Source organism: Lytechinus pictus, chromosome 13 (assembly GCF_037042905.1).
Source record: "Lytechinus pictus isolate F3 Inbred chromosome 13, Lp3.0, whole genome shotgun sequence".
Taxonomy (NCBI): Eukaryota; Metazoa; Echinodermata; class Echinoidea; order Temnopleuroida; family Toxopneustidae; genus Lytechinus; species Lytechinus pictus.
Genome location: NC_087257.1, coordinates 3,902,938 through 3,966,479, shown reverse-complemented (window position 1 = coordinate 3,966,479; position 63,542 = coordinate 3,902,938). Strand labels below are relative to the sequence as shown.

General features: G+C 37.0%; 1 protein-coding gene and 1 long non-coding RNA gene across 2 annotated transcripts; one reads left to right on the top strand and one right to left on the bottom strand.

Moving 5' to 3' along the window:
- The first annotated feature begins 3,803 nt into the window (after positions 1–3,803).
- Positions 3,804–15,655, top strand: LOC129274857 (C-X-C chemokine receptor type 2-like). Its single transcript, XM_054911594.2, has 3 exons — positions 3,804–3,992; positions 13,889–14,281; positions 14,929–15,655. The coding sequence occupies exons 1-3, from the start codon at positions 3,804–3,806 to the stop codon at positions 15,292–15,294; spliced, it is 948 nt and encodes a 315-aa protein (XP_054767569.2). The 3' UTR covers positions 15,295–15,655.
- An 18,949-nt stretch (positions 15,656–34,604) lies between these two features.
- LOC129271581 (uncharacterized) lies at positions 34,605–40,446 on the bottom strand. The gene is made up of 5 exons (XR_010295546.1): positions 40,352–40,446; positions 38,997–39,093; positions 38,082–38,241; positions 36,726–37,009; positions 34,605–36,340 (listed from the first exon to the last, which is right to left on the bottom strand). It is a non-coding gene; the product is annotated as an uncharacterized LOC129271581 (long non-coding RNA).
- Between the last annotated feature and the right edge of the window lie 23,096 nt (positions 40,447–63,542).

The window sequence follows — 63,542 nt, the reverse complement described above, 5'->3', positions numbered from 1 at the left end:
CTAGAACTGTTCACCGGAATTTAAAATTCAATAACTTCGTTATTCGCCCGGGTCCGTTGGTCGTCGGTTTTACCTTTACACACCATTTGGTTTAGTACGGCCCCACCTTCTACACCTCGCGCAAATTGGACTCTAAACACGTAGTGTTGGGGCAAAAAGGACATCCTTTATAAAACATTTTAATTTTGTTTTATTATCCCCGCAAATTTGACCCTAAACACGTAGCTTTCTTAGCGAAATAGATACCCTTTTTTCATTATTTTTGTGTTTTTGACACCCTTATCAAGTTACGTACGTAACGTGCCCTATCTTGAAAAAGACATCCTTTTTATGTGTTTTTTTGGTCGCGCATGGTATCCACTCGTCAATGTAAGTTAATGTAACTTCAGGGGAGTGTTTCATCAACATTTTCATCTGACGAGTTGTCAGATCTGACATCTTTCTCTGATGTTGATTGGCTGAGAGGTACTGTTACTATGGTAACTGTCGGATAAAATGGGACTTGTCGGATAAAACGTCTGACAAGTCCTTTCATGAAACGCCCCCCCGGACGTTCCACAGTTATGTTTGTGCGCATCATGATCTGCGCATATTTTACACTCTGCGCGCTGACGTCACAATGGATGAACTGGTGATTTAACCAGCTAGCTGTAGGTAATGTGAGCTGAGTTTTCTCCTTATCTGCACTAACTTCAGATCTGATGTGTTATTTTATGAAGCTAATAAACTAGAATTATTCCATGGACCATTTATTTTTTATTCCTCTACAATTTCAAAATAGTTTCTCTGTAGTGCTGCAAAGTATGATGAATATGACCCCGAGTTTGAATAAATGGAAAAGTGGTTCGGAATTTTTCCTCACATAGATACAAAGCTTTTGGCGCGTTTTGGGGTGTTTTAAGAAGCAAAATCAGAGTGCTGATAGTTTGAAAACAAGCACATGAACCCATATTTTTTTTATGTTTGCACCTCTTTGGTAAACCTTCCTCTACAACTTTGCAAAGTTTGGTAAAAATGACATGGGTTTTTACTAAAGTGCAGCATTTCTTTTACTTCGCAAGTTTGTTATTGAAATTTGAAATGTTTGACGTTGAGTATCTTTCCCGCAATTTCTGAGAACTAAGAGTGTTGTTAGACTTTAATGAGCAAACAATTGACAGCAATATAAATAGATTATCCATCTTACGGATACAATTGTTAATCATATTACAAAATTTAATGAAATCTTCATGGATTTTGACTGATAATATAGCTTTAAACTCATTGTTGTGATCTCGTGAGGTCTAAATATGCCAAATACTTTTGGATGCACAATTCTTAAGAACATCCATTTGGGTTAACTTTGAAGCTATATAGCAAAAAATCAAGAACATGGACCCATGTTAATTTTTGTATATTTGAAATATTCAGGTACTAAAGTATCTTTGTGCAATGTATGATGAAAATGACATGGATTTTCAATGTTTGGGAGCAAGACTGCGGAACTACTCGCATTTTAGACGGTATATCAACAGACTTTTGCTTGTTTTCAACGCATTTTGGGCTGTTTCAAGCCAACTCGCAATATTTTGGACACTGATAATTTGAAAACGAGCACATGGACCCCATAATTTAAATGTCTTAACTTCTTCAGAATATATTCCTCTACAAATCTAGAGAGTATGATGAAAATGACATGGATTTTGAATGTTTGGGAGCAGAACTACGGAACCATTCGTATTTTAGACATTTTGGACGGTATCATCAGACTTTTACTTGTTTTCGGCGCATTTTGGGCTGTTTCAAGCCAACTCGCAACAGTTTGGACACTAATAGCTTAAAAACGAGCACATGGACCCCATGTTTTTAATATTTTAACGTCATCAGAATATATTCCTCTACAAATTTAGAGAGTATGATGAAAATGACATGGATTTTGAATGTTTGGGAGCGAAATACGGGACCATTCGCATTTTAGACGGTATTATTAGACTTTTGCACGTTTTCGGCGAATTTAGGCGATTTTCAAGCCAACTCGCAACAGTTTGGACACTGATAACTAAAAAAGGAGCACATGGACCCTATATTTTTAATATTTTAACGGCTTTAGAATATATTCCTCTACAAATTTAGAGAGTATGATGAAAATGACATGGATTTTGAATGTTTGGGAGCGAAATACGGGACCATTCGCATTTTAGACGGTATTATTAGACTTTTGCACGTTTTCGGCGAATTCGGCGCACTTTAGGCGATTTTCAAGCCAACTCGCAACAGTTTGGACCCTGATAATTAAAAAACGAGCACATGGACTCTATATTTTAAATATTTTAACGGCTTTAGAATATATTCTTCTACAAATTTAGAGATTATGATGAAAGTGACATGGATTTTGAATGTTTGGGAGCGAACTACGGAACCATTCGCATTTTATACGGTATTATTAGACTTCTGCACGTTTTCGGCGCATTTTAGGCGATTTTCAAGCCAACTCGCATCACTTTGGACACTCATAGTTAAAAAACGAGCACATGGACCCCATATTTTTAACTTCCCTACACCTTCGATATGCATTCCTCTACAATTTAGCAGAATTTGATGAAAATAACATGGATTTTGAAAAAAGTGCAGCTTACAAAATACTTTTTTAAATTTTTTAATAGATTCACGTCTTTAAAAATTTGTTTTTTCCGAGTTTTTGCACCATTTTTGCCAATTGAGGGCGCTGCTGACTCCAAATAGATATAGTTTTACCAATTAAAAGACTTTCTCTTACTTTGGTATCTACTAAGTTACATATTCTGAAAGTTTGATGCGTTATCCACTGAGTAAAGATGACTTAAACTCATTTGGTGAATTCGTGAGGTCTAAGAGAGGCATAATTCTCTTGATTGCGCAACATTTCATATCATTCAAATACGCCGTCTTTGAAGACCCGTAGAAAATAAATAAGCACATGAACCTATATTATTTTTTGCATTTTCATAATGTATAGATACCAAAGTAACTCTCTGCAAAATTTGGTGAAAATGACATGGACTTCATTTTAACTGTGGAACGTCCTTAATGTAACTTAAAGTATACGTTTTCAGATATCTACTATTATACTACAGAGAATAGACTGACCTATAATTGTATTTGTATGGAGAAACAAAAATGTTTTGGGAGGAAAACTAATTGTTTTGCTACTTGGTAACATAATTATTGCGGTATAAATGTATTAAGTATTTAATTAACATGTTTTCATTAGAGTGGGTCTATATTACTAGACGACACTAGCATTATGGAAAAAAAAAAGTAAAATAGAAAAAAGAGAAGGGAAAGAAGTTTCCATCTTCACAAAGAAGGCTCCAAATCGAAGCAGTGGCAAAAATAGTCATTTTCTGACTGGTTGCCAACTCAACACAAGACAGAAGAAGAAGAAGTCAAGAAACTGGCCAGGTATGAGTAGATGAGGACTCGAGATGGCGCTATTGGTTCGTATTTGCTTTAACTCCAAGTGAGCAGGATATCGAATTTCCTTCCTCTCCTTTCACATTGTAAATTCACAAAATCAATGCATTGCATGAATATTAAAATAGGAATTTAATACGTCATAACGTGTTGTAATAAAAAACAATAATAATAAGGCGCAGTGATTTGTCAGGAATTTTGTTTAAAATCATGACGATGGGCGAACGTTGCTCACAGAGAGCGAGTCAGTGGTTTAAGTGAGCAACCCACATTTCTATCTTCATCAATTTTCATATGTGGTTTGACAAACATCAAGTGCTTTGGATATTCATCTGTTTACGCTCAGAAAAGAATTTCTTAATTTTCCAAAAATGTCGGCATACTTGTGCTATGTTTATGTGCGACTCGTTGCCCTTATTGTTGGTGTTGTGGTCAACGCCTTTACCCTGTTCATCATCATCTACAACGCCAAGCTTCGACACCAGCGCAACATTTTCACATTCAATCTCGCTTTGGCTGACTTTGTTGCAGCCACTTGCGAGATATTGCGTGCAACTCTGGTAAGTATGAATTTCCAGTTTATACCTCCATGGTAAAAGGGCAATCAGCTGCATGTAGCCTTTCATTTTTTCTCATGTTACCCTCCCTTATTATATAATATTATAAACTCCAGACTTGCATATGCATGTGCAAATGATTTTTTTTTTTTTGTTTAAAGCAAAGATTTACATTTACAAAAATGGGAAACAGAAGATTTTTCAGGAAAAAAAAAACAGACTCGTTTTGTAATTTGCAATAACCCCTCCAAAAATCTGTCATTTAAGGGAACATGTCTGTCAAAAAAATGAAAAACAAGTTTTATTACATGTAATGTGTAAGGTTTCATACACCAAATTTTCTGTAAAATGCCTTCAAGATTCCACATTGCTGCTCGCATTTCGCGCTGGTATTTTTTTATCTGCTCGTGATAAAAAAATGAATGTTCCCTTTCAGGTCTAAATATGCAAAAAAAAGAAGGTATTTAAAAAAAATTAGCTCGATCTCTGTGCTCGCATTATCTAATTAGTTATGGGGAAAGGGAATAAAATAAGGGAAAGGGAAGATAACTGAAAAAGAATACAAAACCTGCGAGGTCAGTATGAAAGAAAAAGTTAAAGGTTTATCCTCTTAATGAATTTATAAAACGTTACCTGTAAGGTTAGTATGTCAATATCTGATTGCGCTTCACGCTCGGATTTGTTAATTATTCAGCGAGATGCCCATCCTGTCCATGATTACACAGGGCCCTGGGCCAATATTTTTTGGTTTGACTGGGGGTGCTGATGTAAATTTGAAAAGCAAAAAAATTGAGATTAAATTGGTCCCGAGAAATCTGGAAAAAAAAGCTATTGGTTTGAAATGAAGGTCATTTAAAAAAAAAGTTTTTCCATGTTTACGCATTTTTCAGAATACCTGTGAGTGCTGCTCATGGAGAATAATACAAACAGCACCCCAAGGAATATTTCGCTTCAGCACCTCCGCTTCCCGGGGCCATGTGAATACAAAAAATGTTTGAAATATATCTTTTTCAGGAAGTGCCTTGGCCGAGTGGTATAAGGCGCCTGACTATACATAGAAAGTCCGGGGTTCGATCCCCGGCCGCGGCACCTAAGCCCATGAGCAAGGCGTTTACTCTACAATGCTCTTTTATCCTGCTTTAAAATAAATGCAAATGCTATATGCATTATTGGTAACTAGGTGCGCACTTGTTAAAAAAATAATTTCTAGTAATACTTTCCACACACTTTTCAGGCGTGCATTAGTGATAAGCGAGATACATAATCATCCTCTTATTGACTTCTACATCATGTACAAACGGTTCTTAAAATACCACTTCTCAGGTCAGGATGTCAACAATTCATTTATGTCATATGAGATAAATGAAATGTAGAAGTAAAATAACTACCCTCATAAAAAAGACATTTTTATCACTTCGCTCTCACGCTTGCATTAAATTAACGAGATACGTATCCTCTTAATGATTTCCTACAAACAGTAGAACATACAAACAGTTAAAATTTCACTTTTTTTTTTCAGGTCACTTTATCAACATTTTCATTTATATCGTGTGATAAGCATAAAATTGTTGGTAAATGTAAAGATGAAATGAGTCCGGGAATACCCCCTGAATAGAGTGATCCATCCGTATCTTTTTAAGTGTTTATATATATATAATCTTAATACTTTGTACAATGTATTTTGTTGTGATTTGTATACGGTAAATAAAACCAAACCAAACCAAAACCCATGTAAAAAAATGTGTTTAGCACTTCGAGCAGCTGATCGGAGAATGTGAATGATACCCCCCCCCCCCCCCACACACACACACACACCCTTGGTCAATGCTAACTCCGCCCGTGGTTTAATTTCTTGTAGTTCTTTTTTTTCTTCGTTTCTGTTTTGTTTAAAGCTTGTCAAATGTCCAAACTTGATGATGTTGTATATACGCACTGTGATTATAATTTTGTGTAACGAGAGAAAATAATGAAATAGTGTTGTCATAAAAAAAAAATTATAATAATGAGCACAACAGTTTCTCGTTAATAAACTTATTTCACCTGAAAATAATATTACTTTATGCGTTGTACGTTTGAAACAACATTCCAAAATTTAATTACCCACCACAATATTTTTAATTTGTAAAATCTGGTTAATAATGGAACACGAAATCTTTCTGATTTAAAATGCGAGTCTCTTGTTGGATTTGACATAAGATTAAGTTGTATAAAAACTCAAAGGGTGATAGGTATCGGAGGTTTAGTGTAAATTAAGAGCAATTAAAGCATACATGATAACATCATTGAAATGCTATGGTGGTATTCAGTTTAAAAGGGGAAGTTCACCCTGACAAAAAAGTTTATTGTAAAAATAGCAGAAAAATAATAGAAAATATTGCCGAAGGTTTGAGAAAAATTCATCGAATAATTAAAAAGTTATTAGAATTTAAATTATTTGATTTGTGACATCATATGCGAGCAGCATTCCTACATAGCGAATGGTAAAAAATTAATGAAATGTCATTTTCTCAGAAAATTGAAAATGGTTTTCACTGTACCTTTTGTATATCAATAAACAAACCATTTCACACCCGATCATGAATAGAAAACAAAATTAAGTCATCAGGAACCATACAAAATTTGAAATTCATGCATTTTATATTACAGAACACATTGGGCAGCTGCTCGTTTATGACGTCACAAATCCAAAACTTTGAACTTTAATAACTTTCTTACTCTTTAACGGATTTTCCTCAAACCTTCACCAATATTTTTTACTATTTTTTTCTGCTATTTTAAACAACAAAGTGTTATTCAGGGTGAACTTCCCCTTTGAATTGATATTTTCAATCCGTTGTGTTGGATCCTGTTCAATAGATCTGGCGCTGCTTGCGCAAACCCGCTTTTTCACGTAAAATGTTGTCTTATAAACAGGACTATATCCTTTTGGAGATATCTTCCATGGGTAGCATTAAGAGTAGAATTATGATTAAAAATATTTATGTATCTTCATCATCACACGAGCAATATATGGCTCTAAACGGATTTCGTTATGTAAGAGTCAATATTGTAAAATCGAAGCAAATCTTTGAAAATGATACTAATACCCGTGTACTAATAGTATTAAACGGTTGATACTCGGCGTTTTGATTGTTCTCCTCGAAAGCGAGAACTTATTCACAGAATCCTGTTAACCTGGTAACTTATATAAATCATTTCATTCAACTTCTTGGTGAGTTTCAGGAAAACTTGAGGGTGGATATCGATTTATTCATGTACATATTCAATCTTATAGCTAGAATTAAATACGTTCACAATGTTTCCTAATAGATTTAATTCCAATTAAATTAATGGAAGATAAATGGTAATCCCACCACATGAAATTGCCTGACATTTGGAAAGAAGGGTCATATTTTGTTTGCCCCTTAAAAAAACATTTTTAGTTTATGTAAATAGCAGTTTGTCATCTCAAATATAAATGGTTTATAAGACGTTTGAAGATTTGTTCAATCAAGAAAAATAAACGCCATTGGAGAAATCATATTCATTCATGTATACATATATTGTCACTCATTTATGTTTTTTTTTTCTTAACATGACTTCCTTAAAGGGATGGTCCGGGCTGAAAGTATTTATAGCTTAATAAATAGAGTATAATTCACTGAGCAAAATGCCGAAAATTTCATCAAAATCGAATAACAAATAACAAAGTTATTCAATTTTAAAGTTTAGCAATATTTTGTGAAAACAGTTGTCATGAATATTCATTAGGTGGGCTGATGATGTCACATCCTCACTTGTTCTTTTGTAATTTATTATATGAAATTAGGTTTATTCAATTTTTTTCCTCCAAGAACTAGAAAAATTGGATTGACAACTGATTAAGTGCATTAGATATTTATTGCTGCAACTTATTTCATTATAAGGGAGACATATTATTCACACAAGTATGAAATTATGAAAAAAATATGATTTTATGTAATAACATAAGAAAACGGAAAGTGGGGATGTGACATCATCAGCCCACCTAATTAATATTCATGACAACTGTTTTCACAAAATATTGCTAAACTTTAAAATTCAATAACTTTATTATTTGTTATCCGATTTTGATGAAATATTCGGCATTTTGCTCAGTGAATTCTACTCTATGTGTTAAGATATAAATATTTTCAGCCCGGACCATCCCTTTAACACTGAGTGTGGATGGAGTTCAATGTTAGTGCTAGTGTCGGTGCTAGAAACGCAATTTAGATTACCTCTCGTTCAAACACCTAGAATCTGAATTTACAAAATTTATCCAAATAATATATGTATTTCAAAATAGGTGTTGGGAGCACAATCGAGATTACCTCTTCTAGTTCAAACACCTAATCTGAGTTCGAAAAATTGATCCAAATGGTATTATTGTGGATTCAAGTATTTGTTTAAATGGTTTCGAATTATTAGTTGGAGGGATTTTGTTGTTGTTATTTTGAATAGGCAAACTAGTCAGTTTTGACTATTGTTGCTTTGTTAATTTGCTTTCCTTTCTTTTTTTTATAAAAAACATAATAATTTCTTTGTCGAAACTGAGTCTAAAAATCAGTTAGGAAAAGTAAAAGGAAAGAAGGAAGGAAAGTTCTTAGGAAATCGTGCAAGACTACCTCTTCTGCCCTGTATAGCACGTTATCCTGACAAGCCCACCCGAAGGATATGCTATTGGCTTAAGTCTACACAGATGTAGTTTGAAAATCGATTGATTAATTCATCCACTTCGTACGTACGTTCCTCAATCTAATTGAATCCGTATTCTGTCCAGTAAATAAAGAAATTTTCAACTTTTCCTCACGATTTATTTTTATATTTGTATGTTTTATTATATCATAAAATCATAATCAAGGTAAAATTACAATATTTACAACTTATTAAAACAGTTCAGAGTTATTGTGGTTGATCGATTATTCATTCATTCATTTATTTAAGCTACACAAATATATTAAGAATGAACGTTACATAAAATCGGCTGTTATGATTTCATAAAAACGTATGATAAAGGTTCAGCTGTGAAAACAAATTAGTCCCCATCAAATTACACAACTTACTGTTTGAAAGAGAGAATTGGCGCGTGAAATTGCAGCACCCTCTCCATTTCCGTAAAGGAATGCAGTCCTTATCATTTCGTCCTCCTTCTCGCGTACCCTTTCTACTTGGTTGCCATGGAAACTTTGTTATGTGACAAATGGACTTGTCATGACAGGTGATTTTGAATAGAATGTTACACTGTAAAGGATTTAGTGCTGATTTATTTTTTTTTAAGTTTTGAAAATCAATAAGCAACCACGGGCTCGTAGACAACAACGCAAAACGCAACGAAACAAAACAAAGACAAACAAGTAAGTGTAAAAGTTGATCAGGTGGGAAGGACTCACTTGCTAGTTATTTTTTGACTTTTGAGTTTAACATAAGAAATAGACTGATACAAAAATGGATGGATGAACAAATGAATGAATGGATGGACGAAATAAAGAAAGAAAGAAAGAATGAAAGAGTGAATGAATGGATGGATGGACGGATGACTGAACAATGAATGGGTAAATGAATGAATAAATGAGTGCTGAGTGAGTGAATGAATTAAATTCTATGTATTATGCTAATTTGACATTTGTTCTCATTATTCAAATCTTGGGGTAGATTATTCAAAATATTGGGGTAGATTTTCCCTTATTAAAGGAATGCCCTCTCGTACCCGATCGAGCTCAGAATAAAATAAAAATAACGCAATCGACTCGAGACATGCTGGAAACTTAAACAGTCATGTTTCAATATGCAGACAAACCAGGATGAAACTTAATATTAGTTTTCAATATTCTGCGACGTCTGTCACTATGTAATGTGAACCTTATCGACCTTTAACGAGATGCGAGACCTCGAATACTAGACAAGCTTAATTGAATCTCTCGTCCTCTAGTTCATTTTGCCAACGAAAAAAAAATATATATACACGTCTTTTGAATTTGTTACTTCAATGATTTTTTCTTAATGCAATGATAAAATTATCCTGCAGGTATTGCAATATTGTTCGTGTAAGCATGGAGCTATTAATAGCGCCATGATGTAAGCATAGTTTCTTTTTTTTATTCTATGACAGCAGAGTGTCAAGATTTTATTACATTTTGAGTCGATGAAAAGAATGTGACTACGTTGATATACTTCACTACAGAACTATAATATGATTAAATATCTCGGGTTTTTGTGACCTTAAATTTATTTAGTTCTTGACCTCAACATTAAGCAATAAGCAAAAGACAAAAAGTCACCCATCCCACCTTCTCTCTCCCCCTCCCTTCTCTGATCTCCCCCTCTCTCTCTCTCTCTGCCTCCTTCTGTCTGTCTGTCTGCCTTTCTCTCTCACTGTCTCTCTTTCTCTCTAGATCTTTCTCACTCACCCACCTCAATTGCTGACTCGATCTCTTTATTTCTATTTCCATATTATTCATTTCATTTTGTTATTTTATACCTGCCATACCAATCGTTTAATTCAAATGCAAACAAATTCGGCAGCCTTCCGACCTATGAATGCATATTTTATTCAATAATTCTTGCCCGCCTCCCCGCTCACGTCTCCCTCTCTCGTTCCCCTCTTATCTTCTTTTCTTTGCCCTTTTCTGGCCCCGTCCGTCTTTTCTTTGAATTGTTTACTGTACTGTATAGTATGGAAGCTTAAAAGTGCCACCAAGATGTTGAGATAATTATCTTGGGAAGTCGACATCTTGCAAGCGAAAAGACCAGATGACGAGATCCCGGATCTCATCATGTCCACAACTTTCAGAAGAGATGATCAGATGACAAGATCCTGGATCTCGTCATGTTGACATCTTTTAGAATAGATGATCAGTTGACAAGATCCTGGATCTCGTCATGTTGACATCTTTTAGAATAGATGATCAGATGACAAGATCCCGGATCTCATCATGTTGACATCTTTTAGAAGAGATGATCAGATGACAAGATCCCGGATCTCATCATGTCATCTTTTAGAAGAGATGATCAGATGACAAGATCCCGGATCTCATCATGTCGACATCTTTTAGAAGAGATGAACAGATGACAAGATCGCGGATCTCATCATGTCTACATCCTTTTGAAGAGATGATCAAATGACAAGATCTTTGATCTCGTCATGTCTACATCCAGTGGAAGAGATGATCAGATGTCATGATCTCGTAACTCGTCATGTGTACATCTTTTAGAAGAGATGATCAGATGACATGATCATTGATCGAAGATCTTGTCATCTAATCATCTCCTCCGCAGGATGTAGACATGACGTGATCCAAAAGTTATCTAGTTACATAGGCATCTTGTTTTGAAGATTACAAACATATTGCCCATCACATTTCCCAAAAAAATTATAGCTCGTGCTTCGCGCTCGCATTAATTAAAAAGGGCTTATGATATTATTACATATTTACTTTATTTTATAAGAATAAAGCTAATTATTGACTGTTAGGACTACCCTTAAATAAACAAACAAAAATCAACTTTGAGCTGCCGATCGAGCAAATTGTGGGTGAAAAAATTTCGCCCCCCCCCCCCCTATTGGCGAAAGTTCGATCCGCCGGATGGGCAGGGGGCACTTGCACCCCCAAAATAAAAAACAGGGAAATGCTATTTTTCCAAAAAGGGAAATTCCTTTTTTTTTTTCAAAATAATACTCTTTTTAAAGTATACATTTTAGATTAATTTTCAGGCTGGAATATTACAGTTTTTCAGCTCGCGCTTCGCACTCGCATTATTCGATTGGTGAAATATATATCCTAAAAGGTCACTAAATGCAGTCCTTAACAGGTTCCTTTTCTGGTCAGTATATTTAAGCTCGCGCTTTGCGCTCGTGTTAATTATTTGGTTAGATCATGGACCCTAGGTTCCATGATTAGATGCACATCTTATTAATGATGGCAGAAACCTGCTCGGATTTTTTTTTTCATTTTTTATTGAAATGCTCTAAAGTTTGAGCTTGTGATTTACGCTCGCACTAATGCCATTTTAACAGTAATTGACCGCAAACACGAGTTTTACAACTTCAGCTTTGATTTTTTTTTCCAAACCGCTCGCTCATTATACTCTCTCGCGAAAAATAAAGCCTAAATATACATCTTTCCATAATCAAAAGTCACATCAAATAGTATTTTCTCTTCTTAATTACTATAAAACACACAATTACTTCACGCAGATAATAATCTCATGGTGAAAATATCACCAAAGTGCCCATTTTGACGTACGATCGAGTGTCATTTTTGGCTTTGCCCCCCCCCCTCAAACGAAAATTCGTTCGGCCGCCCTTGCCTTCCAATCCTCAAAACAATTGAACAGCAACGGTGTTTCCCGACCCCCACCACCACACTTGCCCTTCCTCTGCTTTCCCGGTTTTCATTTTACGGATTAACGAACCTTCGGAATAAAGAACCTTATTCCGTTTTCGGATTAACGAACCTTCGGAATAACGAATCTTATTTCGTTTTCGGATTAACGAACCTGGGAAACCCAGGATCTTGTCATCTGATCATCTATTCTACAAGATGTCGACATGATGAGATCCGGGATCTTGTCATCTGATCATCTCTTCTAAAAGATGTCGACATGATGATATCCGGGATCTTGTCATCTGATCATCTCTTCTAAAAGATATCGACACGATGAGATCCGGGATTTTGTCATCTGATCATCTATTCTACAAGATGTCGACATGATGAGATCCGGGATCTTGTCATCTGATCATCTCTTCTAAAAGATGGATCTTGTCATCTGATCATCTATTCTAAAAGATGTCGACATGACGAGATCCAGGATCTTTTCATCCGATCATCTCTTCTGAAAGATGTCGACATGATGTGATCCGGGATCTTGTCATGTGATCATCTCTTCTAAAAGATGTCGACATGATGAGATCCGGGATCTCGTCATCTGATCTTTTGCTATCAAGATGTCGACTTCCTAAGATAATTATCTCAACATCTCGGTGGCACTTTTAGGCTTCCATAGTATGGTACGAAAAATGTAGAAATTTGTCCAGTGCGAGAAAATAAATGTTTATTTGAATTGAATGCTAGGGTCACGTCAACAAAAATGACTCCATTACCCCGTCTGACAAAGAGTTGCGTTCGAGCGGATCAACCACAACTATGAAAAGCCAGCAATGCCAACATCTAAAATGCAAGCTTGTTCAAAATATTATCAGATTATGGTGTATAAACGTGCATCCATCATTTCCTTGAAAATTCACTGTGCTTCCTTTTTGTTCAGAACCGACATTGTGCAAATTTCCTGTAAAAGAAATAGTGACATGAAAGATTCTTTTTATTTTCCAAGTCTTCCCCTCATTTTTTTTATTTTTGTTATTCACTTGTCTTCCTCTTCTTTTTTCTCCTCTCTTTTCCTTTTTTCATTTTTTTTTTGCTCCGCCAATAGGGTAGGGGGGGGGGGGTCCCAGGCCCCTCGGGCCCCCCTTGATCCGCCTATGTGTCCACTGTGTTGAGTAATGTATGTTGGTAAAAAGAATATATTCTGTGCAATTGTTATCCAATTGAGCAAATTTATTACCAAATTATTAGTTTTGTTACCCAATTTGAACAGATTTTAACCAAAAGTTGAGTGGACGGTACGTTGCCTAGTAATGATTGGAAATTAGGCCTTTTTTGCCCAAAATTATTTAGAGTGTAGGCACGACTGTAACATGTTATGTGAAGCTAAGTCTACTACTTACCACAAGAAAAGGTCACCAAATGTGTGTAATGGCATTCGTAACCAACGAACGTAGAGGGCACGTTCGTTGTTCGTAACACCTCCCTGGTAACCTTCCGACCACATTGGTAAATTGAAGCAACTCCTTTCTTTAATTTACTTTCAACTTTTCTACCTTGAAATTATATCCATAACAGATCAGCGGCAAACTGATCGACTGTACTCAGGTAATCTTTCACTGCGCTATCCTTGTGTCAGTGATGAGCATCCTGGCCGTCGCTTGCTCCCGCTTCATCTCCATCGCATTCGATCCGTTCGGAAGTCGCAACCTGGTCACCACCCGCCGCTGCGTCGTCGGCTGCATCGTAATGTGGATCGCTACGGCACTGCCGCTTCTGATACTGTTCTACTGCTCCACTGTCTACCGCGCCATCTTGTTCACGATGATGCCCATCATCATCTTGACCAGTCTGGGTGTCACGGCCTTCTGCTACTGCATGACCTACAGGGACATCGCTAGCGCGTCGGGGAAGCAGCAGGCCATCGGCGGGACTGATCAGATCAAGGGACGAGTGAAGGAGAATCGCAAGGTTAGCAAACAATGTAGAGATGCCGCACTCCCTGATTTTGTTCTCTTCCCCACAGTGTTCCCCTGGTGTGTTTTGCCCTGTTTAACTACGATCATAGTTGGATGCCCAGAAGGTGATTGTACAATGCCAACTGTTCGATCTCCTTAGGGTGGCATGCGACGATCGTACGACTTTCGTACGAATGCACGATCATCATAGGGACTACTACTTCGTTTAACGCAGAATTGTGCAACTTTTCCCAAATTGTAGGATCGTAGCCAATAAATACATCTCTGGGGCATCGTGCTATCAGAGCAAGGTCCTCGTTCTGTAAGCTCAGGCATGGGGAACATTACAGTGTACGGACATCGTATGATCAGTGTAAGGTTGTTGTACGATCGGCTAAGAGACATTGTATAATTTCTGACCTGCCTCTGTATTTCTTGATTTTAGCCCTCTACGATGCCAAGCACAAGAAATACTACGATGTTCGTAAACTAAAAAATCGTCGTCCGTAGCCACATAAGATGCCATCAAATGTCGTAGGTTTATCATTCATATGATGATCGTAGCAAATGGAAACGAGGCAATTGAAATCGAACATGAATATGGAAGTTAGTATTAATCAAAATTTAAGTGATTATTATTTTTTTCCATTTCATCTTCAGGTCCTCCTGACGTTCGCCGTTATCACACTGACAAGCAGTGTATGTTGGATCGTGCACTGCTTCCACGATATCCTCCAGATCTACGCCATCTACTACGACAACATCGACGCCGTCAGCAACATCCTCGTCGCCCTCAACTTCGTCATCGACCCGGTCATCTACTGGTGGCGATTGGACGAGTTCCGCGCCGTTCTCGTCAAGATGATGTGCATGAGCGCGGTGGCGCGTCGTCTGAGGAAGGCCGGTGGTCGTGTGGATGATAGCTCGTCGTCGTCCTCACAAAGTACGAAGGTCTTCACCATGGCCGACGAGTCAAAGAGGATCGCCCCTCGGCTCTCTCCAACGCCATCGATTTCTGAGATGTAAAATTTCCCCACTCGCGTTTCCTGGTCATCTGTTTCAAATCGGAAATCTAAAAGAAGATGCTTCTTTTCATTTACGACGCAATCTAAAATATAAAATGATGGTTTAATAACAGTCGCTTATTTTCTTGTAATTATTGGGTCCAAACAAAGTACCTCTTAAAAAAATAAAGGTCAAAAACTATTTTGAGAGATATGATTGATTGGCAAAGCCCCAGCGGGGCCGGGGAATTTTTGTTAAGTGGGGCACCTCATAAAAAGAAACTTGAAATGGGGAACTACCACCTTTGTCCATTTTTATGGCATTTTAATTCCATAACATTCTACTACTACCAAGTGTGATTCTTGTATTCCGTAGATGCCAAGCATCCCATATTTATTTTAATATAAATGTATATATATATGTATATATAACGAAGTATGTCCCCCGTCACGGAAAGAAAATAATAATCAAACTAAATGAAGAATAGTCAAAGAATGCTCAAATATTTGAGCATTCTTTGACTATTCTTCATTTAGTTTGATTATTATGTATATATATATATATATATTTAAACACACACACATATATATATATATATATATGTATATATATATATATATATATATATATAATCTACATTACATAATAACAATTGGAATTTGCGAATCAACATTGCATCGGCCGCCGAAATGTAATGTACATCGGCCTAATGTAATGTACACACATTGAGTTATCTATCATGGTTCTGTGCTTATTGAATGCACTTATACATAGATAATCTTATCATTGAACTTTAATTATCCTTAATTATGACTACATTAGATTAGGCCGATGCACATTACATTTCGGCGGCCGATGCAATGTTGATTCGCAAATTCCAATTGTTATTATGTAATGTAGATTACGGCACTCGAAAGAAATGCACGTGAATGAAAGAATGTAAACAAACGTTTGCCACTGTTAGGTTGATGTACTATTATGAGTAAATTTAGTGCATGACAATGTAAGATTGATTTGATACTGATGGAAGTATAGTTAGAAATGAAGAGTTATACAGGTACAAATATGAGATAAGTTAAATCATGAAGAATACAGATATGAAATTATGGTTTCTGATAGATTATAAGGTATATGTGCATAATGCAATGCATGAAAGCATGGTATTATAATGGAAATGTGTAAAGTTGAGGTTAAGACAAAGGGTTATAATTGGACAATGTAATATGCATATTTCTTAAGGTCATTGTTTTCTGAACATGCATATTCGTGAACGGTTGATTTATTATTCGTTCGATTTGTTTCATTTGTATACAGTTTTTACGGAGCATACGGAGCATATGAATCATTTGAAATAATTAAAGAATGATTGGAACCTCAAAGAAATGACAAATTGTCCTTTATAGAGATGCTTCAGCTACATTGGCAACACGCGTGGTTGTATATATATATATATATATCAACTAATGAGAGTCCCGATGGGTACTCAACCAAAAAAGTAGTAGGGATGTGCCGCGGGCGAGACAAAAAACGGGGGCCTTGGAGCGGGCTTATTGTAAAAAGGAGGGTCCTCGGAACGGGCTTCGGAACTACAAATGTTTGTGAAAACGGGGGTCCTTGGAACGTGTCGCCTACGTGTGAGTGCGTATGCATCCCTATAGATAGATAGATAAATGGTTTATTTGATAAAACTCATACATCATGGCGGCCAAGCCGAATTGTGACGTATTTACATATAAATTAAAATAAATCAATACATTAAAAATGGAATACATATCATTGAAATGAATAATAATTAATAAGCGCAAATATTGTTGAATAGAAATACGTAATAGTACGATTAAAATGCAAAGTCATTAATAATTGCAAAGGTAACTATAATCATTGATGCATTGATAATTGTAATTGGATAATTGTGAACTAGCAGACATTGAATTAAATTAAAACTGAATAAAAAAAAAAGGTTAATTGATAAATATGATATAAACATTGATTTTGAAAAGTGTTGAAGTGTATATAACAAAATGTGAAATAGCGGCAATAATGAAATAATATTAACTAGGAATGATTTTAATGAGAAGTTGAGAAACTATTGCAAATTTGTCAATAACTGCGATTAGCTACTAAATAATGCATTGATCAGTTAGTGAATTGAGCTGATTGGTATAATTGTTTAGTAGATATAGTACATGAATGAGATTGCAATAAATATATAATCTTAATTGTGAAGGCATTCGATTGATTGAAGTTACTTTATCATAATGGAAATTCATTTTTAATTTCAAGACTTATCTTAGAGCCAAATTACAAAATGCTAATTAATTGAATGTTATATGTGCAATATATGCAGATAATTAATACATTAAGTAGATATAGTACAATATGAATGAGATTGCAATTTTTTTAGTTTCAATTGTAAAGATATTTATTGAAGTTATTTGATCATAATTGAAATTCATTTTTAATTTCATAACTTAACCAAATCACAGAGTGCAAATCAAATGAATGTCATATGTATATTATTTTATAGATACTTAAATACGAATATACAATATATACATCAAAATAGGCAATGACTTATTGGTGATCACGATTCATTAATCAGCTTGATCAAGTAGGGTACCGGGCTATCCCGAAGTCTATTTCTCCTAAATCTTATCTCCGGTACCCTTACCTTCCTTCGGAGCCTCATAGCTGATCCTCTTTCGGGAGCAGTTGGAAAGAGGTAGCTGAATCGGGATTTATATTCCTGTTTAGTTGCAAAGTCTTTGCACAGTTTATAACGTCGATCAGCCAGGGTAGCCATACCATAGTTTAGAAGAGCGCTCTCATAGGTAGAATAATGAGAGCCCATTATGATATTCATGGCTCTTTTCTGGATGCTCTCAATCCTTCTAATCTGAGCTTTTGTAAGACCAGCGTCCCACACTGGTACCGCATACTCCAGCGTCGGTCTTGCAAAGCTATTGAAGACTGTCAGAAGATCTCTCGCTAGTACGCCGTGGTGTTTCAAAACCCTCAACATGTAGAGCTTATCATTTGCTCTTCTCAGCATCTCACCAACCTGTTTATCCCACTTTAGATCAGCTTGGATGTGAATGCCGAGTAATTTAACACATTCTTGCTGAGTGAAACGGGCATACGTTTGAGAACGCGAACGCTTATTTGCGACGGTAGTTGATTTTGGAAGAGACTTTTGGGCCCGTCGTCATGGTCGTAAAACTCTGTCCTGCAATGCAAATTGTGTGACATGAGATTTTTTTTCGTTTCGAATGTGGAACGGAAACATTCAATCTGCTTTTCGTGTGCAAAACTCTGGTTGCTACTATGGTAACAGCGATATATCCGATTTAGGACGACTTTCCAAAGCCCCATTTGGTTCCTCCCAGAGCTCGAGAGGCCGCCCGGGGGCCCACTTCCATTGAAGAGTGGATACCAGGCGCGACCACGCGTAAAAAGGGAAAGAGTGGGCAAGTACGTTACGTATCAGCCTATGTAACGTTATAAGGGTGTCAAAAACGATGTTTAAAATACGGAAAAGGAGGATATGTTTTCAATAATAATAATAATAATATTCCGCATTTATATAGCGCTTAACACATCGGAACGACGTCTCTAAGCGCTTTACAGATATATTATTACACCGGTCATCGGATCCTTGCATGCCCGTATACAATGTTTGCACCTTCTCAACTCCCTAGGGAGCATTCCAACAAGGGTTACAAGACTCAATTGCTAGGCATACTACATAGGCTTTCGCATCCTACCGGGTACCCATTTAGCACCTGGGTCGAGAGTGGCAAAGTGTGGATTAACGCCTTGCCAAAGGACGCTAGGCCATGGTGGGATTCGAACACACGACCCTCTGATTATAAGACGAGAGTCAGAACCGTTACACCACGGCGCTTCCACAAATTCAATACTTCAATACTTGTAGGGTTTCACAAGCTAAATACTTGTTAAGAGATGCATTTTGATAATCTGGAAAAGACTTGCTTCCCTTGTTTAGGGTGCTTTTCGAAACCCCATGGTCGTGCCTGGTATCCACTCATCAATGGAAGTGGTCCCCCCGGGAATTTGAATCTAATCCCCATTTCTGGGGAAAGTAAAACATAATGCCCATTGCATTGTGTGCTAGAGGCCTACCGTTTGTGTAGAAGGAGTATACAAAAGAAAAACCCGCAAATACGTCTGAATTTCAGTCGATTTTGAGGGTTTTTTTTCTTTTGTTTACTCCTACACAAACGATATGCCTCTAGCACACAATGTATAGGCCTATTGCATATGCTGTGTACATATCAACGCATGTGAAATGGTTTCGGCTGGAGAGGTGATCTGACCCATGGAATCAATTGCCAGTGATCCACCAATAATCCACATTAAATGCAATACCGATTCGATGGAATGTAATGATCTATATCTAAGCCTTAATTCAGTAACTTTTTCCTCACTCAATATGTTCTCGATTTGTTTGAAAAACCACTTTCTTATCCATGTCATAATCTATTGTAGGTCCTGCATTTCGAATATCTCCAGCCATCAGTCGTAATGTACATGCATGTATGGTGCAGGTGTCGCGGAAAGAATTTTGCACACGAAAAGCAGATCTGTAGGGCCTGTATTAACCCCCTGTACAGCTGTAACACAAAGCTTAGCATTGATTGTAGAGCAGTTTTCTACGTTTGATTCTATTGACTATAATGTACAATCAATCTTAAAAATCAAGTGTATGATTAAGCGTTAACTTTTGTGTTAGGGGACCCTAATATTAGCGTCCGTGAGGATTGCGAAAGGTCCCAATTGTAGCAGATCAACGCGACCGGAACGGCGTAAGGGTATGCGAAGCTTTGGAGCGGCCGATTTCTTTCTTCTTTTTTCGCGATAAGAAGAAAATGATATCCTTTGGAGCGGCTTTGTTTATTCTAATTCTCAATAAAACAAAAATGCTATGCCTTGGAACGGAACTTTGAGTGTAAAAATGGGGGTCCCCTCCGCTGCACATACCCACTATGCATTATATAGTGAGTCCCCCCCCCCCCCCCCCCTCGGAAGAGAGTGTAGTTTATCATTTAACATGCGGTGGTATATTAGCTTACAAAACTACATCGCTTTCTATGCTACCTGAATTAAAACATGGCTTTTCGAACATGTCTTAAAGTGTTGATGTTACCTCTTCATAAGAAACCCGGAAAAATCAGAATATAACTGTTAATCTCGCAGAATATTAACGATGTTATATTTCTAATAGAACTCAAACCTCAATCCATGAGACAAATGCCTGAAGAGACAAAGTATGTATTTATTGCAGGTGATGAAATTCGAGCCACCTGCCTGTCATCTTCTCCTTACTTTATTATTGTTAACATATTTCTGTGAATTCTTACGCTTCTTATTTTGTCAGTGAGGTATAGTTTCGACTGTCTGGCAGTCATAAATTGACTTCCCCTCTTTGTTTGTAGCAACGATGTAAATTCCTTTACCATATAAAGATGTGGAGACCGTGTAAATCGATTATGTAGTAATGTTAAAGTGTGACAATAATTGTGTATACTAGGAAAAATGTGAATTATGATTATACGGTATGTTATCATTTTTATTATTATCACCATTGTTATACTATTTGTATTATTCATGATTACATAATACGCGTAATACCCGTATATACACACCCGTACATTTTTTTTTCATTTTATATCAACAAGGATAAGCAAAAAAAAAATACATATATAATTACCAAAACTGACGCAAATAAGGACGGGATGAAATTCCTTCAAAATAAACTTACATACACTCACATACGCTCACCCGCACACACCCTCTCACACACCCACTCTCATCCCCATACATAATACACACACACACACACTCACCCTAACACATTCGCCTATATTATACGTATAGACGCATTGGTCAGATTACAATGTATAGTCAGAAGTTGCGTGCATTTGTGTAGTAATCAACAAAATTCAAATTAAAAACATAAACCATTATTTTCGTGATTACGATTTGCACATGAGCAGTTGAAGGACATTTGCCGTAAACCGGAATAGTGCTTTTTTTTTAATCACTGAGATAATCACAACTATTCGTAATTATTTCATCTCAAAATATGCTTCTTAACACGTTAAATAACATCTAAGTATTCATTCACTGTAGCAGAGTAGCTTCTCCAAAATTAAGGCAATGCAAGGCAACAAAACAAGTGACAGAGTTATTTTAGTTTTCCTATTATGTAAATACTGAATAAAAGTGGGTGAATTGAAGAAAAGGTACAATACGGTGAACTAGGACAAAGTGAAGAAGTCTACATGTATTAAAAATGCTAAAAGAAATATTTGTTTTATATAGTTGTTTAAAATAGATGCTGGATGTTATTAATGTTGAAAAGTCTTCTTTACACTTGTAGTTTCCAAGTTCAATACCTACACTACCATATCGGTGAGTTATACTTGTGATATTGTTATTGTATTCTGTAGGAGCATATGATTGTACATGGTGAAAAGCTCAATACAAGTTACAATAATAAGATAAATTAAAATTCTATAAAACGAATGAGAAATTGTGCAGACAGTTTATATTCATTCAGTTGATTGCTTCAAAAAAAATACTATCAACTATTGTTTACTTCAAAGAGAATCAACACATAGTATATGTTGGTTTGTGCCTTTGATTGTTTTGTACTTTAGATGGCACATTACTGTCAGGAAAGAAATTTAATTATAGAATGTTTCAGTTAAAGTTTAAACATGTGTTAAACATATTTACTTGGTCCAGGTTAGGATAAGCTTATGGAAAAGCATGTACATATGTGTTGAATATTTCAAAAGCAAGCGTTGGAAACGTTTGATAGCCCCCCCCCCCCTTTCGAGTACAAGTGTACCAGGTTGATGCCATATTTTGTACAAGTGTTAAAAATATTTCGTATTAGGTAAGCATTTTCATACAGGTATCATAAATAGTTAATACAGTGCTCTAGCATTGATGAATGTAGGTGTACAGATGTACAGGAAGTCTTTTTTTATTAAGAATGTGTTGCTTTATGCACTCATCTGTTATTGAAATTCTTTGAATTACTTTCTAGAAATTTTACAGTTAGTCCTAGTAACGAAAGGGTATATTAGGAGGTTAATTTCAGTAATTCAGGGAGAACAACCTAAGCTAGAATAGACCACAGATGATAGTATAGGCAGTCGAAGTTAGAACTGAGGGACTACGTCGGTGACGAGATAACGACCCCAGCTGCCGCCGGTTCTCCACCGACATGATTGGTCAAAATTCATGTCATCATTGGGGGCTCGATCTCGTCCACTAATTCGTTGAAGCCACATCTCTAATCTGGGGGCTACTCATTAGGGGGCAACTGTCTGCGGAGGCCGAGTGGAAGAGACATCGCAAGCTCCGGAGGCCAGGAACTGGACCGACCACCAGGGCCGAGTGGGGCATGTCAAGCCAGAAGAGATGATGGGGGCTCTAGTCAACTATTCAATTCAAGAGTTCTTTATTCGCTTTAAAAAGCACATATAAAAAAAAATATATATATATATAAATATGTATACAATATATTCTACAAATAGGCACATTCACAATATATGTAAAAAAAAAAAAAAAAAAAAAAAAAAAAAAAAACATCAACAACAAAATACATGTATAACAGGGTAAGATCAGAGTGTGCATAAATACGAGATAATTTCCTCGCACTCCTCTCGGTTTTGGAAGCACGAATATGTTTTTGACCACATAATTGGATACACACTGAATTTCAGCTATTGTTTAAGTTAAGTTATATTTCGTTATATCCATGTATATTTCATGTAAAATCATTGTAAAAGAAATCAAAAGGAAACCACAGAATGACAAAAGAGATCTGATTAAATCTTTTTGATAACTGTATTTATCAGTTTTACGTATTCTTTATTTGGTGTCAAGCAGCAGTAGGTAAATAATTAAAAAAAGTCACTCCCACGTGACAATTACCAAGAGCTTGGTGTTTTGAAACCACTGTCGTGTCTTCGTAGCGTCGACAAACATTGAAGCACATGAAAATTTCAACGAATGTGGTGTCATATAATATTGATGGACATTCATCTCATTTATGGTGAGCTGTACACTGCAAAAACTCCGGTGTTGATTTAACACCAGCCCAGAATCTATATATGTCCACACCAGAAAAGTATTGAAACAACACCAGTGTGGAATCAAACGGATGCTGTTTTAATACTAATTGGTGTTGTATAAACACCTATCTGGTGTTAGACCAAAACGAAACTGGTGTTGTTTAACACTTCTCTGGTGTGGACATATATAGATTCCGGGCCGGTGTTAAATCAACACCAGAGTTTTTGCAGTGTATGGATACTTGGATTTTGATTATGATTAAATTTGATTTGTAAAGATCGTAAATGACATTGTGTTCGTGTTCCTTATTTAAATTGTACCATGTGACATTTTGTCACAAAGTTTTATGAAAGAACTGTTGGCATAAGTAACAAAAATCGTCCATGAAACAAACCCTCATTTCACTTCTGTTACAGACTCATTTGAGGGGTTATAAAGTGAATAATGGGGGCAAATTCAGTTTAAAATGTTATTTAATTGCTGTTGTTTTTATCATCCATCATTTTGATCACCACACACTTTCCGAACTTAGTACACTTTCATGGTTGAGCGAGCACACTTGAAAACTTAGGAATTAATATTATACTCTATATATTGAATAAATGCATTATTTTCCTAAATTATCATGATCAGTTGGAGTTATAGAGGATACTACCATAACTCCCCTATGCTGATACGTCACATAAAATATGCTCACTCAACCATGAACTTACGTTATTACAATTTTGTGTGGAGTGGCTAATGATGGATAGTAAAACAGCATTAGCACCATAAAATTCATCAAAAACAACCTTCGCCCAACTTTGTATTTACACAATCTGAAAAGCGACTCTTGCAACTTTCAGAAATTGTCATTTTTAATTCAATCTTTGATTCCTCATGCATGATTCGTCCGATTAATCTCTTAAACCTCTGTTTCACAGTCCGGAACCAATCCACTGGGCCATAACGCTCCACAATAATTCCTTGAATGCACTAAACACTGAAAGGCAGCTGGAGCTAAAGCCGGGATAATAATTATAATAAACAATGCTCCTCGGAATACATTATTTCTAGATAGATGGCGATATACTGTATATATATATATATATTCCTCTTATTATTATTAGTATTATGAATACATCACTATAAATAATAAGATTGCTACTAACTGCATCCTCTATATAGACCATAGGATACAGCAAACAAATGTTCTGTTTGCCGTCAGCATGAACGCTATGGCATCCGAATCGCAATCAATTGTCGTGCACTTTATGAATATATTATTCCGCATAAAAAAAACACGACAACAGTAAATGAAAAATTGCCTTTTGATGTTAACAAAATCAACTCTAAAAATATATTAACGACATTAAACAGCGACCTGTTATTTTTATTTTTATTTATTGCGTCTTATTTTACCAGGGTGACTCTTTCAGTGGTTCAAACACTGTTATACTTAGAGGCCCTGTAATACAATAACAAAAAATACATTAGAAAACAATTACAGAACATGCACATAAAACTTATTGTCATCTACATATTATAGTTCAGTGGAGTGGAATCAGCAACCACATGGTGTCAGGCACATGAAATTCTGTATTGGTATACTAAAATTGGTTAGAAATATAGATATGTAAGATATATTTTACTGTATTATGTGAGTTAATCATTTACTAAGGGAATTTCATGAGGGGTGTTACCTAGTTTTGGGTCACTTTCCAGAATCTTGCAGTAAATGTGTGTTTAGAAGGTGCCTGCCTTACATCATGCGGTAAACGATTCCGCTTCACTGCACCGACATGGGAAAAGGCTTGTTTGCCAGAATTTGCCATTGCTTTTGGTATCAAAAGTCCATCAGTTATTGACAAAAGGGATATCATATAGAAATATATACCCTTTTGTCATAGTGCTATAGGCCTGATGCATGTATTCGAATTTATAAGAGTTCACTAGTATACAATTGACAAGGGGCCGCGAAGGTATATTTCAGTTGAATTTATTTCAACGTCAATACAATCATGACAATAGGGACTGGTGCGACAAAAATATTTAGTCTGCAGTCAGTTGGAACACAAAGGCCCGTATTCTGAAGTCAGGTTTAACTTAGACCACGATCTAACTCTGTGCTAAAATTATGGGAAGCCAAAAGTGTCAAATTTTTTATTAAGTTGTATGTTTCTTATGTTTACTGTGCTCTTTCCTGATTCATCGATGGTAAAGACAATCATCTATTTATACTTCCTAAACATATCATGAATGATTTGAGAGCCAAATGAGCTGAAATATGATATCTCTACCGTTAATGATTTATGCAACAATTGGCTATCCATACTTAAAACCACAACTTTAAACCCGAGTTTAAATTTAACCTGACTTCAGAATATGGGCCTATGGCAACAACAGCGAAATGAATTGTCGTGGACCTAATAACTATTTTATTCTGCAAGAAGAACATGATAATAATAAATGGAAAACAAATTCCTTTTGATCATAACAAAAAAGATTGTTTTAGATTAAAAGATGAAGTCTATATACTTGAGTCGGAAATAGGGGTTCCCGTGTACTATCATGATCTATTTTTAACAACTTTTTATTGCCTGAAGTGTCTAGTTAATTAATCTTCCCTTTGCCAAATCGTGGGGCTCTAAATTGGCAATTTTGGCGCCAATCTTAGATATTTCATCAAAATCAATCATTTTCATATTTTTTCCACAATTTCAAAAAATATCTTAAGTGAATACGTTTTCACTATATGGTTTAGATAGTAGAAATCCATTGCAATCGTTTTCTGGACGATCCGATCATTAACTAGACACTCCAGGCAATACAAAAAAGTTGGTTTAAAATATATATCATGATGGTGCCAGGGCCGTAGCTAGAGGGGGGGTATGGGGGGGTGTGACACCCCCCCAACATTCATGGCAGTCGGCAAAATCATGTACCAGTTGGCAAGATGGAGGATAGGGGAGAAAAAGAGGGAAAGAAGGGAAGAGAAAAAAGAAAGAAGGAGAGAGAGAGAGAGAGAGGGGGGAAAGAAAGAAAGAAAGAAAGAAAGAAAGAAAGAAAGAAAGAAAGAAAGAAAGAAAGAAAGAAAGAAAGAAAGAAAGAAAGAAAGAAAGAAAGAAAGAAAGAAAGAAAGAAAGAAAGAAAGAAAGGAAGGAAGAAAGAAGGAAAACAGGAAAGAAAAATAGGGGTACTAACTTCGAAGAAGGTTACGTCTTATAGAGTAAAGACAACCAGTTGGCAAATCCAAGTCCTTGTAGCCAGGCTTAGAGCCCTACTTGTCAGCAAAATACAAAGGACAAAGCAGATGGAGCTATAATAACACACTAAGTAAGCCCCCGGTCCTCCCCCAATATCAAGCTTGTGAGTTTGCAAATTATACCACGATTATTGACGATTTAACAAACACATTAGTTTTGTAAAATTAGAGGTAAGACTAGGTAAATTAATATGGGGTGGGATGAATTTCCAAGGTTTAAGTTGAATAATCAAAGCCAAAGATAGTTGGCAAATTATAAAGTGGGCCTTTTAAAGTGGCAGAACACTATACGCTCTACTGGTCAGCAAAGTGATGTCCAAGTACTGCCCCGTTTCAGATCTGAAAAGAACAGAACACAAGACTTGTAAAAACTGGTAACTCTGCAGTTGGCAAATTCATGAAGACTTGTCTACAAGTTTGCAGTTGGCAAAAAACACAAAAATGTTCTTGGTTATTTTTACTAAATTCTGTCGCCAAAGATTTTTTTTAATTTATGGTGTCAGAATGTGCTTGGGGTGGGGATGGGTGGGAGTGGGGGCAGGTTGGGGTTGCACCATTCCTGGTGCTCGCATTGTCTGACTAGTGAGATATATAGTCCTGTTATATTTTAAGACCATAAAAATTATCTCCTCGCACTTCAAGTTATTATTGTTTTATGTAGTGACATATGCTTTTTTCATGACTATATACTTAAGGTGATTGCCCCCTTTTAAGGCCTTCATAAAACATTTCCAGTCTGTGCTTACGTTCGCATTAGTGTGGACCGATATAGATACAGTTAGGCTGGTGTTAAACACCGGCGTTTTTGCAGTGCACGAATTCCTAAAGACAGTCCTTAAAAGGTCCCCTTTTCTGATCTAATTATAACAAATTTTCAGCTCGCGCTTCGCGCTCGCATCACTTAATTAGTGAAATAATAAATTCCTACAAACAAGCCATAGAATGCCCCTCTTCAGGTCTGAATTTCAAAAATTGTCAGCTCGCGCTTCTCGCCCGCAATATTTCATTAGTGAAATACGTATCATGTTCATGATTACAATGACCACAAAAAGTGCTTCATGTGCCAGTGTAATTCTAACAAAATCAGCAAGCGCTTGGCGCTCGCATTAGATGACTATGATGAGATACGTACGCACTTCATAAATTCCAAAAGATAGTCCTTAAAATGTCTCTTTTTAGGGTTAAGTTATACAAAAAAATTCAGCTCGCGCTTCGCGCTCGCATTGTTTGTTTTGTGAGACAGGTACGTATCATGATTACAAAACTTTGCGTATAATGTCCCTTACGACTAAATATCAAACATTTTCAGCTCGCGCTTCGCGCTCGCATTATTTGATCACTAAGATACATATCCGTTTAATGGCACAGTCCTTAAAATGTCTCTATTAGGTCAGTATACCTGGCAATTGAGCGCGCTTCGCGCGCCCACTTAATGACTCAAAATTTTTGCTGGTGCCCCCCCCCCCATGCCGTGACCCACGGTACGCCACTGTTAGCAGTAGCACTCTTAAAATTTTAGTTGAGACATCTTGCACAGAAGGTCCATTAAAAATAACAAATTCAATTCTAATAATTCAAAATCTTTTAGCATGTGATTATTGTAGGGGGGGCACATCCCCACCAGACTCCCCCTGTGCTCACGTTGGCGCTGTCACTCCAAATTTAGTTGGCAAATTTAGCTGGTACACCCCCCCAACAAAATGCTTCTGGCTACGGCCCTGGATGGTGCACGGTAACCTCCATTTCCAATTAGACTAATACTTAAGGCTATCGTAATGTACATACTAATTAGATAATAAGCGCCAATATCTTAATTTCAAATCTGCATCATCAACCGTGCAATATATGGAGTATTACATGATTTAATCTTAGGCTCCTTACTATTTTAATATGATTGTATTATTACGTAAGCTTTAATTTCAAAGGCTTTGCTCGCAGTTGATAATAAAATGATTCTTTTTAACAAAAAATTGAAACATTGATGTCACAACTTTATCGAGAATGAAAGAAATTTTCATTGTGGTTTAAATCAAATTAAATTATTTTGTCATCAATAAAACAAACATATTGTACTTTAAACAAATGATTCATTCAACGTAAAAAAGAAAATTGAAAAACCCCACTATTTCAAGGTGCATTGATCACTTTTTAAATATGTCAAATGTCACGTCCGTAATATCAGCACGATAGTGACAAAAAACATTCGTATTTTATGGAACGGTCAATAGAACATTTCATTAGCATCGTTCTTGTTGGGTTACGGACGTTCCACAATTAAAATGAAATCCATGTCATTTTCACTAAATTGTGTACAGAGTTACTTTAGCACCAAATTATTCCAAATATGCAAAAATGAACATGGGTACATGTGCTTGATTTTCTGCTATCGAGCTTTGAAGTTCACCCATTTGCAAGGTCTCGAGTAATACGCAATAAAAATAATTTCGCGTTTTTAAACCCCACGAGATCACAACGTTGAGTGTAGACCTTTATTACTCAGTCAAAATCCATCTAAATTTCACCAAATTTTACATTATAGTTCAAATGATATACTCAAAATAAAGCATTCACTCATATTCGTTTTTCGTTTGCTCTTTAAAGAGTACTAGCACCGTCTATTTTAAACATAAGATGTGAAAGGTGGCAAAAAACTTATCTAAAAAAAATGAAATTTATATAACAAATTTAAGAAGTACAATAAATGCTGCACTTTATTTAAAACCGGTGTCATTTTCACAAAATGTTGCATGGTTGTAGGAAAAGGTACACTAAAGAGGTTTGAACATTAAAAGTTGGGGGTTCATGTGCCAGTTTTCAAAATATCAGCACTTTTGTTGGAGCAAATGTGTTTTTAAAAGTAAAAAAAAAACGTCAAAATGCTTGTGTCTTCAAAAGGGAAAATTCTACATCATTTTCCTATTTAATCAAACTCGATGTCATATTCGTCATACTTTTCAGCACTGCAAAGGAAAGTATTCTGAAGAGGTAAAGACGTTTAAAAAATGGTCCACATATTATTTTTCAGCTGACAGCTTCGTAAACTAACACATCAAGTTTTGCTGTGCAGCTGCAGCTGCTTAGAAAAATCAGCTGATACCTGTAGCTGATTGCTCACTTATTGTGACGTCAACGCGCATGGCGTAAAATATGCGCAGATAGCTATGCACACAAACATATCTGGTGAACGTCCTTAATAAACGATATATTCAATTTCAATTTACAATTCAATTCATTTGTTTCCTTTTTCAATCTTTTTACATTTACAATGATAGTTCAAGAATTAAAATGATATATAAGAATTGTAAGAGCAATTACATTAATTTATTTAGTTATTTTCTTTTTAAGGATATTCATAGCATAATTTATAATGATTAAGAATATTCCAGAATGTCTCAGTAAAGCTTTATTAGGCATGCTATTTAATGCGATAGAATAATCTTTGTTATTTCTGGAATGTACTTAGACAGACAATAGACTGCTAGTGGCAGTGAAAACAACAATAGGATTAACTATGTTGTTTACATTGTTAATTTCACTGAGGTCATTCAAGAGTCTTCTAAAATTAGACTGCTCTAGAAATTGGCAGAATGTTCTGTTTGTAGACAATACTAGAAGCTTCCAGAATAGTGAATAATTTGTATATAAGCTGGCAGTTTCTTCAAGGACATCATCATATCACATCAGATCAGAACTCACGAGTTTCACACCAGACTTTATGTCAGAGCATAGTTTATTTCCAAATGGAATGCAACATTTATCTTCTGTGGAATTATTTGCACGCCATCAATGAACTGTTTGCAGTTACTTTGAGAGAGTAATTCTCAGTTCTCATCGAGACCTTCAACCTGTTTTAATGAACGCTTTTCAACCCATGGATTGCTGAAATTGACTGTTTGTCATCATCAACATCGTCTTCACAGACATTTCAACTCGTTACAGTGACTCTTGTTATTCATCGTGCTTCAACATCAATTTCATCATCGCCATCATTTTGAACTTTAATTAAAGGAATCTTCGCCAACTGACTTGGATTTTATTTGGATTTATATCATAACCTTGGATTGCACATCTAACTCTTCAAGACATGTAAGATGGTTTTTTCTGTTTTTTTTATTGATCTACATGTATTTCCTGTAATAAAAAAAAGGAAATCTAATTTTAAACTATATTTTTACTGTTATTTGTTGCAGTATCGTAACACACGTAATAGTTTTCCGCCAGTCACTTGCTTAGGATCCATATCTCCATTTCGTAAGATAAGCCATCCTATCGCCGTCTCTGGATGAAAAACGTTACGACTGCGAGATAACCAGCCATGATGGAGTGTAAGAACCCGATGATCATGAAGACTTTCGTGAAGGACTGAGTGAGATCGAACAAATATCCTAAAAAGTGATAATAATATCTAAAGTTAGTATATTTGGGTAGGCCTCTGATGGGGTGTGTTTCGAAACCATTACTGGAGGGTGTCTCATAAAATATGATAAATATAGTTGTTCGTAAGCTAAACTCTAAAAACAGTTTACCCAATATAAGGTAAAATGGGAAAATGCATGTTTGCTGGGTAAAATTATACCAACTACTTTGTAAAATTTACGCAATGTTCCAATGAAATTTACCCTTTAAACTTGCATTTTACCCAAAATGAGGGGAAAAAATTATACAGCAAACAAGATCTTGTTCCCTTTCTACCCAATATTGAGTAAATTTTTACTCTTTTTTTTTAGAGTGTACGAAGGTTTTTTACGAACAGCTGGTGACCTTTTCTCTAAATTATACTGTACGTCCTTATCGCACGCACGCACACACACACACTTGATCCAGTCGCAAGTAAGGTCGATCTAAGTATCCTCGGCAAGCCGGATGTATGAGCTATCTTTCCTCAGCTTCGCTTCAGGAAGATAGCTTGCCTCGTTAGTTATATAGTTTGCTCAACGGTGATTATTTCCTTATTATGGTATACAGGTATATAGGCTGGATGATATACTAATAAGACATTTTAAACATACAAATATTGAAGAATGTATGTTGTGAAACATCTAAAAGGTGCTTTCCTAAGCTTTCATAAAAGCAAACAAAGCCCCCGGCCCCACAGCACCATTTAGATTCCTTATGGCATTAAAGTCGGTAAACATATAATATACTCTCCCCTCAAAATTGACTTCCTTTCTAATGAGTTTCTTTCCCTGTAACAAGTGAAATATGAATCGTTCTTACAATTAAGTTCACTTCACATTAATTTTAAATTGAGGGATCCTTGATCAGTGAAAAGGATCATATGATTGGTGTGTAGAAAAAACGTTCTTTTTTATACAATCAGGAAAATTTACCTGGTGGGGGGGGGGAGCTTTCGCTTGATAGGCTTTAAGCTTCGTCATACCTTCGTCGCAGCTGCCACTGTTGCTATTAAATGCAGCACGACGTCCTCCGACGAGAAGAAGGGTCTGAAAAGGGAATTGGTTTCGCTGTCACACACAAGGAACCACCCGTTGAAGACTTCAGAGTAGCGACAGAACATGCAGTTCGCAATCTCAACAGCAGCAAGGCCAACCTTCTTAGGATCTATATATAGGAGATAACACTTCAAGACCTCTGGCCGACATTTTGTCTCCTCTTGTTGGAAAGCCTGATCACACTGGCCCGAATTCACAAAGGTCGACTAAAGTTATACCGGGGTTAAATTTAGTCGGGGGTTAACTAATACCGGGGTATAAAGTTAGTCCACCGCGCTATTCACAAACGGTGGACTAACTAATCCATGGACTAACTTTAGCACCCGGTGCTAAAGTTAGTCCACTTCTGAGTTATACCCCGGTGATAACTTTAGTCCATGGATTAAATCATGGACTGAAGCTAGCATACTATTATAACACTGCACTGAGCATGCTCAGTGTAATAAAGCAGTACTGAGCATGCTCAGTGCCGTATTTGAGAGTTTCGTCTGCTAGGGCATATGAAATGTCGCCTACCATTGCATCACATGAGTTAGGAAGCAGAACTCAACCCCAAAATCATGTATCAGCAGCATGAACTTGAATTTCTTAGCAATGAGGTGTTGACAACGAACATTGTCATTACTTGTTTGTTAATATTTACCAACTTAGGTTCGGACTAACGTTAGCGCTGCCTGCGTGCGAGCTATATAGCTCGACTGCGCCTGCTGCATCGTACCGTATCGAGAAGTTCAAACTCCGTCAATGTACGGTACCGTGCGGTATGTGCACTGCAACGTGAAGACAGCTGCAGCAGCCGGCTTTTTCGAGGGGGTTTTACACATTTTTTTTCAATTTCTTATTTCTCAATTGGTTAGTGGAGGCAACGGAGTCCAGCGGAACAATGACAGAGACCAAAGTTGTTTTTTTCTTTTGCCTTTTTGGTCTAATATGAAGTCCAGATCGATCGCCATCGTATTATGTGCAGTTAGACGTGGATCTAGGCCTATAATAGCGTGCCGTAACTGCGTTTTAGGCCTGAGGAAGTTCCTTAGATCTACGGAAAAATAAATCTAACGTTACACGCCAATTACATCTAGATCAAGTGCACATTTGTTTGAATTAAATCATAACCAATCTGATTGTATAATCCTACCTACCTTATCGAAGTCCGGTGGAACTTTGCCCGGAGCTAGCTTTGATAGAAAATGGAAATATGGAATTGAATCTTTGTTTGGGTTATGTACTTGGTAAATGGTGGGGGCCAGCGTCGCGTGGGGTGAAGCGACATGACCTTGATCTGATCTCGCGTAACGTCCACAAGCGTGCCTCTTTTCCTTTCCCTCAGAATTGACTTTCCCATTCGAAGTATAGTAATATTTTCAATTCATTTATTTATTCTTGTCTTTTTATATGGTGTATCTCGATAAATTGATTTAAAAAAAAAAATTAAGCGAGCAAAATTTTTTTTAAATTGACATTAAAATCCTAGTTTGTGTTAGATTTTCACATAATATCAAAAAATATTTTATTTCACCCTCGTTTCTTTTATCTTTTTCTTGGTCGTGAATTTTTTTTTTTTTTTTTTTTTTGGGGGGGGGGCAAGAGCCCCAAGCCCCCCCCCCTCCCTATTCTATACGTCAGTTCTACCAACATCTCTAAAAGGAGCTGAGATACTCATTAGTAGCTCCTCCACACTCACTGGTCACTCTTGCAATCGCATTATTCCCAACCTTAACCTATATACTCCAGTTTGCTTTGGAGGGGGGGGGGTCAAGCTATTCACCATGCTTGCAGTATTTTTTTCCTTAAAGGAAACACAATTTCCTTATCAGAAAAATAAAGACTTATCAATCCTGGATAAGTGTAAAGGGTATTCCACCCAATCATAATAATATATTTGAAATTGGGGAAATATCAGTGGGCTAAATATGGCATATCAGGTAAAATAAAAACTTGCGAGCAAGGAATAATATTAAAAATTTTAATATCAAATATCCAATTTTGTGATAGATTTGACATAATATTCAGAAAATAATGTGTTTCACCTTTCTTTCTTTTCTTGGTAATATTTTTTTTTTTTTTTTTTTTTTTTTTTTTTTTGGGGGGGGGGGACTTTTTTCCATGGTCAGTGGTCCATGGTCCGCCCTCTATACTTTCAAACTGAAGGGACTAAATTTCCTAAAATAAAATAACTTTTAAACAAAGATTTATGCTATAAATATAACACCACAGGCAATTCTCTCAGTGACACATGTAGCTACCTTTACTCCTTTCATTTCTCATTTGCTTCAATCACATGTACATTATTGTGCATCTTAACGTGCCAAATACTTTTCTCTCAATTAAGTTCTATTATAAATAATTTTGCATTATGCCTTACAACAAGTTTCTTGAAGTATATCCTCCTGCACAAGCAAGCAATCACTTGACTTTCTTCATACACAACCTTAACCAACATACCATTACCACCACCCCTGTCTTACACATAACCTTAATCTCTCCTTAGCACAATTTTTATCTGAAAGTAAATAAAATAAGACTTTCTTATATAAATTTATTTTTTGCCTCCTGCAAGAACGATGAACCATGCAGCATATGGACAGAATTGATAAAAGAATTTCATTTTTGTTTTCTCCTGACACAATTACTTGAAAACGATATAAAAGGACAACTCCACCCCCACAAAGTTGATTTGAATAAAAAGAGAAAAACACAACGAGCGTAACACTGAAAATTTCATCAAAATCTGATGTAAAGATATTAAGTTATGACATTTTTAAAGTTTTGCTTGACTACAAACTTATATGTACATCCCAGTCGGCATGCAAACTATTTCTTTTAATTCTACGAGATGAAATATTCAAATTTTCCCTTCATTGTCAAGTGAAACCAAGATTAGTCCCCCCCCCCCCCCCCGAACATGTGGACATCATTGACTGTCTCATTTGCATGTCACTGATCTGTGCATATAACTGTGTTGTGAAAAATAAGCCAAACTTGAAAATTTCATAACGTTCCTATTTTACAAACGACGCGGATTTTGATGAAATTCTCAGCATTATGCTCGGTTGATTTTTTTTCTATTAATTCAAATCGAATTTTTTTCTGGGGAGGACTTGACCTTTAAAATCAAAACTTATATGTACATGTGTAGTAGACAGAGCAGTTTATTTAGTGCATTACTTTTTAAGGTAGATTGAAATTCTTTACATAATGATACAAATGATATGTTTACGTTTTCAGAAACTCTGAATGAAAATAGATAAACAACAGATTAAATAAAGTTTAATGAAGATTTTAAACTCTACAGCTAAAGCATGGATATCACAAGTAATTTGTCAAATATCTTTCTGAAAGAAATTAAAAGATGATTCTATAAAATAGTAATATCAAACAAATGATAATAGCTTGCAATGTATTTATAGTGCTTACTACAGAAATGTATCTTAGGGCCTATGAAAATAGGTGAAAAAAAGGATATTCAGCAAAAATGATATCTTATAATTTAAATTTGATAAATTAAGAAGATGCAAATGCTAAGGAAAAATGAATATTTAATTAACAAAGAGGTTTTGAAATTGAAATCATGAGACTTAAAACATTGATTGTTGATTAAAACAAAATTGGTATAAAATAGACTTGAATCATAAGAAAGACCAAGCCCATCTCATGCCAAACTTAATTAAGCATGAAAAAAATGTTGCTTATACCTCTCATGTCCCTGCTTATACATTAGCCCATCATATGTGTCATTTATATCCTGGAATTCACGTCCCAAACCTTTTATCAAACAAGAAAAATGTTGTGAACTTGGGTTTTTAAAAAGCAAGATGGTCATTTGATCACTAATGATAAATCGGAATGCATGAATACATCCTATCAACCAAGCACTAGCGTACCTACGGGGGGGGGGCACTCTGCCCCCCCCCCCCCCCCTGACGAGCCACAACCCATGCAAAGGACGTATACCTGCCCCCCTGACGAGCTTGAACACCTTTTTTTTTTGCTTGTCAATTTTTTTTCTGGTACGAAATCCTTTATTTGTGATTGAAGACCTTTTTTTTTTTTACTTGTAAAATTTTTCGGCCGAACGGTTTTGCCCTCCCTGTGGAAAATCCTAGGTACGCCACTACAACCAAGCTACCATTTTTTATCACAAGTGTCCACTTTCATGCACAGATAATCCAATGGAATGCTTGTACCCGTAGCACACCGTCCTTTTCTATTGACAACAGAATGCAGGCAGGAATTCATCAAAGAGGGGAGCAACGGATACCTGCAATAAGGATCAAAACAAAATGAATATTAGAAAATTTGCTCTTCGGTATTCTTTCTGCAAATATATCTTCATTGATCAAGCAATTAATACCTCCTTTACCTGAATAAGCAAAATGCATTTTTTTTCCTCTATTTTTCATTTCTCCTGCAATAGGAAAGTTAGCAGATTATCTATATTTTTTTCTTCAGTGAAATCTTTAAAATTGTCTTATTTCACATATAAGAGTATAAAATTACAAGAAAATTTGACCAACAACAAGATTGAAACTCGATAAAAGACAGTATGTAGTAGGGGCCAATATATTTTTTCTTCATTATCACATACCTCTAGTAGGTGTTGAATACAGAGAATATCACATTAAAAACTGAGTGCGTATACCAACCTATACATTTACAGAAGACCTGTTCTTCCTGCTAAGTACAGGGCTTGTTCCCCATCAGGACTCCTGATGCAGACATGGCGTGGATTGGCCCCAATCGATAGCACCTATGACTCTTGGAAACCTGTAGCAATCATCAAATTGTCGCTGGGTGGTTTGAATTTCTCGTCATCGGAAACTTCATTGACTGTTACTCCTTGCTATTGCCTCAGAAAAATCTTTGATGATTCTGCACACGGATGACTGTGATATAGTTGCTTCGTCTGCTTGCATCTTCTAAAAGGTACCTTTAATTATCGAATGATAAGTGATGTTATGTAATTGGTTTATTGATATGAAAGCCAATTGATACTTTACCATTCACGTTTGCAAACATTGTGCTTCTGTTATGACCTGATGTTTATGATGCACTGGAACTGCTTAAAGAGATTTTTCTTCGATTCATTAAAAAAAAACTCTACTGCAATAACAATCCATGCAAAATGGAGAATATCTCTGTTAAGCTGAAATGACATACCAATATTTCTTTTTGGGTGGTTATAAATCATCCTTCATGATAATTTCCCACTTGAATATGACATATTTGTATTAAAAAATGTTGCTACATTGTAAAAAATGAGAGAAAAATAAAATCCCCACCTATTTCCAACCCAAAGGGGTACATGTTTCATTCCGACAAAAACCTTTCTGTGAAATACCCCCAACACTCCCCCTCCCCTGTAAGGGGTTACTAGTACTCCTGGCTGAAAGCAGAAACAAAAATCATACAATTTGGATGATTAATAATGAATATTAGGTTTTGCATTAATTATTTCTGTGAAACATGTGCATGTTTTCATGAATATGCAAGAAATAGCCTGATGATGTCACATCCACACATTTTCCACACATGAATGTACAAGGGTTCCATGATATTTGCTCTGGCGACAATTACTCAATGGAAAATCTGCATGCTAAGCAAAACATAAAACTTAATTTTCATGACTAGATACTTCCAATCCTTGATCCTTACATTATTCTGAACTCGCAATAACTATCTTAAATATATAATCAGCAGTCAACCCCATTTTTACATTTCTGGAGGAAAAAAAATAATGATTATGATTTCAGATCACTAGAGAACAAGTGGGGATATGAATATTGCATATGAGATACACAGAACTGTTTCCCCCAAGTTATGTAAAACTTTAAAACTGAATCAATTCATAATTCTCCATCCAATATTGATGGTTTTTGCTAGTCGAATTGTTCTTTATCAAAATCTCATCATTTTTGGCCTGGAAAATCACTTTCATAGAACATAATTTGACCCCCCCCCCCAATTACCCTCTGCTTTATAGTTCGCACATGAAAACTCACCAATGACATAAAACAAAGTCCTGTCAAAACCTGTAACATGACAGGCAATGTGTGGTTCTCTCTGTTGGTACCCCACTCTGAGAGGTTCATCCTCGTAGTATTCAAATGGATTCTTCCTGTCTCTTAATCCATGCTGTGGTCTTTCTATGTGTTGCTGAATCTGCATGGAAGTTAAAAGATTGTGTTTAAGAGTCACCATGAATGGGCAATTTACTCTTTGAATTTCATTTAATTCAAAAGTGTTTAAAATGAGGAACAGAATGTGAAAGATTATACAGAAATCCTTAAAAAAAGATAGGATAAAAATTCTAATTGACATGAGTAGCTTTTCTATTTACCTACTTGTAAAAGTGAAGAAAAAAAACCTGCCAATTGTTGCTGATCATCATCATTGATCAAACCACACACGTCATAGAGATGCTTCTATGAAAACTGATTTACTGAATCACTTTCAATTGGCTTTAATAATGAAGGCAAGGCACTAATTTTATGGAACTTTGTTTACACAAATAGAGGTTATTGCTTGCGAGTGACTTTCGAATAACATATTTTCATGAATCTTCATCAAAGTCTCATTAAACCTTTTTTTCTACCCCCCCCCCCCGGCATTCATCAGACTGACAATGCTTTCTTTCTCTCTTTTAAATAAATATTCAACAAAATGTCAGGATTAATTGGAGATCAACAAGCCTAGTGACCAGTAGACAAATATATATGTTAATAACACACAAGCAAGGTCCCCCCCCCCCTCTTCTTTTTTGTCAATTACTATGACAAGAATGAAAAAGTAACATACATGTCACATGATACATTTACAATTACATGATGAATTCAAATCCCAGAAATAATATTTTATTAAAAAAGGCCATTTTAATGACATTTAATTTTTTTTAAATATGAATTGATAAGGCATACCTCACTCTCTTGCAAGACGGCACAGCAGTTCAAAATTGTGAGCCATGTTTGCTTTGTCTTGATTGAGCACAATCTGCCGAGTATGTATGGTCTGTTGCTGATATGGAAGAAAAAAAATAATGAAAAAAATATTTATTCATCAATCATACTGCAATGTCAAGGTATATCAAAGAAAAAAATAATAAAGCAGCTACAAATGTAGATTGATAAAATCCGCTGTTTCAGAGGAGTCGTTCAACATTTTCTGATTTTTTTTTTGGTGGGACGGGATGCTGCGGAGCCACATGAAATCTCAGGGGAGCATATCCCTGACAGAAATAAACATATTTATCGGTCTACTACAAATGTAGAGGACTGAAGATCAAATGCACTTGTCTGTGGTCTCATGTGAATATAACATTGGGACTCCTTGTGAAAAAAAAAAATTGAAACAAAGAGGGTGGGGTAGAGTTTATTATAACCCCCAAAAGAGAGAATTTTCAACGTTAGACCTCAGTTAGATCTACTCAAATAATCAATTAGGCCTAGGATTTCCATTATTTTTTAATGTTTTGACGACACCGTAAATCTATAAGTGATCGCAAATGCAATGCCGAAGGTCAGTAAAACTTAGTTTTAGTAAAAGTAAAATCAGCTCATTTATAGCTGTTGGAGTAAACAGCGGTGAGTGGAACCCAATCTTTATTAAATATTTTTTCAAAAAATTATTTAATCAGGGCTTAGCCTTAAGTTAGAGTTGACCCTTATTAAAATATTTTTTTTTACTCCAACGATGTTGTAGGACTAACTCTAACATGGCTACCAGGTAAGCTTCATAGCTTGACCATCTATCCAAGCCAAGACAAAGCCAGCCCAGAGTAGAATGTCTGAGTTAGATCGGCTCTGTATTGTAGTGTTTAAAAAAAACTTATTTGTAATTTGTATTGCTGCTCTCCTGGACTTGCCTTGGCCTTGCTTCAGTCTCAGACAAAATTAGATGCACAGTAGCTGTGTTGGCAGGGCCAGGAGGAGTGGCAGGGGTATCGTAGACAACAAAAATTCCATGAAAATCACACGAAATCGAAAATCACTGCCTGACATAACTAGCAAATAGTATCGACCTTTCAATCACGCCTACCTGGCCTGTGTAGTGTACGCTAATTGCGTCTCGCACTGCAATGCTCATAGATATGAACGCACACAAAAGTACATGGCTGGGACTGAGCAGCTTAGAGACGCGACGATAACAATGATTCAGATACCATTTCAAGTTTTCGAGTATACCTTTTGGAAAGTTAAAGCTATCAATAATAGTTACAGATGGAACTGAAGGCTCCGTCATGATTTAAGCTCCAAAAATTATGTAATTTACTTACAATCTCGGTCGAAGTCGTGAAATATGAAGCTTTAGATATGCCGATCACACCGAATCTCGTCTCTGTCCAAAAAACTTTTTTCTTGTAGCAAACTTTTCCGCAATCGAAATGCTGCACTCTGATTGGTTAAAACAGTGGACTAACTTTAACCCACCGATTTAGTCCACCCCAAAGAGCTGACTAAGTCGTGACGTCAAATGACGCGTTTTATACCCCGGTATAACTTTAGTCGACCTTTGTGAATCGCAAAAGTTAGCCCCTAGGTGCTAACTTTAGTCCATGGATTAAAATGACGTCAAATGACGCGTTTTATACCCCGGGTATAACTTTAGTCCACCTTTGTGAATTCGGGCCCATGTCTTCACCTCCAAAGATCACATGGAGGATTTCAAAGACACCGGCGTAAATCCCGGGGGATGGGGAATATATCCCACCCCCCACTTTTGGAGAGGGGTAGGGCATGCACAATCATCCCCCACTTTTCATGACTAAAATGATATGTTTTTTAAATAACAATTATCAATGCAACTGTAAAAGCGTGGATCCATCTTTAGATGCGGTCAAACTGCTTAAATTGACCCAATTTTGCATTCTAAATATGCAAAAAAAAATCGCTAAATCTAATCCTACAAGATTTTAGCCATGACAAATCCCTACATTTAGCTTATGGCAATGGTTATATCCGCTTCATCATTAGAGTATGATTATAAAACGTCAATTTATGAACCGTATGATACCAATGACTTTTAGATATAGTTATAATTTTGATCATAAACCAATCAAAACATCAAATGAATACACAGGTGTGAACAGGGGGAGGGTCATATCTTTGGATCTTTGTGGAAGCGGGAGATGATTTGTAAAAAAAATAAAGGTGTATACTTCAAGTTAAGTGTACGATGAATTGGTGACACAGAACAAGTCAATGCCGCTAATGAAACACAGAGGCAAGTTAGGACAGCAATATTTCCCATACACTTTGCATTTTCATCCGTTAATAGATTTTCTATCATATTAATTCCATAATAATCTAATAAATATTTCAAATACCAATTTTGCTCAAAATGTGAAGTTATATTGTCATGATTGTGACGTGTGATGGCATATATTTAAGATGATAAGGGAAAATAAATGTAAAGATCAAATAAGAATTTAACAGTCCAGATTTTATTGGATGACAACTAATTTTCTCAAAGGTTGAATGTGAGATGGGAATGACACAATGAGATTATGATTATCATGATTAAGGGTGCTGTATAAAAGGGCTATTGTAAACAGCACCCTTAATCATGATAATCATAATCTCATCTCACATTCAACCTTTGAGAAAATTAGTTGTCATCCAATAAAATCTGGACTGTTAAATTCTTATTTGATCTTTACATTTATTTTCCCTTATCATCTTATATATACATTATCGATAAATTACCCTTATCATTCTCTGTTATTATGCAAATCATTTAAAAACGACTGAAGCAACATTTAGGTTCGTTCACTACACTCACTCGCTGCATTTCTGCAATAATTACACACCCCTTGAAAGAAGACTTTGGTAATCACTCTTTCTTCCAACTACTGAAAAGTTGATAGCTCGCTCCGCTCGCTGGCAATTCAAGTTCATCGTAATTCATTAGGCCTACTTTATATTCCAACAAATCCGTTACTATTATAACCAGCATCGACAACATCGTGATAGGCCTTTAACTGAAAGATGGTAGTATTATGATAACATTTACAGTATATGCCTGCGTATAAATTAGCAGTGATGTGAGTACACGCCACTTGTAAGAAGTTTTTTTTTTGGGGGGGGGACACAATTCTGTCTTCCGACTGCTGAAAATTTGCTCGCTCGTTTCGTTCGCTCCCATATTGATATTAACTGTAATTTATCACTTCATATCACAACATATCCATTACAATATAGCCACCGGAAAAAAATCGCTATATGCCTTTAAACGGAGATGGTAACCTTATGTTTACGTATATATAGCCCTTGGGGTAGGGTGTCTCCAAATTTTTGAATTTTCAGGTCAATATATTTCTATGACCACCCGCTCCCCCCCCCCCCCCCCTGCTCGGACCGGAATTACGCCAATGTTCAAAGATATAACCCCGGATGAGGGAGAGATGATGCTTTCCTTTGATGCTGAAAGTCTTTTCACCAACAGCCCCGGAAAGCAATCTATCGCCATCGTTGAAGACAGGCTTAATCATGACGCAGATGTGAAGAAGATAACATTTCAGTCACCGGCATCGTTAAGAGTACTACAGCCTTTCACCCTGACCACCACTTCCAGTTTGACTGCCGTGTCACCCATTGTGGCTAACACCCTTATGGAACATCTAGAACAGGAAGCCATCGCCACTGCTTCATATGATGACATCCAACCTAGATCCTGGAAGCGAAATGTAGATGACGTCCTTAATGCCATTACAAACAAGAACAGCTTGGACAAATTACCTTCTCATCTCAACCAAGTAGACGTCGAAGTCGAGCAGGAAAAATCCATCTAAACCTATTTCCTCGACCCTGAAATTTGTAAAGAACCGGATGGTACTACCAAACTCGTCGTCTATAGGAAAGCTGCCCGCACTGTCGAGTACCTTAATTTCAAGTCCTACCACCCTCTTCACCAAAAATTTGTATTATCTGCACCCTTATGGATATAGCTAGATCTATTACCACTCAGGATGTGACCTTGCAGAGGAGGAAAATCGTTCTCACTACCTTACCAAAACTAGTTTACTGGGAATTAGTTTTAATTAGTGGAAACTAGTTTAACGTGTAACGAGAACGGCCAAAGCGGTCTTGGAAGCGATCTTCCAAACCGATTCAGAAAACCACCTCGCGATGTAGTTTTGAAGATCGCTTTGCCTTGTTAAACTGCTTTAGGCGTAAGTGAGAACACAACCATTTTTCGGGAAGCGATCTTCGCACATTTCAAGCGCGCTACTCTACACACTTACCGTGTTTACACTTGATCGGCTTTTGGTTTAGCTTGCACTGCGTTTACACGCTGTTACAGCTCGCGGTTCAGAACCGTGCATGAGCCGATGCAAAACCTGAAATGATACGCACTACAACAATATACGTCATAATAAAGATAACGCTGGATCCGTGCGCTTACAATTACGTCACGATGGTAAAGTAAATGAAATGCGCACCAATTGCCGATGCAGAATCGGCTTTCTGTTTACACGTAGTAAAAAAGCAGATTCTGTATCGGCTCGCGGTTCTGAACCTACTACTTTGGTGGTGCAAAATTGCCGGTTCTGAACCGCGAGCCGATGCAAGTTAATCGCGTTTACACGCTATGAAAAAGCCGATTCTGCATCGGCTCGCGGTTCAGAACCGCGAGCCGATGCAAAAGCCGATTAAGTGTAAACACGGTATATGTGTGTGGAATGGTGCAATGCCTACGCTGCGGTTTCAAATTTCGTGCGAAACATGTCACCCCACTGAGAGTGTTTCCATAGCAACAAGACGGCTTTACGTGAAGTGGTTTTGAAAACCACTTTCGGGTGATCGAATGTAACGCTAGAAAACCATCTTCCAAGCGGGTGTCCTGAATCGGTTTCCAGTCGAAAGATGTGGTTATCCAGACTAGGCGTTTAAGAGGGAAGGCAACAGTCAACTGTCGCAGCAACAAAACAAAAGTGTTAACGACCCTCTTCAATCCAGCAAAAATGAGGTCACAATTTCTTATGTCAAAGGGACATCAGAAGCATTACAGCGGTATCGCAAAATCAATACGGTGCGTGCCACAAAAAGGAAACCCGTTTTCAGAGATAGATTTCACAATTGTTAAATATGCTTTTACAATAATTTATATACTCATGAAAGGATTGAAACCAACAGATATGCAAATCGGTCACGTATGGCAGATAATCAGATACGTATCATATCAGAAACGATCTGCCCAGAAACTCGCGTGTGAATCTGAATACTCTCTCATTTCAAGGATCCGTGAAAGAATCTTAACAAAAAAATACACATGAAATGCTAATGAGCCAATTGTACATCGAATAAGCACGATCGTCGTATCACGAACCAATCTTGTCAAATTTTTAGGCGCAACCTGGTTTTGACATTAAAATTTCAGACTCATCTTGCTCATAATGCGTGAATTTTTTGTCTCATATTAGCTATCAAAATAAACAGGAATCATTGAATTAAATGATTATGTAAGTGAAATATCATAATAAATTGGCCTTTGAAAAAAAAAAGACATAGGAATCCCAGTTTCCCTTTTTCTGGGACGCACTCCTATTAGACCTCACCCAAAGCTTCGTGCTCTTCTCGTACAACCCAATGATAATAAGCGAAAAGTTCCGCGCAAGGACTGCAATAGTTGCTACATTGGCGAACCAGGCAGGATGTTTAGAACCAGAAAAAAAGTGAATATCAAGTACAAGAACAAGTTTTAAAAAATTGCATCTTCTGCTGTCAGTGATCATGTTGCCTTAACTAAGCACTCTATCAATTGGAAGGATAGTTCCAAACTTGCTCGCGACAACGACAAGCCTACTAGATGGATAAAAAGGGTATCCACATTCAGAAAAGACCCCCCCCCCCCGATGAATAGAGACTTGAAACAATACGCACTCTTCTCGACGTACGATCCCATACTCCGTCCTGCTCCATCAGCAACATCGCCAGCTTCGACGAAGATATGACGAAGCTTGCAGCCTAGCAAGCAAAGGCTTGCCAAATAAAAACGGGCAAATTTTCGTGATAGTGTTATTAACAAAATATTTTTCTCATGAGGGGTCTTTGATGTAGCCTACCTGAGAATGTTCCTGCAATCGTTCCTCCCAATCCAAACGAGAACATCGAAAGAGCGATGGCATTGTGACAATTTTTATCGTCAATGATGGCATCGTTGCTCAGACTGGCACAAATGGCATCTTCGATGAAGAAGGAGAACCCTTGAATAAATGCTAAGGCGGCACGGGACGGGTAACCAGAACTGATAAAATCCAGTAAAAATGATCCGGCGCAGATACATGATACCGGGATGAACACGGCAAAAGCATTGACTCCTTTATAGAGGAGGATAATGAAAACGGTTCGCCCGATGATGCCGCCGACGCCACCAATTGTGGAAAGGAATACAGCATTAGAAGATTGGATACCAAGTTGTTCAGTATGGGGGACCAGAAAGAGCATCCAAGAATAAAGAGTGTAAGAATTTATGAAAAGAATCGGGGTAGAGAAAAGAAAGAGTGGCTCGTTTAGCAATCCGCAAGATCGTTGGCAGGATTGAAAGAATGACCCTTTCGTGATGGATTGTTGGTCCGGTGACATCCCCTGCTTATCAGTTTTAAATTTCTCGACCTGAATCAAACGCCTTTGCTCAGTCACATCTTCATTTTCTTCTTCATCATCAGTTTGACTAACACGACAAAGCATCGTCTTACTCTTTTGGGATTCTGTTTCTGAGAAACACTTACGGTCATCGCTCTGTTTATGCCCTTCGTCCAACTTGGAATATCTTTGTTCCTTTCGAATCGTTGCAGCGCACGCCATGGCGTTCAGGGCAACGCCACCGAGAATAAGAAACGCCGGGTAATATCCATATGCTTGAAGTGATCTTTCAATCAAAATTGGGAGGAACACTGACCCGGCGGTATAGCCATATAGTGCTACAGTATTCGCTAACACGAATTTATCTTGGAAGTGAGCTTTCACGGATAGATGTATAGGTGTGATGGTCATTGATAGGCCAATGCCTGTAAAAGAAAAAAAATGATGATATTCGAGGAACATTAGTATAAACCTGTATATACTAAGAATTAAATTAATGTAATTGTGTTTAAAATATATGATTAAATCGTAATAGGCCTTATTTATGTAAACATTATCATCATTATCATCATTTGCACAAAAAATAACCTTTGCCATTCCTGTTTTCTTATTTTTCACACCCACACACGAGCGTGCACCCCCCCCCCCACACACACACACACACACACGTGCAGGGTATTTTATCGTTTTATTGATTATTGTTAAATTAGCTTACCCGCTAGGCCTAGACAGACTCCGAGAGAAATCAAGTTGCCCAAGAAGCCGCATGCAATTAAACATGATCCACAAAGCACCGCGCCAGACATAGCAACAACGCGGTGGTTGTTTTCCGTCAGGAAGAACTTTACAAATGGACCTGAAATTTTAGACAAAGAAAGAAAGGAAATTTCACCGAAACACACTTCTCCTCATCTACTTTTGAATATATTCTACCCCCTCTCCCCCCCCCCCCCCCCTCTGTCTTCCTCTCCCCATCCCCCATTTTCTCTCTCTCTCTCCCTCTCTTGCTCGATAATTAAAAAAAATAAATGTAACCAGCACAGAGATAAAATAGACATTACGCTAGGGTAACACGAACGAAACCAACTCCAAGCGAACGGACGGAATGTCAGTTTTGTTAGTGTAACTTGTAATTTCTTTCGTAACAGATATGTAAGCGCTGGTGGCATACTACATATCTAACCGGTTTATTTTCAATTTGTCTAATGCCTATTCGTGCAGTTACCAACTCGTCTACTATCATTTGGTCTACCATGAGTTCGTCCATTATCCAATGTTCTAATTGGCATTTCATCCACTCACCATTTGGTCTAATAACCATTTGGTCCAATTGCCGTCCATTCCATATAACATTTGGTCTATTTGGACTAAGTGTTAATGGGGGGAATGAATGAAAAGAAAATGGATATTAGACAAACTGACTATGAGACGGAATGGTCATAGAAGAACTGGTGATTAGACAAAGTAATGATTGGACCAAATGGATGTTAGACGAAATGTTGGTGGACGGAATGGCATGAGACTAAATGAAGGTAGACCGTGAGGTGTATACATGAATTGGCGGTAGACGAATTTGCAATTTACTATCCAACCCACAGTAGCATAATCCGAGTCTAGACGTTCGACCATGGAAGGAATAAGAACTCCGAAAGACTTCCCGATTCCTGTTATAAACTTGCTCAGAAGAATCGCATAACCCCAGATGCCATTTTTAGATCCATGTATATCCATTGAAATACAATCCACCGTAATCTACAATTCAAAACAGCAATAAATAAACAGCTACTTGTCAGTGAAAATAAATTATAGAGGCAACACGCTGGGGCAACACGCACCAACGTCAGACATGGAGATCATCCTAAGACCTAAAGCACTGGGTACATTACTGCTCTACGAGGTGTTAAACGAGAACGCAGAAGATGTGAGAGAAAGATGATGAAAACTGGACTTACATTGTCACGATTTAACATTGAAAGTGGATTTTTCACCCTAAATAAATTCAGGTTAAACCCAAAGTTCAAAGACAATTGTGATTATGACTCATTAAAAATCTAAATACCGGGTTGCTTGACCACCCACAATTCACAAATAACTCGAGAACTAGAGAACAACCATCAAATAAAGTTTAAATAAACTTTATTTTGAAAAAAAATTACTGAATCCTTTCATCAAAATTAGTGAAAAGTCTTTACAAAACAGAGTCTTTTACAAAAGTGTAAATCAATAGAAAATCACTTAGAATAATAGTAATGCCAAATTACAATACAAGCTCCCTCTCTAACTCAAAATTGATATTATGTCGCGAGTGTTCTTTATAATAAGGAAACTGTCGAATCTGTAAAGAGTTCTAAATGTCTCTTCAAACAGTCACTAAGACTTCGAAGGAGGTTTGGAGAATCTTGAAGTTGAAGGACTAGCTCCCCGAGAGCTACCGCAGAACAATAGTCAATATTATGTGGTACAGTTCTTCTCCGTAGATGCGGCGACGAACTGAAGACGTCTATCTCGTTAGCACCTAAAGGGGTATAACGGGTGTGGCTACCTGGAGCTACACCAGCTCATGAAACGGGTCCTCTCAGGAGAGCTGGCTGCAGACTGATTAAATCACACTGAATTACAACATAGCAGAATCAGTCAAGCCAAGAATACAAAATAAACACCTGAAGTGCATTCCTAGCATTGCAGTATACAGGAGGTCTACATAGGACCTCAGAAAGGAATCTAATTATCATTACAAAGACTGCCCCTAACCTAGGCTATAAAATCAGACTCTGTTAGCAAAGATAGGGAAAATAATCAAGATTGTGACAATGAACGTAGCAAGCAATCCACTGCTTAGTACAGGCTTTTGGACAGTGCTAAGGCCTAAGGAACACTACTCTTTGTACAAGGTTTCCTCCTGTAACCAGCAGTCACTGTGCCGGGTGATAAAATCAATCTCCTCTCCAGCATCTTAGTATACCATGACACACGTGTTCTTGTCAACTAGCAGAATCGTTCGCCGTAAAATCCGACGGTTGAGGGATGAGCAGAGTGTCTATGAGGATCTTCCTATTGACATATGTGATGTCTCAATCAGTCACCTTCACTGTGTGGTCGAGAATGAAGCAACAAAATATCATAAGATCTACCTCCATTCTTATTGCCATCTTGATCCAGTACCGACTTGTCTCGAAAAGAAATACATTGGAGTCCTTCTTCCTATCATGACTGAATTGGTCAACACGGGTCTGCAGTCTGCGACAATTCCTTCAGCGATCAAGCACTCCATCGTGATTCCTTGATTGAAAAGAAGTGGTCTTTCTTCGAATGATCTGGCCAGTTACGGACCTATGTCACACCTCAGTTTTATCTCAAAACTAACCGAGAGAGTTGCAGTGTCACAGATCAAAAAGTATCTGGTAAAAATGAACTTTTACCCCAATTTCAGTCCGCTTATAGGTCGAATCACTGCGTGGAATCCCGGGGGGGGGGGCACTCAGTATATAATGCATATTGGGTATGTGCCGCGGAGGGGACCCCCGTTTTCACAAACATTTGTAGTTCCGACGCCCGTTCCGAGGACCCTCCTTTTTACAATAAGCCCACTCCAAGGCCCCCGTTTTTTGTCTTGCCCGCGGCGCACCTACTACTATTTTGGTCGAGTACCCCCCCCCCCCCCCCCCCGGGGCGTGGAATCGGCTCTTCTTAAAGTACAGAATTTAACATTTTCATTGTCAGCTTCTCTAACTTCGGAGTACATCAAGGGTCCGTCATCGGTCCGATAGCATTTACACTCTTCTCATCTCCATTAGAGGATGTCATCAAACACCATGGAATATCATGTATGACTTATGCAGATGACACTCAAATTTACCTAGTGTTGAAGAAGGAGGACCACGCTGTGGCGCTACAAAGACTCAGTGCATGTTTTACAGACATTAAGAATTGGTACATACAGAATGGATTAAAGTTAAATGAACGTAAAACAGAATGTTTACACTTTGTGAGTAGGCATAGGACTTGTAGTCTGATTGGCGATATTTCTTTTGATGGTACTGACATAGAATGCTCTGCGGCTGCTAGAAACCTAGGGGTCATGTTTGATCATGTCTCTAAAGACCCATGTGAACAACGTATGCAGATCTGCCTCGTTTGCATTGCATAAAATCGGTAGCATCCGTCAATTTCTTACAAAAAAGACCACCCAGAGGCTTGTTCAGGCACTGGTCATGTCTCGCATTGACTTTTGCAACAGTCTTCTGTATGGTCTACCTGATACACAGATTAACAAACTGCAGAGAATACAAAATTCAGCAGCTAGGCTTTAAGCCTAGCTGCTGAATTTTGTATTCTCTGCAATAATATTGCTAAACGTCGTTCACGTGAGTCTGTCACTCCACTGCTATGGGAGCTTCATATGCTACGGGTTCGTGAACGAATTGATTTTAAGATCCTCTTGCTTACTTTCCAATGTTTGATAAAATCAGCTCCAGTCTATCTTCAACAATTAATATCAGATTACTCACCCTCCCGCAACTTGCGCTCATGCAAAAAAATCACTCTTAAAAGTTCCTGCCATCAACACCCAGTCTTATGGTTCCCGATCTTTTTGTTCAGCATCCCCTCAACTTTGGAACAACCTTCCTCAGAGCATAAAACAAGCAGACTCAACTGACAAATTCAAATCTATGTTAAAAACTCATCTTTTCGTTAAATAGATCGTCCTTAGCATATGCGGCTTCAACTGTCTACTTTCAACTGTTAACGTGTATAATTTGATTTTAGCTGAAATTTCTTGTCTTCCTATGTATTTTCCTTAAGCGCTTAGAGACATTCTTTGTGATAAGCGCTATATAAATGATGTTAATTATTATTATTGATTAACATAACGAGAACACCTGGGACGATTTTCAGTGTCGAAAATTGGTTAATCGGAACAGCAGTTCCGTGCTATGTTCCGGGGGGGGGGCACTTCTATTGAAGAGTGGATACCATGCGCGACCATGGGGTCTCGAAAAGCACCCTTAACAAGTATATTCCATATTATGAAAATGCACCCCTTAACAAGTATTGGCGTGTGAAACCCTACCCTTAACAAGTATTATAAACGAACATAATTATCAAACAACTTGGTTGATCATGAATCGATTTCGTCGATAAGATTTTCAATTTCTTACATAGCAGATGAGTAAACGATGATGGCATGCTACATATCAACCCAACAGTAGCATAATCCGAGTCTAGCCGTTCGACCATGGTAGGAATGAGAACTCCGAAAGATTTCGCAATCCCGGTATCAATAAATACCATCATAAACTTGCTTAGAAGGATCACATAACCCCAGTAGAACATCGATTTTGAGGCAGCCATTTTCACTTCAATGTATAGTCGCTGAAATGTAATCCACCGTAATATGTATTTAAAAAAACTTATCATTTAGAAAAACTTCCCTTTTATTAAAGTGCAATTTGCCTCAGGCATTCAATATCCATGTCGTTAGAGTTCACTAGTTTTCAATTGTCAAAGAGCGAATGTAGATTTCAATTGATTTTATTTACAAATATATACGATTAGGATAGGCCTACAACCACTAGCGTACCTACGGGGGACAGAGGGGGCAGTCTGCCCCCCTGACGAGCCACAACCCATGCAAAGGACGTATCCCTGCCCCCCTCCTGACGAGCTTGAAATACCTTTTTAGCCCCCCCCCCCCTGACGAGCTTGAAGACCTTTTTTTTTTTTGCTTGTCAATTTTTTTCTGGTACGAAATCCTTCATTTGTGATTGAAGACCTTTTTTTTTTCTTTTGCTTGTCAAATTTTTGGCAGACGGTTTTGCCCCCCCCCCCCCCTGTGGAAAATCCTAGGTACGCCACTGCCTACAACAAAACAAATGAAAATATTGACCGGCTATTCATTCGGGGAACGGACATCAAATATATTGCCCTTAAAAGAACCATATTTTCTTCGTCTAAAGACTCGTGCCAATATATTTGATGTTCCCCTCAAGGTCAGTCAATAATATATAATTATCACCCCTATCAGACATCTGAGCTGGTAATTTACAAAACCGTATTGCCCGAGACGCCCTGTTCCTGGAACGCCGTGTGCGGCGCTCTTCACATCTTAAGCTTTTTTGGAACATTTCATTAAAGGAGAATGAAACTCTTGGAGAAGGTTAGCTTTTGTGAAAGCAGAAAAATCAATGAATAAGATCAACAAAAGTTTGAGTAAAATATGACTAGCAATAGAAGAGTTATGAGCATTTGAATGTCGAGATCACTAATGCTATGGAGATCCTCCCATCGGCAATGCGACCAAGATCTATGATGTCACAGATGAACAACTCTCCCCTTTTGGACACTGAAAATATACCCCAAAACATCTCTTTTTGCTCATTCTAATCATATGACAAACGATTCATCAATGATATAATATTGTGAAACCTCTGTACTTGTCCTCTCATATAAAGAGAACACCTCACCTTGTGATAGACTCTATAAAAGTGAGAATAATATAAGTGAAATAAGTACTAAAGTAATGAGAGAGTTGTACGTGTGTGACATCACAGATCTTGGTCGCATTGCCAATGGGAAGATCTACATTGCATTAGTGATCTCAATATTCAAATGCTCATAACTTTCTTATTATTCATTCAATCTTCCTCAAACTTTCAATAATATGTTTGTTTGATTTTTCTCTTTGATATGGATTCAGCTGGTTTCAAGGGTTTCATTCTCCTCTAACTTTCGTTAGCAGAATCTTTGTCGTAACTAAATAGCGCTCGTTTTTTATGTTGGCATTTTTCATTTTTGGGGGAAAATACATGGATACAACACTTAATGGTTTACCTTACATATCACTGACTTGAAATAAAAAAAGTTGAAACTGATTACAAAGAAAATACGGTTTATTATTATATGTCAAGTGATTGATGACGTTTTTTTACCTCTGTACCAAAATACGTTCGGGGGGAGCCACTTCCTTTCAAAGATGCACAACATGATTGTCCAAGAAAACTCGTAAAGCCGGTTTAAGTTTCATCGTCGGGCGATATCTGTGCGTACAAAAGAATGGGTATCAATAGCAACATTTATTATTCTTTATTTTCAATGAATACTCAGGCGTTGTTTTTAGTGGGTTTTCTCATAGTGTAAACAACGTCCCCCAGGTACAGAGGTTTTGTTGCTCTCGGGTACTTTCCGATTTGAGAATTATCTTGTTCGTTTTAATCATCGTACACGTTTTTTATTCGGAAATATTCGGAAAAGAAAACGCAAATATATTTAGTGCATCACATAATGTGCACACTGCATATCGCATATGTGGGTCATCATTGACATTGTTCGCCCTATTATTCAGGGTGATGGGTAAGTGAAAAGTATGGTCGTGTGACCTTACTTCGCGCGTGACCATATTTCGTGGACGGTCGTATATCTCAGAAAGTACTTAATACGAATTGATAAAGAGCGAAATGATATTCCTTTGATTTACAATGCTATGTATGTTTAAATTGTCACTTCCCACTCTATTTTTTGGTGTTAATTGTTTCTGATGTTAGATATTTTGTATTTTCGATGTTGTTTGTTGTTGTTGTTCATAGTTATCTTGACATGTATTTTAAACTGCAGGGCGCCTTTGTAAAGCAGTTTTAAGAACTGAACAGGCCTACCCTGCAGTATAAAATAAATAAAACTTATCTTATCTGACCTTCACTGGCTACCCATTCGATCAAGGATCAAATATAAACTTCTCATATTAAAGGGATCGTTTAACATTGTGAGAAGCTGATTTAAAAAATTCTCAAATTTAGATGAATTATGTTTATGAGTTTATGTACTTGTTCTAAGAAACCCTAGAAATCATCTTTATTTTGAATGAAAAGTTGTTAGTAGGTAGGAAAATGTGATTATATTAGAACTCGTCTACTAGACGATTTCCCAAATTACTGTGACATCCCGATTTGAAAATAAAATTGTATGCCTCCCTCTGCGTTGAGATCGTAACGGACACGCAAGCGAGAACTGTCAATCAACCAATAGTGAATGGGGGCAAGGCCGCTCCGGCCGGCATGCACTGAGAATTGTAAACATTACATGCAGCGCATGTTCTCTGCTGGCTCTTTTCTATAGTGCCTTGACGGTTCTAGTCGAAGCAGAGAAAGTAGTATGAAAAAAGAAAAACAGATTCTGATAGCGCAACGAAAGCTATGTACAGACCATCTAAGATAAGAAAAATGCAGACTTACTGACTCCTCGCCGGGATGGTAGTAACGTGGCAAATTTGGGGCGATGTACTTTAATATTACATGAAGATAAAGCGAAAGTGTAGCACCAGAATAAAATATGTGCGATCCAGAACATCATACATGTACTTGAGAATAGAATAAGAACATGTGGTCTCTCGAGCTCTGCGTGTGTCGTGAGCTGAGGCATGGACCATGGCTAGCTGAGGGAAGGATGGCTTTATCCCATGCGTGAACGTTTCGTTGTTTATGTGGGTATGCAAATTACTTGGTATTACGTAAGACTCTTCCCATATCGCTCGAAAAATGAACATAATACAGGACATTCATTTTTAATTGTGCAGTCACATGATTATATCATTTCATTTATTCAAGACTGTTTCTCTAATGGGCCGAGCACCTTTTTGAGAGTAGTAGTCAAAACTTGTGTAGTAAATCTGTCATATTTTACTCACGTATGCACTCCTTTCCTTTGAACGCGAGGTCCTTTCTTCTTCTTCTTTTGCTTGACAAATTTTTGGCGAAATACCTTTAGATTGTAAATTTTTAGATGAAAACCTTTTTTTTTTCTTTTCAAAATTTTCTCATGATTTGTGCCTCCTCCCTTTAGAAAAACCTGGATCCACCCCTGCACAACGTAAAGCTGCCCCCCCCCCCCCTCCAACACATAACTGCACAGCCCAACAACCAATGTATATAACAAACATTTTTATAATAATTATATAAAAAGATTTGGTGCAGCATAAAATATATAAAATATAAAGGTATATGCTGGGGATAAAAAGGACATAAAAATAATTGCATTATTCTGTGGCCGGCGGCGAAAGCATAAAAATATTAGATTCTGGATTGGCGGTGTTCCGGCGGTGTTGAAGCATGATCTTCCGCCGCCAGTGCCAGAATGTATATTTTTACGTACTTCGGGGGGGGGGGGGGGGGTAAGAAATATTTCCATCCACATTTCTTCCACATCGGCTGATAAATGCTTGATTATTATCATTTAGGGGGGGTGTCCCATGCAACTAAAGTCTGAATTTTTAAGTACATCGTAGCTTTATTCTTACAATCATGGACCTACTATGGCCTAAATTAATGATGCGAGCGCGAAGCGCGCAAGGTAATGTTTATTTTTATATTTCGCCTTGAAAATAAATATAGGAGCGCGAACTTTTTTATGAACATGAACATCTTAAACGGGTCATTCTACTCACTTTTGGTAATCACGCAGGGTATGTTCATCTTAAACAATTCGATTTGATTTATTGTTCTCGTAAATGCGTATTAGCATTTTCATAACAAAAGAAACATAATATCGTTTAAAATTTTGGCATGAATAATAGAGTGTACTTATTAAAAATATGATTCAACCCACACACACCAAATGATCCACACCCAACATATTATGATATTAACAATTAGCAGGACCGAGGATTGTCATTATAAGCACATTGCTTGGAAAAAAATAACTGAAAACCCGAGATTCAAACTTATTAAATTGCATTGATTATACAACAGAATGGTGCGAGCGCGGAGCACGAAGAACGAGTTGAAAATTAGTAATATTTTGACATGAAGAGCTGAATCGGGTCATTCTAATCAAATACGGTCTTATGGTAAGTATAAAGTTTATACGCCAAGCGAGCTGATATTTGTTGAAATTAAGATCTTAATACGAAACATTGTATAAACTGTTTTGTAATATTGCTGCATATTTTCCTGAATAATGATAAGAGCGCATGTAAAACGCAAGCTGATTTTTTAAAAAGTATATTCGCGATTGATTTTTTTTGTATAATGATTTCTACTTTTTCTGTTTTCAAATCGTTCCTCTTTTCTTATTTCATTCACTTTTCTTCTTCTTATATCCTTTCTTATCGTTCCTCTCTATTTCCCCTTTCTCTAGGCATAGATAGCAAAGCCCCAAGAAACTCCAGAATCCTGAGACGTCCAGATGGTATTTTGTACAAAAAAATGAAGTCACCAATCTAAAAATGTCACTTTAATCCGATTTTAAAAAATGTGGAAAGACACATGCAGGGTTCGGCGACAGGGCATATAAAGTTTAGTAATAAAATAGAGAAATGCGAGTAAACGCAAAGAGTTGAATTTGAAAAGTTTTTCGATTTTATATTAAAATCCTACATTTTTATTTCAATAGCATGTTCGTGATATTACTTATAACCCCTTATAACATTGCATTATGAAGGGTTATATATAGATATTCCCGTGATGCACATCAGTGTTTCCACTCCTCCCGAAATTTCGGGAAATTTTACCTTTTCCAGGAAAGGTTCCGAATGAAACAAATCCATGCAGGAAATTTCGGGAAATCCAAAGATTACAAGTAAACAATAATTAAACATAGCAACTGTCAACATTCATGTTATATTTTTAAAATTGTTTGCTGAAAGTTTCGGCTGGCTACATTTTTGTACAATTTTTGTTAAAATCAAACTAAAAATTCTAGGAAATGTCTATAAATTCGAGAAGTTTGTTTTGGATCTGTGGAAACACCGATGCACATGGCCTTTGTATAAGCGGGGGTGCTAAATCACCTCCAAGATTTATATGGGGGTGATGTACAGGTTTGATCCAAACACCTTCATTTTGGTGCGGAAAACAAACTTTTTATTTTTGATTGTATGATTATTTTGCTTTAAATGTTAAGTATTTTCCTTTGTCAAAACTGCTATTTTTGTATTATTGGTTTTAGTAAACATGTGATATTCATCTTTTTCTTATTTTTATTTTCACATTTTTCCTTTCTTTCCTTTTTTCTTTCTTTCTTTCCCTTTTCCTTTTTAAGGGGGTAACTACCCCACTTATCTAAAATTTAGGAGGGCGTGCCCCTTCCCCTCGCTTCCATTTATCGCTTCCTTTCCCATTCCCTTCGTTAGTCTGGTAACCTTATTTCGACGTCAAAGAGTCCACTCTATTGTTCTACAACACAACGAACATGACTAAAGAAAGAAAATTGGGAGAGAGAAGTAAAATGAAAGGATCTGAAAACGAAAATAAAACGACGTGTGACCAGGTTGAATTCTCTTATTCACAAAGTGCAACCCTGGACATGGAGGAATGGGGGGTCTGAACATGTGATTTTTGAAATCTTGAAATGAAAATCATTACATCATTATGGAATATAAACAGGGGAAAAGACAAACAAGAACATAGCAGACATTTTCGTTTCTAATATTAAAATGTCCTTTATTTTTTCTCCTATTTCTTGTGTTGTCCAAGGTTGGAGGTTGGTTGCTAGCGACCCCCTCCCTTCACGCTAGCGCATTTACACACTGACGAGGCGGATCGGAGAGATGAAATCATATATCTCCAGAATAGACGATGAAAAAAAAATAAAATTATTGAAAGGGGGAGCGGGAACGCTATAGATTATGCCTATACCTGCGGCCCCCTCAAAAAAAAATGGAGACGAGGGAAGTGGGAGGGGCGAGTAGCGTATAAGTTCTAAGTAATGAAATAGTAATAAAATAATATAACATATATATAGCACACGTGTCCATCTTGTTAGGTGCTCAAGGTGCCCATGTATTATTATCACTGCTTGATTCGTGTGATCAAAACGAACATACCTATAATCCTTTATTTGAGCCCCTCCCCCGCGCAAACGAAAAACACTACGAACTTCCACAACCATGCAAGGGAAAGGGGGGGGGGGGAGAAGTGGTGTTCATTTTAAAAAGTGATTATATTATTTTATTTTTTGCTCACGAGCTACACTCCATCGTAAATGTTCAAAATGTTTGTCGGTATAGCCCTTGATTCTACAAATGTATATCGGTAACGTGTACCGACGTCAGCTATACGACCATGAGTCTTGGAAGTGTTCAACACTCTCCTCAGTCACATTTTCTTCCACCATACCCAGGGCAGTACAGGCTTTCATCAGTTAAAGGTAGGGGTGGGAATTATCATTCACATTTTCCCGATAGGCCGCCAAAATCATTTTTTTTTTTTTTTTTTTGGGGGGGGGCATTATTCACGTTATTATTTATTTATTTATTCATTTTATATTAGAGGGCTTGACCTAACTAAAGATCGAAGTTCTAATACAGTCTTATCTTACCTTATCTCATGAGGTCTAAATATATCACATGCAAGCTAAATTTATTGTATATTTTTATTTAGAACTGAGAATTGAATATTCTGGGCAGTTATTGTAATCATGAAGAAGATGCGTATCTAACGAAAAGATTCGTGCGAGCGCGAAACACAGAAGTAATTTTTAATATACTCACCTACAAAAGTATTCGTTTTGCAGTGACTCATGAATGTACATGTAATACAAATCTCACCAATCAATAAAATGCGAGAGCGAGTTGTACATTTTCAATATCTGGGACTAAAAAATGTATATTCGAATCACATTTTCAACCATAAATTGGATGGATATATAAGCATAACTTTATGATGCGAGCGTGCATGAAGCGCGAACAGAAATTCTAATTTTCCGCCCGAAACTCGGACAATCTAAGCACTTTTTCTGTCATGTACAATATGAGTATTATTGAGAACTGAACATGTTAACCACGTTTTGAAATCATAACCTGGATGAGTATGTAATCAAACAATTAATGCGAGCGCGAAGCGCGAGCTGATTATTATTTTTTTTAATTCAGATCTAAAAACTGGAAAGTTCAAGTCCGTTTTTTATTTAAAGAAGAAACGTCATATTAGAGAATTAGACGCGAGGTGATTTTCCCCCTAGATTTAGACCTAAAACAAGACATAAAAAGCAATGGAACCATGAACAGAATGGCTATATATATATATATATATATAAATGTGTGAAGTTATACATGTACATGTTATACATATATACATGTACATGTTATACATATATATATATATATAACTCAACAATCGATTAGAGCGCGGAGCGCAAGCTGATATTTCTTCCGACATGAAAAGTGGACTTTATTACATGGCGTATCTAGCCGGGGCGGCAATGGAGGCACGTGCTCCGGGTGCTACTTTCAGTGGTGCAAAAACGGGAGATAGATGCAAAGAAAGAAAGGGAAAAAATGAATAGAAAAAGCAAAGGAATTAAGACGCTGAAAAAAGGAATACCGCTGACGGTAATACCCCCGTTCTCTGTACCATTAATGCACTTTTCAACGTAAAAAAATAATCTTGCATGTCTTTACCCAGGGATGAATATTCGTGCAACTTTTAATTAGTGATATACTTATATTCTCTCCATGAATTCCAACAAACACTCCTTCTAAAAAAAAATAGTTTTTCAAACTCAAATGTCATAACTTTTCATCTATAGCTACGAGTTTGCATTATTTTTATACCTTTCTTTTCATTAATTCTTGCAAACAGTTCAGAAATATAATTTTCTGGTTTGTAAAGGCTTCTCACCACGCTCTGATTTTGATGAGGGAGATAAAAACTCTCCATTATACATTTTTAGGTGAGGATATACAAAATATCATCTCGCGCTTCGCGCTCACATTAGGGCCTACCCCGATGAGATACGTATCCTTTTCATGAATTCCTACAAAAAGCCCCTAAAATTATCCATGCTTTGATTTCCTCCCGTTTAGATTTTTCAAACTCATTGTTCTTTAACCTCCCGCAAAAAGATTGGACAAAACTTCAACGTCTACAAAACTCTGCTGCCCGTCTCCTAACATACACTAAAAAGTATGACTCCATCTCGCCAATCCTTACATTGGCTGCCTGTTGATAAAAGAATCTCCTTCAAAATTATTTTACTATTATTCAATTTATTCTCTCTTCCCCAAAATATCTCCGCAGCTCTATCTCAAAATATCAGCCTTCACGCAGTCTCCGCTCATCATTCTGATGCTCTATTGCTCCAGACACCCAGAACCAAACACAAATGGGGGGATGCATTCTCTGTTATAGGACCAAAGCTATGGAATCGATTGCCTATCCAATTACGCCAAATTTTCATCAACAGAAACATTCAAGTCCCAGTGAAAACTAAATTTTGATCTCCCATTAACATTCAGGAGAATTCAAATTCTATTCTTTTTCGTTTTCTATTGTTGTTGGGTGTTGTGTTTATTTTTCTACAAGCGCCATGAGCACCGAAAGGTGGACGCGTGCGCTATATAAGAAGCCACCAATTATTGTTATTATAATTATTATAATTATTATCATTATCATCATTATTATTAAGATTTCCCCTCAATATTAATTTTTCAGCTCGCCCCTCGTGCTTGCATGAAATGCTTAATTAGACAAGCATCGATATGTCCCGATTGTAGGTCTCAATATCAATAATTTTCGGCTCACGCTTCGCGAATGCGTTCATTGTCTGGATATGCATCATGTTAATTATTACAAAAAGTGCTTAGAATATTCCTTTTTAAGATCTTAATACTGAAAATAATAGGCACGTGCTTAGCGCTCGCATACGTTGTTTTCGTTAGATACGCATCATTTTCATGATAAAAAAACCCGGACTAGAATATTATGTTTTATTTTGACTGGTCGAGTGCAGAGTATATACAATAGACCTATATTTTGAAAGGGGTGCGATTTTAGCACTTGCCCGGGCCTCGTTTGTTCTAGATACGCCACTGTGGACATGGTGGACATTAAATTAAACAATGCGAGCGAATAGCGCGAGCTGAATATTATTATGGCCCGACAACTGGACATTCTAAGCAGGTTTTTTTAATGTAAATATCAAATTATATGTACCTCATCAAACAATAATTGCAAGCGCGAAGCACAATAAGCTATTTTTTACATGTAGACATAAAAACTAGACATTCCTTTTGCACTTCTTGTAATAATGAATACGAAGGGTATATCATGCTCAACAATATATTTTTTTTAATATATAATTGATCATGACTGGACGTTGTAAAACAATAAAGAACAAGCTGTTTGTAGCGCGAACTAAATTTACTGACATAAAAGTGAATATATTAAAAGCGCTGCCCAACACGTAAGAAACTTGTGAAGATGATAATGGAACAGTCTGAATGATGCGAGCGCGAAGCGCGAGCTAACAATTTTGGCGACTGGGACATATGGCCGGGCAATTTTAATCACTGTACGTAAAAAAGAATGGGCTTGATTGTAAGGCGATTTAGACCTAAAACCTATATACATTCAAATCTCTCTCGGAACATGAAGCAATTAATTAGAACCGCCCTGTGTGACAGTATATTCTAATCACTGTCGGTATAGCATATATATACACGGAGTAATGGAACATTCCTTCGTGACCCAACAGTTGTATCATTTTTCTGGTAGGCGTCAGTCCGACAGCCTCTTTTCTTTTCATTTTTTTTCTTTCCTTCTTCCACTTTTCTTCTTTCTCACTTTTTCCATCCTCACTTCTATTTTCCCCCTCTCCCCCCTACCCCGACATGGGAAGGGGGGGGGGGGTCATACCCTGTTAGAGACGGCCTTTTAATATCGACGGAAATACAATATTATGCTCATTCACAAGAATTTGTTTTAAAATACACGAATTTAAGTGTATTGTTATGTGATAGTTGTGGTGATGATGTATGACTAATTGTTCCATGGAATTTGAATGTTTCAGTGATTGGATCGAGCAGAAAAGGGAACTTTCGTGATTGATAACGTGTGACTAATTACACTATTTCATTTTTCATTATTTTCCCCAAATGAATGATATCATGAGGATATATTATTTTACATTTGTTTTATATTGATTTGTTATACTCGTATTTATTAGAAATTTTCATATTGTAATGCTAATTTAATTAATTTATTTTTAGGGACCCCGGGGAAGAACAGGTTGGCTATCAATAGCCAATCTGAAACGGGTCTATCCCTACGATTCTGTATTACATGCATTGTAAGCTTCATTACTGTTATATTTCAATTTGTATAATAAAAACAGAATTAAAAAAAAAAAAAAAAAAAAATTGTTATATATTTTTTTTTTTTAATTTGATTATGTAATGTTATTTTGTTTATATTTATGCATTTTTTTAATCGTGAATATAACCAACCAATATAAACAATACCAGATCGAAGGTAAAGGATGCTTCATATACGCTGAGGTTTCATATAAATTGTATAAAGAAAATCAATAACCAATTTACAGGTTTTCAGGTAAACGAGCTAGAAAAGAACACAAAACACTATTTTCACGTAAGGTTCATATAGTAATCAGGGATGTGTAAAAAAAAATCAGACTTCTTTTTTACTGTAAAGAATTTACGGAAGGAGGATCGAGAGAGGGGAAGCAGAAGAAAAGAAAAGAGCGGCCGAAAGAAATGGAAAATGTAAAAGAAAAGTGATATGATTTGAAAGATGTCATGAGCGGATTATATGGCGGAGAAACTGAAAGAATTATTGACCCCAATCATGGATAAAATTAAATACGATTCCTACCCATTACAAAAAAAACATTCAAATAAAAAAAATAAAAAACCAACAAAGTTTATGGATAATAATTTGTAGGTCTAATAGTCATTATAGTCCGGGGTCTAGGAGTTGAGATGTTTTGGGTTTGCAACTACCCTATCTACCACGTTCCAAAATAAAGTTCAAAACGGATAGGCCCCGATCGATCGGAGGGGGGGGGGGCAATACGTTGATCATGTTGATCATATAGTTTCTCCCCGGGAGTTTCTCATAAGCATCTTACGTGAAGATAGGCCTACCGAAGATTTTGATGGGATGGGAAATCCGGGATGGGAATATCTTTGTTGGGGGAGCTCGTGGAGAACGTAAAAAAAAAAAAAACACACACACACACACACACCCTAACCCACGATGGTGGATGTTTCCATGCCAGGGGGGGGGGGGGGGAATCGATCGAGAAGGAGAGGTCACTGCCTTTATTCCGAGTTCCTACCCAGCTATGCCCCGTGCATGTAAACATGCACATGACACACGAAGGCCTGTGACTACGTGGACGTAACATGACCAGAGTGGAGTTCGGATACATATTACAGCTCCATGATAGTGCATTACATGGAGCTATATTGCATTCTCTTCTCGAACCAGTCGACGGACGTTTGCTATATCGTGACCAGGTAAAAGAGAATTATCAACAACCACAAGGATATATCTTGTAGTGCATGCAAAGGTAAACTAAAGAAAAGAACAGAGGGATTTTTTTTTTTTGGGGGGGGGGGCACAATATAGCTTCTGGAAAATCACGCTCCATCCCCGGCCCCCATGATCCACAAAAAAAACTACTATTACTCTACACTGTAGATCCGAGATTGTATTTGTAGCCCCGGTTTGTCGCGTTCTTTTCTGTTGTTGTCGTTTTATTTGCTACTAATTTACGTCGCCAAAATATAAATTCATCAAAATCCCATGGTCTGTAAGTCTACAAAGTTCATTATGAGGCATACATGTAGCATATTCAAATGTACAGACCACAGACGGAATGGACATTCACGAGTTCGACACAGTTTGACAGTATGATCATGGACCTATGATATTCCCCCAATGTTATGCACAAGCGACACACACGTACAGCTACACCCTTTCACACAACAGGCAATAAGCAACGCACATGCATCGATCGCTTATCGCACACACCGAGCGGAGACACAGAAAAAACCCAAAACAAACTAACTTCGCCCACAGATCACGCAAGAAGCGAAATTCCCCGTGGTAAGCTCCGCCTACTTTCTTGCATACATCACAAGGTGGCGCT

What these genes read in the sequence shown, in the direction of transcription:
- LOC129274857 (XM_054911594.2), top strand. Translation starts at nt 3,804, where the DNA reads ATGTCGGCATACTTGTGCTATGTTTATGTGCGACTCGTTGCCCTTATT. An exon ending in AGATATTGCGTGCAACTCTG is followed by an intron (nt 3,993 to 13,888) that starts GTAAGTATGAAT and finishes TATCCATAACAG; the next exon opens with ATCAGCGGCAAACTGATCGA. An exon ending in GAGTGAAGGAGAATCGCAAG is followed by an intron (nt 14,282 to 14,928) that starts GTTAGCAAACAA and finishes TTTCATCTTCAG; the next exon opens with GTCCTCCTGACGTTCGCCGT.